The sequence below is a fragment of the Trichomycterus rosablanca genome, chromosome 2 (genome assembly GCF_030014385.1).
Source record: "Trichomycterus rosablanca isolate fTriRos1 chromosome 2, fTriRos1.hap1, whole genome shotgun sequence".
NCBI classification, from domain to species: domain Eukaryota; kingdom Metazoa; phylum Chordata; class Actinopteri; order Siluriformes; family Trichomycteridae; genus Trichomycterus; species Trichomycterus rosablanca.
Window position 1 is genome coordinate 55,414,946 of NC_085989.1, and position 60,948 is coordinate 55,475,893.

General features: G+C 40.2%; 1 protein-coding gene across 1 annotated transcript; it reads right to left on the bottom strand.

Moving 5' to 3' along the window:
* Positions 1–34,433: 34,433 nt before the first annotated feature.
* Positions 34,434–57,985, bottom strand: LOC134302446 (caspase recruitment domain-containing protein 10-like). The gene is made up of 23 exons (XM_062987554.1): positions 57,931–57,985; positions 57,319–57,549; positions 55,258–55,395; positions 54,974–55,160; positions 52,415–52,553; positions 49,959–50,282; positions 49,006–49,131; positions 48,318–48,500; positions 47,732–47,815; positions 47,020–47,056; positions 46,720–46,757; positions 46,505–46,593; positions 46,339–46,385; positions 45,476–45,554; positions 45,206–45,362; positions 44,998–45,121; positions 44,497–44,734; positions 43,499–43,541; positions 41,686–41,788; positions 40,806–40,964; positions 39,941–40,056; positions 39,082–39,197; positions 34,434–34,638 (listed from the first exon to the last, which is right to left on the bottom strand). Exons 1-23 carry the CDS (start codon positions 57,983–57,985, stop codon positions 34,434–34,436), a joined length of 3,018 nt encoding a protein of 1,005 aa, XP_062843624.1.
* Positions 57,986–60,948: the final 2,963 nt, after the last annotated feature.

Sequence of the window (60,948 nt, forward strand, 5' to 3'; positions counted from 1 at the left end):
AAATTGTTCTAATAATTTGAATTTGGGTTCAACTTGACTGCACTCAGACTGCAGTGGAAAAGGAAGGTCTTTAGTAGACAGCAAAACTATTGCCCTTGCCGAACAGAGGGGCCCAAGCACATCTTCCGGTTGGTGCATCCTCCTGCTTTGGAAACATGGAAGAGGATACCTGAATTGGTACTTAAACAGGGACATTCCAGTGAACAATTGCCATATGGTGTTGTGAGTATATTCCGCCCAACAACACCATTCCAAAGGCAGATTGTTCACTGGGAATGTACCTGTTTAAGTACAATTCAGGTTTCCTCTTCCATGGATTCAAGAGGAGGATGCACAACGGACAGATGTGCCTAGGCCCCTAGGAGCTTGCAGAAGGCTTTTCAAAATCGTCTTGTGTATTGGGGTCCCTGATACAACACCAGGTCACTAGGCAATCCCTGGTCACAAACCATCTTGTCCAGAGCAATGTCAGTATCAGGGGATGCAAGACGGGTATGTAGGTCTTTAAAGGGGGAAGTGTGTACCCATTGCAGTTTGCCCAGAAAACCATTGCCAAGATCAGGCTACTACTACTGAGCATATTCTTTTGTAGCCTCAAGATTTACCCCTTTTCCTTCATCATAGTTTCTCTCAGACAGTGCAGGGGTGTTATCTGTTACTGCATGTTGGGACAGATCTGCTCCAACCTATGAACTGAAGACATTCACCTCTATGATGAAAGAAACCTCAGGGTCAGGCAGTTTGAGTGCTGAGGCAATACCTTGTTACCACTTTGGGCAGTGTCTTTTGGAGTACCTTAGTAATGAACTGTTGAAAGATGTCCCTTACTTGGGGTGGCCGGAGGGTGTAATGAAGGGTGTCCTCCTCTCATTCTTCTGCTGAACTTTGATCAGGTTATGTGGATTGCACTAATCAAATTTAATGAGGACAGACGCCTGCTGCAGTGATCCAAATGCAGGACTTATAAGAGGCAGGGGTGACCTTAACAGTGATGGCACTGAGACCTTGGAATTTGATACAATGGTACAGATATTTGTCCTTTTTCCACACAAAAAAACCTGTCTCGGCTAGGGATGAAAACTGTCAAATATGTCCTTGGGCTAAGGCTTCCTAGATATTCACCAATGGCCTTCTGTTACAAGGTGGACAAGGAGAAAAGCCTGACCCAAGAAGGGAGGTGGAAAGGACAGTGAGGTGGTACCATTAAAGCCCTGCACTTGCTGAAGACTGCTTGAAGATCATGGTAGTCTGGGGGCCATTGACAAACTGATCACCACAGGAAATTAGGCTCCAATTTAAATTAGGCTGTATTTTGAAAAGCTAAGAACGCTTTCCCCTGTCACCAGTGTAGTGTAATGAACCTTTTTTCATGAACATTAGGACTCTGGAATTCTCCTTTGAAGTTACAGATCCTTATCTTCAAATCTTATGATTCCTGGACCCAAGTCTTGGCCTACACTGACCATTTCCTAGGCCTTTCATCTTCAGTTGGGGGGGTGATACTCAAAGTGGATTAGACTAAGACATTCTATCAGCCTTTCTAAAGCAAATCAAAAACCAGATGGCCTCTCACCCCCACACCTCTTGACATGTAAATCTAGCTTTTATTACACCCAGATCATTTGCGTCTGGACTTTGTGTATTCCTCAGAGACAATCTACAGATGGAATGTGTCTTCCCCGGAAAACAGAGGCACTAAATACCCTCAACGAAAGCATAGCGGGTGCCGCACTGAGTGGCAGCCTACTCGGTAGCTCTGTGTTTGCGGTGCCTATTACTGCAATTTTCTCTCTTTTTTCTGTTCTATAGTGTATGTTTAGTGTGTATTTCGTGTATTTTTGTATATCTTATGGATATGGAGTCTTTTTATATGCAAGAGAGAAGCAAATACTTTGATGGACGAGCTGCTTGCTCTTAGAACAATGGCTCACGTCAGCACAATGCATCCCATTCTGGAGGAACTAAAGTCTAGGTACAGGAGGCGCAGAGCTGGTGCTAAGCTAAAGCCTAAGCGGTTGGAGAAATGCTGGACTGTTAGACTAGCAGACCGCAGTATGTTAGACTGAAGGATGACACAGCTATTGTGGGATGTGTCAGGGATGGCCAGGAAGAGGGGTACAGAAACCTGGTGAAAGACTTTGCTGTGTGGTGCCTGGTGAACCATTTGCAGCTAAATGCATCCAAGACAAAGGAGATGGTAGTGGTCAGCATTGAGATGGAATCTCTGGTGACTGTGGCTGAAAGAAGGACCATACGCAAACTTCACTCCATTATGGACAATGAGAACCACCCCCTGCACACAGTTATCATAAAACAGAGGAGTATGTTCAGTAAGAGACTGCTATAACTGAGCTGCTCCACGGACAGACTACCCCAGAGCCATTAGGCTCTATAACTCCAGCATTCAAAGACAGCGGGTGATCGGTAAGGTCTGAAGGCCCTACATGTAGCCATGTATGTATGTGTATACATGTATATATGTGCACTAAGTTAATTCATACACATGTGTATGTATGTTGATGTATATATAGATATAGCTATATTGGCCCAATTCAATGTGCAATACTCATCACTTATGACTTTATATTTAATATTTAATCCATGTTTAATCTGTACCATATTCTGTATACTTGGAACTGCACCTTCCTGCACTTTTAATTCAATTTGTTTATTTATACTCAATCCATTCTCATCATTAATAACTGCTCTGCAGTTATGTAATATATGTAAAACTCAGGTTACATTCAATCTTGGTTATGTTTGTGCTGTGATTTGTGCTGTGTTGTGATTTTTTTCGAATTTATATTGTTGAACTTTTATTTTTATAGTGTGTATCCATCCATCCATCCATCCATCCATCCATCCATCCATCCATCTATCTATCTATAGGTGACTGTTAGAAGCTGTTCACACCTACACACACACACACACACACACAGTCCAGCAATTGCTCTGGTTTGTTTACATGTTCTGATGATTAATAATTTTTATTCTTCTTAAGGTATTACTATATAATCCAAGTAATAGTGTTAGAAATTTTAAGCAATATTATTCCCAATGAATACATGTTATTTTAAACTTTATCTGTATGGCATGTTTATATCTTGTATGATTTTTTTTTATTTTTTATTATTAATCAATTAATAGACAGTGTGCTTGTTGTAATGGACTTGTTAATAAGATTGAACTTGTATCAGAATGTATCAAGAATTAACTTGTATAATGAAAAGTGTTTTCTTCAAGAAACCAAATTAGAATGGTCATTCTGAAGATGTATCTGTGGCGCCATCTATTGGCCACTAGTGATTTTCCTTCTTGGTGGCCAACAGGAAATAGTTTCCAATTTCGTCACGTGCTCCCAAAGGGGTTCAATTGCTTATTGGCTATACCCAACCTAAACCATACCTCCCCACGTTCCTTGAAAAGGGGCGGTAAATCTGTCTTTCCAGCAGAACAGAGCAACAGAAAGACAGAGGCCGAGAGAGCAAGCCTTGACTCAAGCAGAAAGCAAGCGGAAACAAAGAAACCAACAAGACACAGTAGAAGAAGGAGAAGTGGCCTGCTTGCTTCTTGGACTTCTTTAAGGAGCTCTGAGTCTGCAGTCTTTAAGTTAGGTTTGTAGTAAATTGGTCAAGTTTAGTGCGCTGGTCGCCTCTACTGGACACAATTTTCTGAAACTTTGCCAGTGGCCAAGGCAGCAGTTTCAACACTACGATCCGGATATGGTTGCGGGGCAAAACTCAACCTCGTCATGTGAAGTATTGTGATGTGACGTGAAGTACGCTATATTTTTTATTAACATTATTATTCTCCAAACTTAGCACTGTGAGTTTAATTCCCAGGAGAGGAATAATTGACTTAAAGAACTTAAGTTCTCCTTGTAGAGGTTGTACTCCTACAGAACAAGACTGATCTATCATTAATTTGGTTGTTCTGGTAATTTCCTCTAAATTTCCAGTGGTGCCCCATAATTGATTATAAGTTAATAATTATATAATTAATTGCTAACATCTTTTCTTAACATTTAACACTATGTGAAAATGTGTTGAAAATTGTCTGTGACTTCACTAACAATGCCCAGAACCAACAGACTGTATTCTACAACCCTTAAACCAGACAAAGTTGGATGCAGAGTTCTTTACATTTACTTTGACTTTTATTTGATGTCAGACAGGATAAACCTGAGATATTTCATATTTTATCTGCTCAACTTCATTTCATTTATAATAAACATCCATTCCTGCATTTCAGATCTGCAACACATTCCAAATAAGTAGGGACAATAATGAGTGTGAACAAAGAACAAACATCTTACCAGTTCTGTTTCTGCTGGTGCTTGATAAAGGCCAGAGCTACAGTCTGTAAATAACATAAATAACATTTAGTTAATGTTTGGTTAACTGGTCATGCTGGACTTTATGGTTTATTCTGTAGCTCTAATTTTAATAATAATAAATTAAATTGAGTTTAATACTAATATTAAATTAAGAATAATTAAAATAAAAGCTCCTAATACCTCTTAAACTAACTACTGTCACATGATGCTACACTGATCATGTAAAATAACTGAACATAATCCTACAACCCCAAATCAGAAAAAGTTGGGACAGTATGGAAAATGCAAATAAAATTAAAAAACACAGAGTTTCTTACATTTACTTTGACTTTTATTTGATGTCAGACAGGTTGAACCTGATATATTTCATGCTTTATCTGCTCAACTTCATTTCATTTATTAATAAACATCCATTCCTGAATTTCAGGCCTGCAACACAATCCAAAATTCCGGACAAAATACGAAAAAGGATCCAGACTGTAATCAGCTACAAGTCCAAAAGCCAGGGTCTGTCATGGTATGGGGGTGTGTCAGTACCAGGGTCTGTCATTTTATGGGCGTGTGTCAGTACCAGGGTCTGTCATGGTATGGGGGTGTGTCAGTACCAGGGTCTGTCATGGTATGGGGGTGTGTCAGTACCAGGGTCTGTCATGGTATGGGGGTGTGTCAGTACCAGGGTCTGTCATGGTATGGGGGTGTGTCAGTGCCAGGGTCTGTCATGGTATGGGGGTGTGTCAGTACCAGGGTCTGTCATGGTATGGGGGTGTGTCAGTACCAGGGTCTGTCATGGTATGGGGGTGTGTCAGTACCAGGGTGTGTCATGGTATGGGGGTGTGTCAGTACCTGGGTGTGTCATGGTATGGAGTTGTGTCAGTATCAGGGTCTGTCATGGTATGGGGGTGTGTCAGTACAAGGGTCTGTCATGGTATGGGGGTGTGTCAGTACCAGAGTCTGCCATGGTATGGGGGTGTGTCAGTACCAGGGTCTGTCATGGTATGGGGGTGTGTTAGTGCCAGGGTCTGTCATGGTATGGGGGTGTGTCAGTGCCAGGGTCTGTCATGGTATGGGGGTGTGTCATTACCAGGGTCTGTCATGGTATGGGGGTGTGTCAGTACCAGGGTCTGTCATGGTATGGGGGTGTGTCAGTGCCAGGGTCTGTCATGGTATGGGGGTGTGTCAGTACCAGGGTCTGTCATGGTATGGGGGTGTGTCAGTGCCAGGGTCTGTCATGGTATGGGGGTGTGTCAGTGCCAGGGTCTGTCATGGTATGGGGGTGTGTCAGTACCAGGGTCTGTCATGGTATGGGGGGGTGTCAGTGCCAGGGTCTGTCATGGTATGGGGGTGTGTCAGTACCAGGGTCTGTCATGGTATGGGGGTGTGTCAGTACCAGGGTGTGTCATGGTATGGGGGTGTGTCAGTGCCAGGGTCTGTCATGGTATGAGGGAGTCAGTACCAGGGTCTGTCATGGCATGGGGGTGTGTCAGTGCCAGGGTCTGTCATGGTATGAGGGAGTCAGTACCAGGGTCTGTCATGGTATGGGGGTGTGTCGGTGCCCTTGGGAAAGGTCATTTACACTTCTGTGATATTCTGTGTAGATGACCAGACCAGACAAAACATGAAATAAATTGGGTTCAACCTGTTTGCAATAAAATAAAAGTCAAAATAAATGCAAGAAACACTGCTTTTTATTTGCATTTTCTATACTGTCTGATTTGGGGTTTGACAGTCATAGAACACACCAAACTCCTTATAAAATGTGACTGGAGGTATGATTTGAAACCAGGACATAAGGATGCTGGTGCTATGTCACCACTCTGTGTTTATTTATTTTTTATTTCATTTGATGTGGTAAATCATAACCTTCACAGCATTATACATAAACATGGATTTTAATCTGTATTAAATTGATTCTTTTTTTTATTATTATAATTTTTTATTTATTTATTTATTTATTTATTTATTCCCACTTTTTTCCCCCCAATTTTTATCCCCATTCTTGTCATGTCCAATTACCCTTATTATGTCTTCTATACTGGTTCAACCCCTTGCCGCTGACTGAGGACGCCACTCAACCGAATTGCGCCCCCTCTGGCAATCAGTACAGACTTGCATTTTTCACCTGCACAAGCCGAGTTCATACACCGAGAGACACTGTGCACGGAGGGTCACACTCCCCTCAATGTTATTCCTCAGCCCTGTGCAGGCGCCGTCAGTCAACCAGCAGGGGCCGCAGTTGCACCAGTTATGAGGCCTATGCTCCGACTCTACCCGCTAAGCCCCTGAACAACAGCCAAACGTTGTTCATACTGCCGCCCAACCCAGTCGGAAAGGTAGAGCTGAGTTTCGATAGGATGTATCTAGAAACCCAACTCTGGTGCACTAGCGTACTTTACTGCTGCGCCACCTGAGCGGCCTATTAAATGGATTATTACCTTTGTTGTTACAGTCGGTGCTTCCTGCAGTCGTGTCCTGGTTAGAATCTCCTTCACTGTCCACATGGACGTTGCTGCTGAGGGTTTCATGATCTTGTTCCTCTTTACTGCTGATTTGGTCTGTAGCAGCAGAGTTATCTGTGGCTGGCTGAGTTGTATAGACTGGATCTTGAACCGTCATGACTTCAGCATCTATAGCTTCACATCTAAGTTTTCTTACTTAAAAAGGAGTTAATTAATAACATTTTAATATTACATTAACTGGGCATAAGTATATTTTTTGGCATATTAGTATCATTTAAAGGATATTAGCTTGGGTAGACATTATCTCTTTCATTAATATCTGGACAATCAGTGTTTTATGGCATGATTAACTTGAGAAAGGTGAGTGCTTTGTGCCGGAGATGAAAAATCTAATTAGTTCCCATCACAAAATTGCTTTCCATTGATTTCCAGAGGCCATGGACTGGCTTGATTTAGCAGTCTTTTTTTTTTTAGAAATGACCCCCCCATCAGGGTGTCATTTTTTTTTTTTTTTTTTTTTTTGGTTTTGCCCACTTAGTAAATGAAATTGTACATTCCAAAATAAAAAAGGGAACAAAATACACTATGTAGTTCTACAATTACTGACTGTAGTCCATCTGTTTCTCTACATACTTTGTTACCCCCTTTCATGCTGTCCTTCAATGGTCAGGACCCCCACAGGACCACCACAGAGCAGGTATTATTTAGGTGGTGGATCATTCTCAGCACTGCAGTGGCACTGACATGGTGGTGGTGTGTTAGTGTGTGTTGTGCTGGTATGAGTGGATCAGACACAGCAGCGCTGCTGGAGGTTTTAAACACCTCACTTTACTGTCACTGCTGGACTGAGAATCGTCCACCAACCAAAAATATCCAGCCAAAAGTGCCCCGTGGACAGCGTCCTGTGACCACTGATGAAGGTCTAGAAGATGACCAACTCAAACAGCAGCAATAGATGAGCGATCGTCTCTGACTTTACATCTACAAGGTGGACCAACTAGGTAGGAGTGTCTAATAGAGTGGACAGTGAGTGGATACGGTATTTAAAAACTCCAGCAGCGAGTGTAAAAACAAGGAGGTGGCTGATCGGTGTATATATGGGCTAAACCAGAAATGAAAAAGAACATACAGTGTATCACAAAAGTGAGTACACCCCTCACATTTCTGCAGATATTTAAGTATATCTTTTCATGGGACAACACTGACAAAATGACACTTTGACACAATGAAAAGTAGTCTGTGTGCAGCTTATATAACAGTGTAAATTTATTCTTCCCTCAAAATAACTCAAAATACAGCCATTAATGTCTAAACCACCGGCAACAAAAGTGAGTACACCCCTTAGTGAAAGTTCCTGAAGTGTCAATATTTTGTGTGGCCACCATTATTTCCCAGAACTGCTTTAACTCTCCTGGGCATGGAGTTTACCAGAGCTTCACAGGTTGCCACTGGAATGCTTTTCCACTCCTCCTTGACGACATCATGGAGCTGGCAGATATTCGAGACTTTGCGCTCCACCTTCCGCTTGAGGATGCCCCAAAGATGTTCTATTGGGTTTAGGTCTGGAGACATGCTTGGCCAGTCCATCACCTTTACCCTCAGCCTCTTCAATAAAGCAGTGGTCGTCTTAGAGGTGTGTTTGGGGTCATTATCATGCTGGAACACTGCCCTGCGACCCAGTTTCCGGAGGGAGGGGATCATGCTCTGCTTCAGTATTTCACAGTACATATTGGAGTTCATGTCTCCCTCAATGAAATGTAACTCCCCAACACCTGCTGCACTCATGCAGCCCCAGACCATGGCATTCCCACCACCATGCTTGACTGCAGGCATGACACACTTATCTTTGTACTCCTCACCTGATTGCCGCCACACATGCTTGAGACCATCTGAACCAAACAAATTAATCTTGGTCTCATCAGACCATAGGACATGGTTCCAGTAATCCATGTCCTTTGTTGACATGTCTTCAGCAAACTGTTTGCGGGCTTTCTTGTGTAGACACTTCAGAAGAGGCTTCCTTCTGGGGTGACAGCCATGCAGACCAATTTGATGTAGTGTGCGGCGTATGGTCTGAGCACTGACAGGCTGACCCCCCACCTTTTCAATCTCTGCAGCAATGCTGACAGCACTCCTGCGCCTATCTTTCAAAGACAGCAGTTGGATGTGACGCTGAGCACGTGCACTCAGCTTCTTTGGACGACCAACGCGAGGTCTGTTCTGAGTGGACCCTGCTCTTTTAAAACGCTGAATGATCTTGGCCACTGTGCTGCAGCTCAGTTTCAGAGTGTTGGCAATCTTCTTGTAGCCTTGGCCATCTTCATGTAGCGCAACAATTCGTCTTTTAAGATCCTCAGAGAGTTCTTTGCCTTGAGGTGCCATGTTGGAACTTTCAGTGACCAGTATGAGAGAGTGTGAGAGCTGTACTACTAAATTGAACACACCTGCTCCCTATGCACACCTGAGACCTAGTAACACTAACAAATCACATGACATTTTGGAGGGAAAATGACAAGCAGTGCTCAATTTGGACATTTAGGGGTGTAGTCTCTTAGGGGTGTACTCACTTTTGTTGCCGGTGGTTTAGACATTAATGGCTGTATATTCAGTTATTTTGAGGGAAGAATAAATTTACACTGTTATATAAGCTGCACACAGACTACTTTTCATTGTGTCAAAGTGTCATTTTGTCAGTGTTGTCCCATGAAAAGATATACTTAAATATCTGCAGAAATGTGAGGGGTGTACTCACTTTTGTAATACACTGTATATCTCTTTCGCTTTCAGGGGCACAATTTTGTTGCTGAAAATGATTTACATAAACTTATTGGTGCTGATACATGGATTGCCGTTCTGTTCTTCACTACTAATATCAAGGCAGTATAAAATTTATTACAAGTATTTAATTGAATTTAATTGAAAATGAATTCGTGGACTGGTGGACTTTGACAGAAATGTTATCGACAAGTTTGCCCGGGTGTCACTGGTGAAAGATTATTTGAAGGCGTATTTTTTGGAGGTAGGTCAAGTCACTGAAAGCTTTCAGACACAGATGACAACTTTAGATTTGTAACGTGAGGCTATAAAAAGCTAATAAACCAGCTGTGTGATTCTTCTTTTTTCTGCATACAGAAACTGAGCTAAATTATTTTACAGCCATTGGCAGAATAATGTAAGATTCTCTTATCATTAAGGTTCTATTTATACCTTTGTTTAAATAAAACTGCAACTTTTAAAAGAACAACATACAGTGGCATGTAAAAGTTTGGGCACCCTTGGTCAAAATGACTGTTACTGTGAACAATTAAGCAAGTTGAAGATGAAATGATCTCCAAAGGCATAAAGTTAAAGATGACATATTCATTTTGTATTTTAACCCTTTAAAGCCGGCCCTTTCAAATTTCGAAACAATAATTTTGATGGTTTAAAGCCTTATATTTCCGCTGTCCAATCACTGATTGTAAATCTGAAAACTGCCCCAGGTAGCTGACAACCCAGGCTAAAAGGCAATATCATTGGTCAAGCGGTTTGTGTCGTGGCTGTTTTGCATATTTAATGAGAAGTCGGAGAATTTTTTTTTTTCATTCGCCCCGCCCTCACACAGAGCGCAGCTGAGAGAGTGGATCACCATTACAACACAGAAAGAGAAATTCTGTCAGTCAAATAAGGTAAGATCAATTTAAAACTGTTTATTAGTGTTATTACTTTTTAATTTCTACTCAGAAAACTTTGCTTTAATGGTAAAATTGTAATATTATTAGTGCTTACGCTTTGGCAAAGCTGAGGTGATTCTGAGAGATATGTTCTAAGTTTAGTCAGTCAGGTGCTCAGCTCTCCTTTCTGAATCGATTGTAATGTGTTTTATGTCCATCTAGATGGAAATAAATATGTGTGGAGAGTTTATCAGATACCTTTTTAGTCTCGTTTGTTTAGTAGTTTGTAAAGTATGCAGCAGTTTTACACAAATAAGTGAATAGTAGTGAGCTAAGCTAAGCTACCGGAGCTGTTTGTTGCACTCTGCAGCACTGTGGTTGGAACGAGCTGCTCAACAAACTCCAAAGTAAGATTATATGTATGTAATCTTGAAATCAGTTATAGCTTACTTGTTTTACTTCAATACTGTCTAAAGTCTGCTTAGAAATCACCTTAGCTTTGCTCATAATAGCATTACATTTAGCATTACATGCATTTAGCATGACTGGCTAAAGTAATTTAGCTGAGGCAGAAAGCATAAAGGTGGATAACATGTCAGTCTGGGCAATTTAGTATCAAAAACATATAGAGTATTTGAGATTGAATTCTACATATATGTAATTATTTTTAAAATAACATCACTGTCACCACCTTTATTCATTGTAATCTCTTTTCTTTTATTATTCTGAGATGGATGGAGACAAGGCTCAATATGCACGCCTTATGGAGTCTCTGAAGAGGAGACGGCGGCTAGGCCCTGACGAGCTTAGGCTTATTGCTGAACATGACAGCGATGAAGATCATGAAGGCATGACCATTGAAGAGGAGGACTTCATGGACATGGAGCTCCTGGATGAAGGGGAAGAAGAGGATTGAAGAAGAGCAAGATGAGCAGAGGGATCAACCAACAACCTCCTATCGGTAAATACATGTATTCCAAGTGTGTGTACTTGTAAATGTGTGTGTGTGTACATATATGCTGACAATAAATGTCAGCATTTGCACCCACACACACAATCAGGGCTGCCAACAAAATATAAAATCAACAAAAGAGTACAAACTCAGATTATGATTTTTACTAATGTTTGTTTTCTTTTATGGGTTTGGTTAGTCTTTCTTGTCCCATGTCAGGTAGGAAGCGGAAACGCTTCCCTGAATCTGTATCCTTTCCTTCCTATGCTGATGTAGACACAGAAGCACCAAAGCCCATACCATTTAATCCTTCTCGTCCAGTAGGCATAGATCTGGGAAGTGTGCGTAGGGCTGTACGGTCAGCCACAAGTACCTTGCGTGAAATAGACTTCTTCAAGTTGTTTTTCACGTACACCATTGTTGCTGAGATTTGCCAGTCTACAAACTCTAAGGGGTGGGAGCTTGTACTAAATAGGCCGTCTTATGCGAACCATCATGGGGCATGGGAAGAAGTGACCCCAGATGAATTCTACCGGTTTCTTGGGCTCCTCATTTACATGGGTTTCACGTCCCTCCACAGCATTCACAGATATTGGGGAACCAGATCTCTTCAGGGTTCATGGGCCAAGTTATTCATGTCCCGTGACCGTTTCAAGGAATTGATGGCAGCCCTCCATGTTGTAGATCCTGCCACAGAAAATAATCTTGATCGTCTTAGGAAGTTGCGTTACTTGATGGACCACCTCAAAACCAAGTGTCAGCAGCTTTTCCAGGCTGATGAAAATCTGAGCATAGACGAGAGAATGGTAAAATCAAAAGGTCGATCAGGATTCAAGCAGTATATGAAGGGCAAACCTACTCGCTGGGGTTTCAAATTGTGGGTCATTGCAACTTTAGATTCGGGATATACCTTAGACTTTGATGTATACACAGGCAGTCTTGATGGGCACATAACTGATTTGGCTATAAAAGTGATCGAAGACCTTGTGCAGCCATTTAAAAATCAAGGTCACACAGTTTGGTTTGACAACTTCTATACATCACCAACTGTTATGGTCTGACTTAAGGAGTGGGGAATCAATGCTTGTGGGACATGTAGGATTAATCGTAAGAAATTCCCAGTGGATTTCAAAGATGTCAAGAAATGGGAGCGGCAAGCTAACCGTGGTGATATGAGGTGGTGTAGAATTGACGGAAATGTCTTAGTTGTTCAGTGGAAGGACACGCGAGCAGTTACATGCCTCTCTAATTTCCACAATGCTAATGATTCATCAGAGGTTTCTAGGATGGTAAAGGTTGATGCCAAGTGGGACAGAAAAGTAGTCCGTCAACCAGCTGTAGTAAAGGACTACAATAAACGCATGGGAGGTGTTGACAGATCTGATCAAATATTAAACAGATACAGTCTGCTTCAGAAAACTCAAAAGTGGTGGAAAACACTTTTCTTCCATTTTGTGGACATAGCCGTCATTAATAGTTTCATTTTGTTTCAGGACTGGCATCATTCCAATCCAGCATCACGTTATGGGTTTAGTTTAGCAGGCTACAGCCAGATAAACTTTAGGGAAAATCTTGCAGACATTGCCGTAGATTCAATTTTGCCATCTCAGCTTTCAGTAGCTCCAACCACTTCCTCATCGTTTTTCGTCACCCACATTCCTCAGATGGAGCAAGTATCAATAAATTGCTGGCTTTGCTACAAAAAATTCAAAAAAGAAAATAAAACAAAGATTGCATGCATGGCTCCTGAGTGCCAAGGTAGAACATTTTGTTTAGTTGGCAATCGAAACTGTTTTCAGTCTTGGCATTCTAGTGAAGGAGATGAGTTTCGCAGTTAGACCTACACAGGGCTTCTGTCTTCTACTGTCAGTCCCTCTCATCCTTCCTCAACCCCTGTGTTTGTGTATATGTTCTTTGTTTCTCTTTCTCTTCACAGGTCAAAGTTCAGTGTGCATTGTTCATTGGAAGGAGGTAACTTGAGGTAATTATCCATTGTGCATTGTCTGTTAAATATTTTGTAGTGAATTTTTGGCAAAATGGCTTAGATGAGATTTGATATCCTGTTGCCTCAAAACTGTTTACTGAATTGTTCAATGATTATCCTGAACAAATAATTGCTTTTTCTTGTATTGTTGAATTGGATTATTTGAGAGTTTGTTTTATGGAGTGATGCATTGTTCATTGTTCATTGTTCTTCAATAGTGCTGAACTATATTGTATTGTTGTTTTGAAATTATTTATAGAATGAGAAGTGTATATAATTCTAATAAAAATCTTTAATGTTTTTGAACTATACACTGTTGTTAGAGTGCTTATTTTGTCAAATACATTTTATCTGCTGTCATTTCAAAAATATGGATGTTGACAATTTAGTAATAATTAAGAAAAAAGTACACTTTCATTGGTTTATAGTGTATGCTGACATTGGTAAAAAGTGAAGTAAAAAAGGAGCGACACGAACATTCTAAATTGCTAAATGACACCTTCTGCTAAATTGATCATAACTTTTGAAGATGATAGATTCAAAATTATTTTCTTGACAAATGGCTCACAAAATTGCAAAAATTTTATATATTCTATATTGTTCTCTATATTGCACAGAAATGTGTTAAAAATGTAAGTATTTATGAATTGAGTAAAAAATGAGAGATTTTTTAGGTTGATTTTGAAGGTTTTTTGTAAACATTTATTATATTACACTTGAAAAACATTGTGTTTCATATAATTTTAAAGAACTGATTCTCCTGGTTATAATGGTGTGTATATGTAGTCTTTATTTTCTATAAAAGTACACTTTCATTGGTTTATAGTGTATGCTGACATTGGTAAAAAGTGAGGTAAAAAAGGAGCGACACGAACATTCTAAATTGCTAAATGACACCTTCTGCTAAATTGATCATAACTTTTGAATAGAAGATGATAGATTCAAAATTATTTTCTTGACAAATGGCTCACAAAATTGCAAACATTTCATATGTTCTATATTTTTCTCTATATTGCACAGAAATGTGTTAAAAATGTAAGTATTTATGAAATAAATAAAAAACGAGAGATTTTTTTAGGTAAATTTTGAAGGTTTTTTGTAAACATTTATTATATTACACTTGAAAAACATTGTGTTTCATATAATTTTAAAGAACTGATTCTCCTGGTTATAATGGTGTGTGTATATGCAGGTTTTTTTTTCATAAAAGTACACTTTCATTGGTTTATAGTGTATGCTGACATTGGTAAAAAGTGAGGTAAAAAAGAAGCGACACGAACATTCTAAATTGCTAAATGACACCTTCTGCTAAATTGATCATAACTTTTGAATAGAAGATGATAGATTCAAAATTATTTTCTTGACAAATGGCTCACAAAATTGCAAACATTTCATATACTCTATATTTTTCTCTATATTGCACAGAAATGTGTTAAAAATGTAAGTATTTATGTATGAAATAAAAATTGAGAGGTTGATTTTTTTTAGGTTTTTAGGTTGATTTTGAAGGATTTTTGTATAGATTTGGTTATATTACACTTAAATAACCATACTTTTATATCATTTTAAAGAACTGATTATTCTGGTTATAATGGTGTGTATATATAGTCTATGCTATGTACGGTATTTACACAATAAGGTTTTTTCTATGACCATAGTGTCCGAAAATGGAATGTTCCACTCAGGCATGAAAGGGTTAAGGAAGAATAATATAAAGTTTAGCTTTAGTGCATGTTTATACTCAAAGCATCAGGGGCATTAGGGGTTTTCAACCGGGAAGGGGGGGGGGGGGGGGGGGAGATGCGGGGGCGTGGCATTACGAGATTATTTTTCTTACTTCTAAAACTAAAGCAAGTCATTTATCACCCACGGGAGACATATTTGCTTAGACTCACTGACCACGCACACACGGACGTTTAATGTTATTCAGAGTAGTTCGAAAGAAAGCTTCAAAGTAGAGCTAACAGTGGAGATAGCCGGTGGCACACGAGACTGAGCGGTGGTTCACCAAGGGGAAGGGGGTGTGGTGCGAGCGGGCAGCAAATCGTGCTCGGCACACAAAGGGGGGTGCATGTCCAAAAAGGTTGAGAACCCCTGGGCTACACTATCTAAGGTTGTGTGGAATATGGACTCTAAATGTTGATCTAGCTGTTTAGGCTCTGATGGTGGTAAGCTGTTTATAAATGCTGCTGCAGTTGCAGACATAATAGCATGCCTAGATTTAAAATGATGTAGTCAATGGGTGTGTTTGAAAACCTAGTGCGCTGCCTTGCTGTCTTACTGCCTACACAGGCAGCTGCCTCAGTAGAGAGGATTCTAATAAGTCAATGACTTATAAGGCAGGTTATTCAAACACACTACTTTGACAGAGATTCGCTAACTAAGCTAACACAGTTAGCCTTATGCCATTCAAACCAATGGAGTGAGGTGGCACAATGCGCTAGCATGTCAACTAACATCTCCCTCCGTGTACCGAAAACGGTTAAATTCGATGACAAGCTCAAATGTATTCATTTATTTACATTTGAAAAGAACTTGTTCGTTTCTCCGCACCATCTGCCATGTTTTTTATTTTTCTGTGAAAAAAGTTGTGCCGCATTAAATGCTGGGATTGCTGCTAAGGCAGCATCGGATGCCTTCTCGTTTTTAAGTCAAATTAACATTGAAATGTTAAGATGCCTTAGTAGTGAGGATATTAAGGCATCTAAGATTTTGAACAGCCTTCTTCTCGGGAGCGTGCATAGGATGACGTAAAATGTGTCTACGTAGAGAGAGAGCTAGGTTTTTGAACACGCCCAATGTACATTAATAGATAAGGACACTTCATATATTAGGAGGGAGTGAACCGTAGTCCCACTGTAACTCTTGGCCTGTAATGAGGCACTCAGAAGTACTCAGAAATAAACTGGATTGACAGAACCATGTTGTTCGTTATGAGGGGCTGTTCTGCTATAGGCAACATGACACAGGGGGTTTTGAAGAAAGTTGTCCCATCTGTGCAGCCAACCATCGTAAAGGAATGACGGCTCACTCATATGGCATGAGATAGACTATCCAGTAACTTTTTGAGTTTCCTTTAATGACAGAGGAATAGGAAACTCTTTAACAGCTGACATTACTTTTCTAGGAAGAAATGGAAGCTAAGAAACTGTTCATTTAGCTAAATGTGATAAACTGGTTAATTGAATTTCAGGTGAGGGAAATAAAATATTCAGTCTTTAAGACTTGAAATGCACTGAAAAGCAAGACACTTTTGCAAAACTGAATTTTTTTTATTCTGTATATAATGAAATTTGTATTCATTATATACAGAAATAATCACATTAAAGTACATAAGCCAAAAACAAAATACAACAAGTTGTAACAAATAAATGTGATGAGTTTAAAAATGTTTCTCAGGTAAACATATCAAATGCTTTAAATGGCATGAATAAACCCAAATAAATACTTAAACTACAATACATTAAATAATCATAAACTGAACAGGGTTTCTCTCATTTATTAACATAATTGAATCTAATTTAACCATGGTGATTTAAAGCAGCAAAATTTAAATGGCCACTCACACTTCTGCCTTGATTTTGGGTGGTGAAGTAAACCCAGAACATGTGGACACATGGAGAACATACAAAACTCACGACAGTGATTGTAGGTAGGATCAAAACCAGATCCTAGAGTACCTTTATTGCTGTGCAAGACCCACACTACCAGCTGTGTTACCAAGCCATTATTTACCTACTTGTTAAATGGCATTTTGTTTATTTTCTGGAATAAATAAATCCTTAACTAACTGAGTATATCATAATGATACACATCATTTTGTTATCAATGTATGAATGTGTAGGATCAACAGCTATTATTCTGCATGATCCATGTACCATCATGTTGTAGACAGGTTAAGAGATTTGAGTCTTACATTTACAGGCTTTAGCAGACGCTTTTATTCAGTGTGATTTACAATTGTGCCCCAAAACAATCCATGCAATTGGGGGTTAAGGGCCTTGCTTAGGGGCCCACAGTGGTAACTCGGCAGGGGTGAGCCAACACTGTGGGTGTGTTTGAAAACCTAGGGAGCTGCCTTGCTGTCTTACTGCCTACATAGGCAGCTGCCTCAGTAGAGAGGATTCTATTAAGCCACTAGTAGCGAATGCGCTACTTAGCGATTCCATCTGTTTTTGCTAACAGTTAGCCGCATGCCATTCAAACCAATGGGATGAGGTGGCACAACACGTTAGCATGTCAAATAACATCTCCCTCCATGTACCAAAAACGGTTAAACTGTCCCTAACATTGAAATGTTAAGACACCTCAGTAGTGAGGATATTAAGGCATCTAGGATTTCGAACAGCCTCCTTCTCGGCAGCGCACAAAGGATGAAGTAAAATACTTTCTATGTAGAGAGAGAGCTAGGGTTCGAACACACACTGTATTTCCATCATGATCAGTAAGGCTAAAATAATCATTTGTGTTTTTCTTTATCACACAATATTTTCTCCTTTTTTACAGACTCCAGCTCTAACTTTTATCCAGCAGAAACAGAATTGGTAAGCACTTCTGAGTTTATCTTTGCATTCATGGTTACAAATAATTTCTCTTTTTTGGGGTTTTAGGTAATGTGTTTTCATTATGTGAACATATATACAACCTCAACCTCAAAAAAGTGTTATTTTGTCCCAATTATCCTGCAACCCATCTTAACATGTGCAACAGTACTCTAATGGGGACAGGTCAGGACTGCAGGAGAGTCACTTCTGGACGTGAATAACATAAAGCTGCTTTTCTTGCACAGTAAAGTTTTACATGATGTTTGTGAATGTAACTGTTTTGTAGTGCCTGACAAAGGTTTGCCAAACTAATCCTTCCCCCACGTGTTGACCAACTGGAGATCCTCTGTTCATCGTTGCTTCTCAAAGACTTGGCCTTTTGTGGATAATGGTTTTGTACCAAACGTTGAGATCATCATCATGTCCAGAACTGTTTTTCTTTACGCTGAAGATTTGCTGCCATTTGCTGAAATGCAACCCCAAATTTGCAAGGAACCTCCACCATGCATCAGTGATGCCTGAAGAGACTCATTATTGTACCACTTCTAAGCTTTTTGGCGAACAAAATGCCCTCTGTTACAGCCAAACATTTCCAATTTCTAACTCATCTCTAGTTCCTATCAATCAATAAATTTCCTCGGCTTCCTCCCGTTAGGTGTTGCCGGCGGATCGTGATCCACATTATTGATTTGGCACAGTTTTTAAGATAAGATAACACTATATTGATCCTGAAGGAAATTGCAGAATTTTACGCCGGATGCCCTTCCTGTTTATCCGGGCTTGGGACTACAATGGTTAGGTACCTATAGTACAATTCAGTGTCTCCAATTAGCCTAGCGGCATGTTTTTGGACTGTGGGAGGAAACCAGAAAACCCGGGGGAAACCCATGCAGACATGGGGAGAACATACAAACTCCGCACAGAAAGGACCCGGACCGCCCCACCAGGACCTTCTTGCTGTGAGGCGACAGTGCTACCCATTTAGCCACCATGACGGCCCTCCAGTTGCAATCTTTTTATGCATAGTTGAGTCACTTGGCCTTGTTTCCATGTTGAAGGTATGGCTTTCATAAAGACCCCTTTTGACCAGACTTCTAACAGTAGACTGGTGTACCTGGGTCCCACTGGTTTCTGCCAGTGTTCACTACTGGACATCTTCCGATTTCAAAGGGAAGTAAGCATAATGTGTCTTTCATCTACTGCACTCTTCTTTTTGGCTGACCACTGCATCTATGGTCCTCAATATTCCCAGTCAACTTTAAAATCTTTGCCTGTGAGAGACCTTGCTGATGCAGTATAACTACCTTTGTCAGGAGCTTTATCTATGTATGTATGTTCATTGTGCTCCTCTCAGGAAAGCTTTGGTGGCATCTGGTGGTTCTGAAGGAAACTGCCCCAGATTCACCCTAATAGCTCAGCCAATAGATTCCCCCCATGGCTCATCCTGCACACTTGGTTCCAATCTGCTCCTCATCACTCTGTCTTTAAAAGCCACTGGTTTCTCTCCACTACTCACCAGATCGTCTGTTGATGCCATTGCTATAAGTGATGAGCTCTCCTTTGTTCTGAACTGTAGTTTATCATATTTTTCCTGGATGCCCAGCTTCTTCTTGTTTCTGATGCAAACTTTCCCCCTGCTTTATCTTCTTCCTGGATGTGAGCTTTCCCCTTACCTGGATCATCTGTTCTATGCTTCCTACCTTCACTCCAGTCTCCATCATTCCCACCGGTTTCACCTGCCTCCTTCTGGTCCCCTCGCTGCACCTTAAGAACCTTGAGAACTTTGGTTCTTTTTGTCCCTATTAAACCAGTTAAATCATTCCTTTAAGTCCTTCATGTGGTGTTCGCTTTGTGGTTCCATAAAAACTTTATTGGCTTATTGCCACCCCATAACAGTGTTATCTGGTCAATGGAAACTGCAAACCAGTCCACAAAAGATCAGAGGTCCCTGGAGACTGTCCTACACCACCAAGCTGCCAAGCTGGACCAGCATGATCAGCTGCTGAAGTACCTGATCAAAAGCAATTGCCAACTGGTCCAGCAGCTTGGGAATGTCTCCAGACAGGTTGCTGCTCTGACCTCTTCACAACCCATCCCTGCGTCTGTCCCAAGCACAACTTCCCAAGTCCTTGGCAAGGCTCACTTTAATTTTAAATTCGCACCTCTTAAATCTGCCCTGCCTCAGTCCCTGGAAGAAGGACTCAAGGCCTATAACATTGCTGATCAAACAGCTTGCAGAACTGATCACCTTTAATGTAATCAGTGCTCCAGACCTACAATTGGTCTTAGGGTTCCCTTGGCTCCAGCGCCACAATCCACACCTGGACTCTACGGTCTGTAATCTCTTGGGGACCCATGTGCCAGTCTTGTCTGATTTGTGCCCAGAACAAGGACCCCAAAACCAAGCCAGTTTACTGTTATAATCCGCTCTTACCTGGTTACTTTCGTTTTCCCTGATTCATTATTTTTCATGTTTATTTTCCCAGCCGGTTTACGTTCTGTTATCCTCCGTTTTATTTTGTTTTCTTTTAGGTTTATTTCGGACTTTCGCCTTTTTCTTCTAGTTAGATTTGCGTATAACAGTTAACTACACCCCTTGCCTATCCCATCTGATGTGAGCCTGTCAATAGGGTTCCATCCTCAGTCAAATGGCAAAAATGTGAGGGTCAACCAGGACCTGAAATGGACTCTTCATTGTCTGGCATCATAAAATCCCTCCTGGTCAGACCACCTAATGTGGCCGGAGATGGCTCACAACACGCTATGGTACTTTTCACTAGGTATGCCCCCCTTTGAGTACCAGTTTGGCTATGCTCCGCCCATGTTTTCCAAACAGGAGGTAGAATGTCTTCTGCCTCAAGCCCATACCCAGTGCCTCTGCCTCGCCGGCGCCCCACACGATAGAGGAGCGCTTGTGGGTCCCAGCTTGTCACATTCTGGACCTTCCGGGTTCTGCCATAAAATGTCCATGGTCTGCCATAAAATGTCTATAAACTATAAATAAATAAATAATACTTTAAAAGTGTATTAGAAAATTTTGACTTTTGATTTCCTTTCCCAATGCTGTTAAACAAAATTAATAAAATGAATTATGGCCTATTAAATATGCTGTGATCAAACTGTTTGAATGTATCTTACAGGTGGAAAAAAACTGAGCTTGGAGAAGAAGAATCTGGATCAAAATGTGAAGAAAATAAACAAATGAAGCAACTTTTAACCAGACTTCATCTTCTGGAAAAGCAGAAAGTAAAAATGAAAACCTCAGATATGCTTTTACTAACTTGTCTTTCATTACATTGCCAAGAACTTTGTGAAGAAAAAGATCTGGTTCAAAGGTTGTTAATGATGGATTACAAAGCAAGATACATCACCACCAAAGAAGCCACTGATTTAGACCCTCTTTTTTCAGATACAGATTTGATGAGCTTGTTTGCCAAAAAGCTGCATCTTTTGGTGGGGAGACAATTCCTATCCACCCCATGGATCTTCAGATGGCGGTGTTCCACTGCTCAGACAGTTTCCTGAAGCAACTAATAGTGACTAAACTCTCTCAGTGTCGGTATGCTCTGCCTCTACTGGTGCCAAATCCATTTACTGGAAAGATCGAGTTTCCTCTGTGGACATTTCGCCAAATTATTCAAAGCTGTAAAACCACTGACACTTCTGGTACCAAGATCAGTAAAACCCAGCATGTTTATGAAGCAGAAACTCCAATGGTGGCGTTCTTCAGGTTAGGGGACGTGTCCTTTTCCAAGTCTCAGCTGATGAACAGCTTGATCAGTAAGAAGCATCAGACGTTCTTCCACAGACACTGTCGTGGCAGCATTAAAAACCGTCTACTGATGGATGGAGTTGTGGAGATTGCTTGGTACTGTCCATCTGGAAAGGAAACTGATCATTTTACTGACTGTGTTGCTTTCTGTAATCTACATGGTGATGCAAAAACCAGTAAAGAACAACTGGATATTCTGACTGAAATGTCTTCTGTAAATGTTGTTCTTTTATCTGATCCTAAAAATAAAAGAAATAAGGAGATGCTACAGAAGCTTCTGAAAGACCCCAAACCACTCATCTGTCTCCTTTCTGAGGATCAATCAGGTGTCAGTAAAATTAAGAATAGAATATACAGAATTGGTCTAAAGGACAGAAATCAGTCAGACATATCTGAGAACCTCAGAACAACCATCACAGAGTGTCTGTCCAAGTCATCTTCAGTTTTTAAACTTGTGGATTTATACAAAAACAATGAGATCATCACAGATTAAGATGATCCTGAATGAAGGAAAGGAAAATAAGCTGCACTAGAGATAATAAAACTACTGGAGGGGAAGGAAATATCCACATTAAAGGAAACACACCTGCCCTGTCAAGGGAAGCTCTGGCATGAGTGGTGTCAGATAAACAAAGACTCACATCGACTTCAAGGAAACAATTTAGAAATGCAAAAGAGTGAAAAACAAACACAAATGAAACAAATCCGTGAACAGCAACAAGAAATTGGACAATCAGGATTCATGAAAAAAATTATTTTCTCACTGAATTCTCTATCAGGAAATGAAAAATTATTCTTTATTAAATGGCTCGAGATTCTACTGGACAAACAAACCTCAGATTATTTTTTAGATCTTCATCACAAGTACAATGAAACATGGACAAGGGTTTTAGACCTTAAAATGAAACGTAATAAATCAGGAAAGATGAAGTCTGAGCAAACAGAACTTGAAGAAATATCTAAAAAACTAAATGCAGCAATGTTTCGTCTGGAACACATCTTCAGAGAGATGGGTCAGATATATGAGTCAAGTCAAAAACATTTGGAGAAAAAAGCATCTCCAATCTCCCTAAACTTGCTGCAGAACTCATAAAATCTGGTTTTCCAATAGAGCTGATGGATAGTGATGCTGCTCATGTTCCTCTGATTTGGGTTTCAGCAGTTCTGGATGAACTCATAAAGAAACTGGGAGACCAGAGAGTCTTTGTGCTGTCAGTTCTAGGGATTCAGAGCACAGGAAAATCCACCATGCTGAATGCCATGTTTGGACTCCAGTTTGCTGTCAGTGCTGGAAGGTGCACCCGAGGAGCCTTCATGCAGCTGGTCAGAGTATCAGAGGAGATGAAGAAACAGCTGAGGTTTGACTACGTTCTTATTGTAGATACTGGAGGGCTTAGAGCCCTTGAGCTTGCAGGAAAATCCACTCGTCATCATGATAATGAACTTGCAACATTTGTTGTAGGTCTTGGAAATCTGACTTTGATCAACATATTTGGTGAGAACCCTGCTGAGATGCAGGAGATTCTTCAGATTGTTGTTCAGGCCTTCCTGAGAATGAAGAAGGTCAAACTAAATCCCAGATGTATGTTTGTCCATCAGAATGTTGGTGACATCACAGCTGGAGAGAAGAACATGGAGGGCAGAAGACGTCTACAGGAAAAACTGGATGAAATGACAGAATTAGCTGCTAAAGAGGAAGACAGTGAAGCTGAGTGCTTCAGTGATGTTATTGCTTTCAATGTACAAGATGATGTTCAGTATTTTGCACAGCTCTGGGAGGGCAGCCCACCAATGGCTCCACCAAACCCCTCATACAGTGAAAATGTTCAGAAGCTAAAGACAGACATTTTCACAAATGCTACCACGTCTCATAGTATGAAACTCTCAGAGTTTAAATCCCGCATCAGTGATCTGTGGAAGGCTCTACTGAACGAGAACTTTGGTTTTAGTTTCAATAACAAAGAAGATCCTGTAAAAAATGCAAAAACAAACCTGAATGTTTTTCTTCAACAGCAAAAAGCACGAGAAGCTTTTGATCACGAAAAGACAGAGTTTGATGAAAAGCTCTTCAATATGAGTAAAGCACTTGCTCTACAACTAAAAAGCACAGAAACTGATGAACGAGTCCTCAGACAGGAATTTGATGAATTGTGGAACAAATGGGTCTCTGATCTGACACCAGACACACCTGTGGAGAAACCTTTTGATGTTTGGGAGGATGTGAAACAGATTCTATCTGAAGGTAATGAACAAGCTGCTGTGTATGAGCGAAAATCTCAGGAAGATTACACAAAGATACACAGCCTGGGAGATTATTCATGGTACATTTTAAAGAAATCAAAGCTAAAGCAAAGTTTTGATTATGTTAAGTCTGTACTTACACAAGATGAAATTATTCCCTTTGAAGTTCAGGAGTCAGTGAGGAACCTAATCAACAATGTCATCCAAGAATCTGAGGATTTAATCAAGACGATCTGCAGCAAAATTACAGGACAGGGGTACAAAAAAAGCTACATTTAGGAAATAACTGATCAGGTCAAACACAGAGTTAAGCAACATCACAGTGAGAACAAGAAAATAAAACTGAAGAAGGAATTCACTCTGGATCTCTGTCTTCATGTGTGTAAACTTGCAGATTCCAAATTCACCAAGATCCACCGACAGTTCAGAAATGAAAATGATGTAAAATTGTATCTAGAAAAACAGAAACCACAATATTACAGCGTCTTCCAAAACTACTGCAGAGGAGCAACAACCACAACAGTATTTGGTGAACTTGTCTACAACAATCTTGTACCAGCCATCCTGGAAGCAGCCTACAATAAAACTGCTATTGATCTGTCAACACGAGAAGCCCCTTTTACAGAGAAGTTCAGACCCATTGAGCTGGTGGGAGACCAAGTGTTCAGTCTACCCACATCTTATACATGTGATGGCACATAGACTGTGTATCTGTCCACTCAGAGAGAATCTATTTTAACAGGGCAGATCATAACATAAAGGAGAAAGAGGATCAACCCATCAGAGATGAGCTCCTTGGTTTTTCCGAATGCTAATCTTCACTGAATACTTACAAATACTGTCACCTGGATTTTCTTTTTGTTTTGCACATTTTCATTTATATATTGTTCAGTGATGCTTCGTTGATGTTGTGTTGTTTCACTCTGGATGCTTGTTTATTTTGTTTTGTTTATTAGGATTTTAACGTCACGTTTTACACTTTGGTTACATTCATGACAGGAACATTCACCTCACTTGCATGTCTTTGGACTGTGGGAGGAAACTGGAGCACCCGGAGGAAACCCACACGGACACGGGAAAGACATGCAAATTCCACACAGAAAGGACCCGGGCTCTTCACCTGGGGATCGAATCCAGGACCTTCTTGCCGTGAGGCGACAGTGTTACCCACTTAGCCACCGTGCCGTCCCACTTTAGATGCAAACATACAAATAATATACACAATCAGATATTTTTGTCTAATTGAGATGGGTCTTTGTTTTTGTATTTTATAATTTATTGTTGGAGCACTCTGTTCCATGTTGAGTATACAGGTCCTTCTCAAAAAATTAGCATATTGTGATAAAGTTCATTATTTTCCATAATGTAATGATAAAAATTAAACTTTCATATATTTTAGATTCATTGCACACCAACTGAAATATTTCAGGTCTTTTACTGTTTTAATACTGATGATTTTGGCATACAGCTCATGAAAACCCAAAATTCCTATCTCAAAAAATTAGCATATCATGAAAAGGTTCTCTAAACGAGCTATTAACCTAATCATCTGAATCAACGAATTAACTCTAAACACCTGCAAAAGATTCCTGAGGCTTTTAAAAACTCCCAGCCTGGTTCATTACTCAAAACTGCAATCATGGGTAAGACTGCCGACCTGACTGCTGTCCAGAAGGCCATCATTGACACCCTCAAGCAAGAGGGTAAGACACAGAAAGAAATTTCTGAACGAATAGGCTGTTCCCAGAGTGCTGTATCAAGGCACCTCAGTGGGAAGTCTGTGGGAAGGAAAAAGTGTGGCAGAAAACGCTGCACAACGAGAAGAGGTGACCGGACCCTGAGGAAGATTGTGGAGAAGGGCCGATTCCAGACCTTGGGGGACCTGCGGAAGCAGTGGACTGAGTCTGGAGTAGAAACATCCAGAGCCACCGTGCACAGGCGTGTGCAGGAAATGGGCTACAGGTGCCGCATTCCCCAGGTCAAGCCACTTTTGAACCAGAAACAGCAGCACTGGACTGTTGCTCAGTGGTCCAAAGTACTGTTTTCGGATGAAAGCAAATTTTGCATGTCATTCGGAAATCAAGGTGCCAGAGTCTGGAGGAAGACTGGGGAGAAGGAAATGCCAAAATGCCTGAAGTCCAGTGTCAAGTACCCACAGTCAGTGATGGTCTGGGGTGCCATGTCAGCTGCTGGTGTTGGTCCACTGTGTTTTATCAAGGGCAGGGTCAATGCAGCTAGCTATCAGGAGATTTTGGAGCACTTCATGCTTCCATCTGCTGAAAAGCTTTATGGAGATGAAGATTTCATTTTTCAGCACGACCTGGCACCTGCTCACAGTGCCAAAACCACTGGTGAATGGTTTACTGACCATGGTATTACTGTGCTCAATTGGCCTGCCAACTCTCCTGACCTGAACCCCATAGAGAATCTGTGGGATATTGTGAAGAGAAAGTTGAGAGACACAAGACCCAACACTCTGGATGAGCTTAAGGCCGCTATCGAAGCATCCTGGGCCTCCATAACACCTCAGCAGTGCCACAGGCTGATTGCCTCCATGCCACGCCGCATTGAAGCAGTCATTTCTGCAAAAGGATTCCCGACCAAGTATTGAGTGCATAAATGAACATAATTATTTGAAGGTTGACTTTTTTTGTATTAAAAACACTTTTCTTTTATTGGTCGGATGAAATATGCTAATTTTTTGAGATTTTGGAATTTTGGGTTTTCATGAGCTGTATGCCAAAATCATCAGTATTAAAACAATAAAAGACCTGAAATATTTCAGTTGGTGTGCAATGAATCTAAAATATATGAAAGTTTAATTTTTATCATTACATTATGGAAAATAATGAACTTTATCACAATATGCTAATTTTTTGAGAAGGACCTGTATAAATAAAGCAATTTAAATAATAAACATTTGATACAATGTTTTAAAGAAATTAAAGAAACTGACATCTTATATTTTTTTTCACTGTCTGAAGACTTGTTGAACTTGGTGCTGTGTGGACGTGATGAATCACCAAAGCTGCTGTATCAGAGCTCTTGATTGGCCAAAGTATCATAAGGAAGGGAATAGCGTGTAAATACCAGCTCATCCTGGTAGAGATACTGTATCTGTTGGGTGTGTATGGTGTTGTGTACAGTGTTGATTAGCTCGTTAGTGCAGCTCCAGTCATTAGGCTGCAGTGTGGTGAACATCAGTGGTAACATCTCCAACTGTACCCACTCCATCTGCATCACCTCCATCACGTTCCTGTCTCCAAAACACCCCAACAGCTTCCTGTCCACCGAGAGGAACCAGAACGAGGGAGATTCAGAGGAAACACAGAGCAAAGAGAGGAAAGAGAGAATCAGACAAAAAGAGAAATTGAGTGAAAGTGAACAAAAATATTTAATGATAAGAAAGATTATGGTGTGTGTGTGTGTGTGTGTGTGTGTGTGTGTGTGTTTGTGTGTACAATCTGGATTTATCTGAAATAGTAATATTTTAGTATTATTTTATAATTTTATAATCTTTATTATTGATTTAGTAAACATAGAAGGGTAGATGTTAATTAGATTACAATATAACTCAGCAATGAAACTATAAAACACGTCACGCTAATCACATGCTCATAACTGATGTTTTGTTGTAGAAGTAGGTGATGATAATGTTAAAGTCAGTGTAGAAAGCAGAACTGATACTGCACTGCTCACATGAGACTCCAGACCAGCTTTTCTACTACCGCAAATTATCTTGCTAGTCCTGACCACATCCTTCAGTCTCTTCTTGTTTCTGTATGATACTCATGATTGTCTGCAGTTCTGAAAGTAAAAGTAAAATAAACAGTCCTACATTTTGTTCTTTTAACTGTATTAGAGATTTAGAAGCACAAAACGGTGTCAATTTACTGAACCTTTGTGCTGTTTACCAAATTTTTTATATTTTACTGTCTAAATACATTTTTATTTTAAAACTATCCAAACCTAATGCAAAAGTCAACAACAAAATGGTCATATAATTAGATTATAAAATTTAAGTTTAATTACAGGTCACATCATATGTGCAATCACACACTCTGCTGTCACTTCATTTATCCTTTTTTCATGAATTGAATTAATTACAGAATTAAACATCTCGTTACAATCTTAAGAATTTCTCTTTTTCTTGTGGTGAGCACAGCCAACAACAGTTTTACAGCTTTTACAGCTTAAAGCCACAGTGCACAATTTCAGCAGTGCTTCACATAAACTCTCCAATGTACAACAGTATTGAGCAGATCTTTAAGAATGAATTTAAGAATTGGATCATCCATTTATTAATACACACACACACATGCCTGTTAAAGTGACTGTTCTAGCTGTAAAGATCACACAGACTGTTTTTGAATTGGGACGTCCAACAAGCTCATGGTCTAAATACTAGTCCAGAAGATTTCACTCTACCAGTGCAAATCCCTTCATATTACCCCCACTCCCTGTATCCTACACACACCCAATCCTGTCTACCCACACCTAATTGTGTCACCATTTGTTCACAAAGCCAAAAACCCTTTTGTTCACCCTTTTCCAATATTACCCACTATAAAAACAACACCGTTCCAGTACCCCCCCCCCCCCCCCCCTCTGATCACCCTTCCTCATCTTCCCTTTGATTCTTGTCTCCTGTATTACCCACTATAAAACTAACATCCTTCCAGTACCCTTTGATCCCTGTAATTCCTCCCGTCATTTTTTTGTGTAAATAAAGTCTTCCCAGAATATACCTAGTTAGATTTCTGTCGGTCTTCCAAGCTGTGCCCATACACCTGTATGTGTTAATAAAGACTCTTTGGATAAAATATCTGATTGTTCTGTTCTCTTTGTGACCTTAGTTGCAGCACTCTTACTGGATATATGAAAAACATCTTACACTTAATGATCAAGAATGATGGATGAAGAACATGCCAAGACACATGAAGGCTGCAGAAGAAAATGTAACTGAATACAATTCAAATCACTGCTTTCTGTAACGACGACTGAAAAAGGCATTCAGGGTGCAAGTATATTTAATTAACAAAGTTTAGAACATACAACGTGCAAAAGAAACAATAGCATATATATATATATATATATATATATATATATATATATAATCCTTTTATTTTTGCTGTAGACTGAAAACATTTGGGTTTGGCATTAAACGATGAATATGAGACAAAAAGATCAACATTTCAACTTTTATTTCCAGGTATTTACATCTGGATCTGATACACAGTTCAGAAGATAGCACCTTTTGTCTGAACCCACCCATTTTTCTTACTCAAAAGTATTGGAACATGTGACTGTCAGGTGTGTTTTGTTGCCCAGTTGTGTCCTGTTACATTGATTATTTAAACAATAAATAGCGCTGAACGTCTACGCTCAGTTTCAGATTTGGGTTTTGCCTGTGCAGACTGTGCATTTATAGTTAGAGGAGTAACCAACATGAAAACCAGAGAGCTGTCTATGGGTAAAAAACAAGCAATTGTGAAGTTGAGAGAAGATGGAAAATCAATCAGAGCCATTGCACAAATATTGGCCATACCAAGTACAACCGTTTGGAATGTCCTGAAGAAGAAAGTTCTCACTGGTGTACTAAGTAACAGATGTCGAACAGGTAGACCCAGGAAAACAACAGTAGTTGATGACAGAAACATTGTGCGTGCTGTAAAGAAAGACCCTAAAACAACTGTTAGTGACATCAGCAACAACCTCCAGAGGGCAGGAGTGAAGGTATCACAATCTACTGTTCGCAGAAGACTTCATGAACAAAAGTACAGAGGCTTCACCAGAAGATGCAAACCACTAATGAGCAAGAAGAATAGGAAGGCCAGGCTGGAATTTGCCAAGAAGTACAGATAAAGTTTTATGGACTGATGAGACAAAGATGAACCTTTACCAATGTGATGGAAAGGCTAAAGTTTGGAGAAAAAAAGGATCTGCTCATGATTCCAAACATACAAGCTCATCTGTAAAACACAGTGGAGGTAATGTCATGGCTTGGGCTTGCATGGCTTCTTCTGGTATGGGCTCAGTAATCTTCATTGATGATGTCACGCATGATGGCAGCAGTAAAATGAACTCAGAAGTCTACAGAAACATTTTGTCTGTTAATTTAAAGAAAGATGCAACCAAACTGATTGGGAGATCCTTTATCATGCAGCAAGATAATGACCCAAAACACACTGCCAAAACTACAAAGGAGTTCATCAGGGGCAACAAGTGGAAGGTTTTGGACTGGCCTAGTCAATCTCCAGACTTAAACCCTATAGAGCTGCATTTGACCTGCTAAAGAGGAGACTGAAGGGAGTAACCCCCCAAAACAAACACCATTGAAAGAGGCTGCAGTAAAAGCCTGGAAAAACATCACAAAAGAAGAATGCAAAAGTTAAGTGATGTCAATGGGCCACAGGCTTGATGCAGTTATTGCAAGCAAAGGATTTGCAACTTAATATTAAGTCTTATTCACTTTAATCTGTTTTAAGTTGATCTGTTCCAATACTTTTGCTCACAAGAAAAATGGGTGGGTTCAGACAAAAGGTGCTATCTTCTGAACTGTGTATCAGATCCAGATGTAAATACCTGGAAATAAAAGCTGAAATGTTGATCTTTTGTCTCATATTCATCTTTTAATGTCAAACCCAAATGTTTTCAGTCTACAGCAAAAATAAAGGGATTGGCCTCACTGTTCCTTTGCATGTTCTTTGCATGTTCTCCCCGGGAGCTCCGGTTTCCTCCCTCAGTCCAAAGACATGCAAGTGAGGTGAATGGGAGACACTAAATTGTCTAAATGACTAAAATGACTGTGTTTTATATAAACTTGTGAACTGATGAATCTTGTGTAATGAGTAACTTCTGTTTCTGACCCAAGTGTAAAACATGACGTTAAAATCCTAATAAAACAAATATTATATTATATGTGTGGTGTATTATTACATTATTAGTGTATCATTATAACATATATACAGTGTATCACGAAAGTGAGTACACCCCTCACATTTCTGCAAATATTTCATTATATCTTTTCATGGGACAACACTATAGACATGAAACTTGGATATAACTTAGAGTAGTCAGTGTACAACTTGTATAGCAGTGTAGATTTACTGTCTTCTGAAAATAACTCAACACACAGCCATTAATGTCTAAATAGCTGGCAACATAAGTGAGTACACCCCACAGTGAACACGTCCAAATTGTGCCCAAATGTGTCGTTGTCCCTCCCTGGTGTCATGTGTCAAGGTCCCAGGTGTAAATGGGGAGCAGGGCTGTTAAATTTGGTGTTTTGGGTACAATTCTCTCATACTGGCCACTGGATATTCAACATGGCACCTCATGGCAAAGAACTCTCTGAGGATGTGAGAAATAGAATTGTTGCTCTCCACAAAGATGGCCTGGGCTATAAGAAGATTGCTAACACCCTGAAACTGAGCTACAGCATGGTGGCCAAGGTCATACAGCGGTTTTCCAGGACAGGTTCCACTCGGAACAGGCTTCACCAGGGTCGACCAAAGAAGTTGAGTCCACGTGTTCGGCGTCATATCCAGAGGTTGGCTTTAAAAAATAGACACATGAGTGCTGCCAGCATTGCTGCAGAGGTTGAAGACGTGGGAGGTCAGCCTGTCAGTGCTCAGACCATACACCGCATACTGCATCAACTCGGTCTGCATGGTCGTCATCCCAGAAGGAAGCTGACGCACAAGAAAGCCCGCAAACAGTTTGCTGAAGACAAGCAGTCCAAGAACATGGATTACTGGAATGCCCTGTGGTCTGACGAGACCAAGATAAACTTGTTTGGCTCAGATGGTGTCCAGCATGTGTGGCGGCGCCCTGGTGAGAAGTACCAAGACAACTGTATCTTGCCTACAGTCAAGCATGGTGGTGGTAGCATCATGGTCTTGGGCTGCATGAGTGTTGCTGGCACTGGGGAGCTGCAGTTCATTGAGGGAAACATGAATTCCAACATGTACTGTGACATTCTGAAACAGAGCATGATCCCCTCCCTTCGAAAACTGGGCCTCATGGCAGTTTTCCAACAGGATAACGACCCCAAACACAACCTCCAAGATGACAACTGCCTTGCTGAGGAAGCTGAAGGTAAAGGTGATGGACTAAACCCAATTGAGCACCTGTGGCGCATCCTCAAGTGGAAGGTGGAGGAGTTTAAGGTGTCTAACATCCACCAGCTCCGTGATGTCATCACGGAGGAGTGGAAGAGGATTCCAGTAGCAACCTGTGCAGCTCTGGTGAATTCCATGCCCAGGAGGGTTAAGGCAGTGCTAATAATGGTGGTCACACAAAATATTGACACTTTAGGCACAATTTGGACATGTTCACTGTGGGGTGTACTCACTTATGTTGCCAGCTATTTAGACATTAATGGCTGTGTGTTGAGTTATTTTCAGAGGACAGTAAATCTACACTGCTATACAAGTTGTACACTGACTACTCTTAGTTATATCCAAGTTTCATGTCTATAGTGTTGTCCCATGAAAAGATATAATGAAATATTTGCAGAAATGTGAGGGGTGTACTCACTTTCGTGATACACTGTATGTGTATGTATATGTATGTATGTAAGTCTGCATACCTGAATGTAAAGTCTACATACCTGAGATGGGAAAATGTGTTTCATTACTTTTTTTTTTTTTACCATTTTACCATTGATTCCTGTTTACCATTTTTATCTATTTTATGTGCTATGGACAAATTAACATTCTCCACTTAATGCAGCATCAGCTTTAAAGCAAAAACACAAATAATTTTTTTTATATATATAATTATAAATACATTCAGGAATTAAGGGGTTAAATAATGACGATGGTTTATTACTGCAGACAGCATTTTTATTTTACATTTTATTCTGTATGTAATAGCAGTTCATCTACATTTAACAGAACTAACTGGAGTATTTAGACAAGTATTCTAGCTGGCTTGTAGTTTCCAGTTTGAATAGATATTTAAAAATGACCTAATATGAGCTTGTTACATAATAATTTTTACATGTATAAATAAATCACTATGAATTTATGAACTATTACAACATCATCCAACATCTAAAATTCAAGCTGAACATTTAATGTGGATCTTAATAATACAAGAAAGTTTGAAATGTCTGTAAAACATTTAGCATAAAAATAAACAGATGAATAAAATTCAAATCTATTATTTACTACTTACCTTATTCTGTTAGCTGTGACAGACACAACATTATACAACCACTTTATTAAAGTAAACCTATCTTGTGTGTACATTCGATGAGCTACACCTACCATATGGACACACTTTGTGGGTATGTAATTACTGGAAGTAGCCCATCTCGGTCCACTGTACCCCATCCATTAATGAAAAGCATCTCCTGAAAGATCCTTCACTGTCCAGACATTATTTATGAGCTGGATTATTTTGAACACGTATTACCAGTACCAAACCATGACTCTTAAACCTTGACCCTCAGACTTTCCCCACTTCCCTTGTCTGCAGAAGTTAACCCCATCACTTTCCTGCATGGTTATGACCACTATTCCCTTTAAAAAATAAAGGGGATAGCATACAATGTTTAGAGTGCAGTAAATGTTTATTTACAGTGATATTTACAATATTGGATTAGAAATGTAATCTGTTCTGTGTGACTGTATTTGGAAATGTAGCTTGTTCCTGGTTCCTTGTTCATGTTTTTCACATATTGACACAAATGTTACTTATTCTGTGCTTTTTTCCACATACTTGAAAACACCATTAAATACACATAAGCTTCAGGGTGAGCACAGGCCAAAAACAATAAACCAAATTTCCAACTAACTACAAAGATAATTCAACAAAACTAAGCAGTAAACAACACAACCCTAAACCTTCCTAGCTGTCAAACACAAAAGAAATGAGGAATCAAACAAAATGGCAGCTCGCCCTACAAACAATCAAAATAAATCATGAAGTGAAAACACAAGACAATAAACACAGCGAGCTCAATGAACACTACAATCCAAAGTCACCATTAGTATTATAATCAAAATCTCAATGCAAAGAAGAAACCAAGTGCTGCCAAGTTGACTGTGCTACAGTACTGCTTGTCGTCACTTTTTCATTTCAAAATTCTCCACACATTTTCTATTAGGAACAGGTCAGGACTGCAGGCAGGCCAATCAATTACCCGTACCCTTTTCTTCTGCAGCCATGCCTTTGTAATGTGTGCAGCAGGTGGTTTTGCATCGTCTTGTTGAAAAATGCTGGACATCCAGCTTCAGGGACGTATGATGCAGTAAAAGCTTTTCAAGTGAAGCTGCGGAGAAGGAGGAGGCAGAGTAAAAAACTGACCCCAGAGACCAGATTTATCATGCAGCTTGTATCACATTTCAACTGTGGTAGTTGGTCCTAGCCTGTGGTCCAGTGGCTCCTCACCTAACTGTTAGATGAGCTGCAACAGGCCACTTGTGTATAATTTTACAGAATAACACGTTCAACCTCATTGTGAGAACCTCTGCTGTAGTAAGATTTACTGAATCCGGTCCATTTCCAGCCAGACCAGCGCTCCCTGTTGGGTGTGTATGGTGGTGCGTACAGTGTTGATAAGCTCGTTAGTGCAGCTCCAGTCATTAGGCTGCAGAGTGGTGAACATCAGTGGTAACATCTCCAACTGTACCGACTCCATCTGCATCACCTCCATCACGTTCCTGTCTCCAAAACACCCCAACAGCTTCCTGTCCACCGAGAGAAAACATTATTTTTTTCTCATATACGGGATGTCACAGTATAATGAATTGTAGATGGGTAAATAGTTGCTGTGGTTCATGCTACTTCCCTCAGGTATGTTCATGTTTTGAGTGACAAGTTCTGTCGGATTCTAAAGTGTTAATAAACAATCGCCGGTGAATTTTAAGTTGTAGTGACGTCACGTTTTATGTTACTTGAGCTCCCTCTATTGGACTAGTTGTGAATTGCTTTGCTCTGAATCTGAACTGCAATGTAAAGAGTAGCCTAGACTTAATGCACTAGTACATTTAAACGTTTTAAAATAGAATTAATCCCAGACTATGTTTTAGTAATAAACTAGACTGAAGTATTATGTATGTTTATTTTATATACTTTGTTAAAATGTAAATAAGTCAAAGTAGAAGGAAGCTAATACAGACAGAGCTGTATTATCTGTGTAAGCTTACTGTCCTTCATGCTACTTCTCTCAGGTATGTTCATGTTTTAAATGATTGTAATTAAGGTTTTAATGAAATATTTGGAGATCTGTCGGATTGTAAAATGTTAATAAAGACGATAAACGATCACAAGTGAATTATAAATTGTAGTGACGTCACTATATTAGTTGTGAATTGTTTTGTACTGAATCCAGCATGCACTGTTAAGTTAGAATGATAAATGACTTAATGCACTGTTAAGTTAGAATGATAAATGACTTAATGCACTGTTAAGTTAGAATGATAAATGACTTAATGCACTGTTAGGTTAGAATAGATAAATGACTTAATAAACTGTTAGGTTATAACAGATAAATGACTTAATGCACTGTTAGGTTATAACAGATAAATGACTTAATAAACTGTTAGGTTATAACAGATAAATGACTTAATGCGCTGTTAGGTTAGAATAGATAAATGACTTAATGCACTGTTAGATTAGAATAGATAAATGACTTAATGCACTGTTAGGTTAGAATAGATAAATGACTTAATACACTGTTAGGTTAGAATAGATAAATGACTTAATACACTGTTAGGTTAGAATAGATAAATAACTTAATACACTGTTAGATTAGAATAGATAAATGACTTAATGCGCTGTTAGGTTAGAATAGATAAATGACTTAATGCACTGTTAGATTAGAATAGATAAATGACTTAATGCACTGTTAGGTTAGAATAGATAAATGACTTAATACACTGTTAGGTTAGAATAGATAAATGACTTAATACACTGTTAGGTTAGAATAGATAAATAACTTAATACACTGTTAGGTTAGAATAGATGAATGACTTAATGTACTGTTAGGTTAGAATAGATAAATGACTTAATACACTGTTAGGTTAGAATAGATAAATGACTTAATACACTGTTAGGTTAGAATAGATAAATGACAATACACTGTTAGGTTAGAATAGATAAATGACTTAATGTACTGTTAGGTTAGAATAGATAAATGACTTAATACACTGTTAGGTTGGAATAGATAAATGACTTAATGCACTGTTAGGTTAGAATAGATAAATGACTTAATACACTGTTAGGTTAGAATAGATAAATGACAATACACTGTTAGGTTAGAATAGATGAATGACTTAATGTACTGTTAGGTTAGAATAGATAAATGACTTAATACACTATTAGGTTGGAATAGATAAATGACTTAATGCACTGTTAGGTTAGAATAGATAAATGACTTAATACACTGTTAGGTTGGAATAGATAAATGACTTAATGCACTGTTAGGTAAGAATAGATAAATGACTTAATACACTGTTAGGTTAGAATAGATAAATGACTTAATACACTGTTAGGTTAGAATAGATAAATGACTTAATACACTGTTAGGTTAGAATAGATAAATGACAATACACTGTTAGGTTAGAATAGATGAATGACTTAATGTACTGTTAGGTTAGAATAGATAAATGACTTAATACACTGTTAGGTTGGAATAGATAAATGACTTAATGCACTGTTAGGTTAGAATAGATAAATGACTTAATACACTGTTAGGTTGGAATAGATAAATGACAATGCACTGTTAGGTAAGAATAGATAAATGACTTAATACACTGTTAGGTTAGAATAGATAAATGACTTAATGCACTGTTAGGTTAGAATAGATAAATGACTTAATGCACTGTTAGGTTAGAATAGATAAATAACTTAATACACTGTTAGGTTAGAATAGATAAATGACTTAATGCTCTGTTAGGTTAGAATAGATAAATGACTTAATACACTGTTAGGTTAGAATAGATAAATGACAATACACTGTTAGGTTAGAATAGATAAATGACTTAATACACTGTTAGGTTGGAATAGATAAATGACTTAATGCACTGTTAGGTTAGAATAGATAAATGACTTAATACACTGTTAGGTTGGAATAGATAAATGACTTAATACACTGTTAGGTTAGAATAGATAAATGACAATACACTGTTAGGTTAGAATAGATAAATGACTTAATACACTGTTAGGTTGGAATAGATAAATAACTTAATGCACTGTTAGGTTAGAATAGATAAATGACTTAATGCACTGTTAGGTTAGAATAGATAAATGACTTAATACACTGTTAGGTTAGAATAGATAAATGACAATACACTGTTAGGTTAGAATAGATAAATGACTTAATACACTGTTAGGTTGGAATAGATAAATGACTTAATGCACTGTTAGGTTAGAATAGATAAATGACAGAATACACTGTTAGGTTGGAATAGATAAAAGACTTAATACACTGTTAGGTTAGAATAGATAAATGACTTAATGCACTGTTAGGTTAGAATAGATAAATGACTTAATGCACTGTTAGGTTAGAATAGATAAATGACAATACACTGTTAGGTTAGAATAGATAAATGACTTAATACACTGTTAGGTTGGAATAGATAAATGACTTAATGCACTGTTAGGTTAGAATAGATAAATGACAGAATACACTGTTAGGTTGGAATAGATAAAAGACTTAATACACTGTTAGGTTAGAATAGATAAATGACTTAATGCACTGTTAGGTTAGAATAGATAAATGACTTAATGCACTGTTAGGTTAGAATAGATAAATGACAATACACTGTTAGGTTAGAATAGATAAATGACAGAATACACTGTTAGGTTGGAATAGATAAAAGACTTAATACACTGTTAGGTTAGAATAGATAAATGACTTAATACACTACCTGTAGACGTTGTAAAATGGAATTAATACCTGAATATGTTTCAGTTATAAATTAAGCTACATTATTATGTTTTGTGTATTATGCAGTTTTTAATACTGTGTAAATATTGCTTTATATTTAGCTTGTTATCCAATATTTATAGAATATCCTTACTGATAAGTGTGTTTGTGTATGAGTACATGTGGGATTTGTTAATATACACGTTTATTAGTATGACAAAGCAAATATTAATTATGAGACATTTCTGATGTGAACTTTACTAAACCTTTATTTTGCTTATTTACAGGATGTCACATTATAATTAATTGTAATTAGTTAAATAGTTTGAGATTTATGTCATGTATAAATATGTGGTTTGCTGAGGTGTAGCTGTGACCGTTATAACCGTTATAACCGTTACACCTACAGTAAGCTCGTACAGCGTTTCCCGGCTTTTATTAAAAACACAGTAGATGTTTGTAGTGGCTCTTGAACTAAAATATGATAATAAGTTTATAAAAGTCGTGCATCTTATTCATACTGTGTGTAAATTATAATGTTAGAGACATAGAGCGTGTTTTAATCAAACTGTGACGATTTAAATTAAACGTGAATGAAAATGTGACGATGTTCAGCTCAGTTAGCTTCTCAGCTATCAGTAGTCAGTGAGAAAGAGAGAGAGCTGTATTATCTGTGTGAGCTAACTGTGCTACATGCTACTTCTCTCAGGTATGTTTTATGTTTTGAGTGATTATAATCTGGGTTTAAATGAAATATTTCGAGGGTCTCGGATTCTAAAATGTTAATAAAGACACTAAACGATCACAGGTGAATGAATCTTAAGGTGTAACAGTAATAATGCCACTATTTTCTTTTATGTTACTTGAGCTCTATCTACTGGAGTAATAGTGAATATATATGTCCCACACACACATACACACACACACACACACACACACACACACACACAGGCACGCACACACAAACTGATCGTTTTTACTACCTCGTTAATGTAAATATTATAATTTTGCACTGTTTTTATTAATATTTTATAATTTTTTTGCACATGTAACTGTTCTGTATATTTTTGTTCTTTCTTATTTTATTTTTAATATTTCCCTGTAACTTGCTTTGGCAATACGAATGTCCTTATTTGTCATGCCAATAAAGCTTCTTTTGAGTTTGAGTGTATATATATATATATATGTGTGTGTGTGTGTGTGTGTGTGTGTGTGTGTGTGTGTGTGTCTGTGTGCATGATTGTGTGTTAAAGAGTCATACCGGAACTTCCTGCCCTTCTTATCTTTGGGTATAATGTGGATGATGATGGGATACACGCCATGCTTTAACAGTGCTTCAACATTGCTCACACTCAACTGCAGCAAACAGTGTTTATCCTACACACACACACACACACACACACACAAAATATTAATAACAAATAAATACACTAACTAGAAACACATGTAACCTGCTCCTCCATCAGATAATCAGTCTGATCCATCACGGTGAGCAGAAGAGCATCTCAGAACTACAACAGCAGGTGAGAACATGAATCTAAGGCTACAGTGGGCACAGGCTCACCAAAACTGGACAGTGGAACGTGTCAGTAACATGTAAGATACATGTCAGCAGTGATGGCATAGTTACCTTTAAAAAGTAACTTAGTTACTTTATTGATTACTTGATTTTAAAAGTAACTAAGTTAGATTACAAGTTACTTTATTGATTACTTGATTTTAAAAGTAACTAAGTTAGATTACAAGTTACTTTATTAGTTACATTCAGCAGCTGCCGTACTTCTTTACCGGCCGAGTAGTGCATACTTCCTCCAATCTAGTGCATACTCTGTAAGTATGCGATTCCGGACGCAGCTCGTGACTTAATTGTCGCATAGGCCAGACGTCACTCTCCGAGACGCAAAAATAGTAACGCGCAGTAACTTGGATAAGTAACTTTAATCTGATTACTGGATTGGAAATAGTAACGCGTTAGATTACTCGTTACTGAAAAATGTGGTCAGATTAGAGTAACACGTTACTAAGTAACGCGTTACTGACATCAGTGCATGTCAGTCACATGTCAGTAACATACAAACTTAATCTGTATGTTCAATATACATGTGTGTATGTGTGTGTACCTGGTCAATAACTTCCTGTATACTTTGCAGTCTGATGCCGAGTGTGTGATCTGAAGTGTGTGTGTGATCCAACATGAACACACTCTTATCATCACGCTCACTCACTGCTATCGGTTCTAAACACACACAAACACACACACACACAATTAAAGCTCATTTTTTACCATTTTACTCAAACATTTGGATCAGATTATAATGGTTGGTTTTACCAAAAGTATATGGACATCTGACCATCTACAGATGTGATGTGTTAACTAACTAAAATCCCTGTAATTTCTCATTGAGGAATGTTGATTTTAAATAGTTTTGACTCATCCTTGCTAGTAAAGAATTAAACCTTCTGTAGATGCTCCTGTTATGTGTGTTTGTGTAAAACTCTACATGTTTGTACTTGTACTGGTTGTGTTAGAATCACTGCTTTCTGATCTTATTATCATTTTACATCCTGTCACAATGTCTTCGGATTTGAGGTTTGTAGTCACTTGAACAGATCTTAGTGCAATGGATTTCAAACCTTTTTACACCAAGTACCACCATTATTTCTTACATTAAATATATTACTGTATAGGCCTATTTGTTCAGCTATATTTTAAAACTAATATGATATAATGCACAGCACAGACCACTGAGAAATCTACTAACCCTAACTGGAAATATTGTCCTTCTTGTACTCTCTTTGTACTTTCATTTCAGTAGATCCTCTTACGTACCACCAGAAGGAGGCTGCGTATTTGTATTATAGTTTGAGAACCACAGTCTTAGTAGATTATGACATTGTTTTGAGAAGCCGAAGCTCAAACACTGTTGGATTCACCAAAACTGGATGCCTCGGTGTGTTTATGTGTTTGAGTTTGTGTGTGTTTACCTGGTTGACAGGTATTAAAATACAGTCCTGAATCTGCAGGTTGCAGTAATCGCTCTATGAGACCCCGAGACAGAACAGATGGAGAGAAGATAACCGGCCTTTTACTCTCCACATGCACCGGCTGTACCAGACTGTACGGTATTGGATGTTCCTCATTACCTACACACACACAATCAGGTGAGATTAATCATCACACATAATCACTACACTGGATTAATCCAGATCATTAAACATCATTTATTTATGAAACAAATCTATCCAACGCCTGTATCACCCTCTACTAACTGGACTTAAACAACAATGTTGACTATAGAGGAATAAACTGGTAAAGCAAAACTCCATTATGTGATTCACAATTCATTCTGTAATCAGTGATTTTTTTGTTTTGTTTTATATAATTTAATCAGGTAGCTGGATGGTTGGCGGTACAGATGGGTCAGTGTTCTCCAACGTCCTCTGTCATGTGTCGCCTGTAGCAGACACGCCCCGATAATGTGATCCACGCTGTGGTATTATTCAGATTATTCTTGGTCGTGTCTGTTTAAATCACTGCCTTCAATTTTGTCATGTTGGTGCCTCATCACACGTCTAGTTCTCTCAGTTATTACTGGTCATAAGTGTCTCTACTGCTGAAATAACAAACCTGTGGCTCAAAGGGACAGTAATCATTTTTACACTGAGCTTTCTTCTACCCATTTACACTTACCATACAGAACTCTGGACCGCAGGTTTATCATCTCAGCAGTAGAAACACTCATGACCAGAGATAACTGAGAGATCAGAGCCAGTGGAAAAGTGGGCGCTCAGACTTCAGCACTATTGTGAGTAACTGCAGTGGTTAGTTAGAAATGTAGAAGATAGAAAAGTGGGAGGGGCTTACGGTTACTGAGTGTGTAGAGGACTGGGTGGGAGGAGCCAACACCACTATATTTAGCAGTGATGGGTTTCACCAGTCGAACCCTCTCACAAAACTTCCTACCAAACTACACACACACACACACACACACACACACACACAAAGACACAAACATTGTTAGAGTTATGACAAGTTAAATTTTTTTTTTTATTAAATACTTGAAGCTGTTTTTACTTATGGTAATTTTATTTCTGCCTTTTTCCCATTTTTCTTCCATTTTTTTTCTTTTTTTGTAACCAGTTAGTTAGGTTATGTGCTAATCTCCAAGTTCCTCCACTTTTGTACAGGCACCTTGGGATACTGATTGATTCCTTACACAGGGTGTCTCTGTTAGTAATGGGTCGTTCGCGAATGATCCGATTCTACTGAATGGCTCTTTGAAATGAACGAAAGGAACAGAGTCGCACCTCTGGGAGCCGTTATATATATATTTAGTTTTGCGCAGTTCTTATCGACTGTAATCCACCCATTCCGCTTCCATCAGTAGAGGGAATCAATCAGTCATAATGAGAGCTGTTTATTGTCGAAATTCAAATCCAAAACACTTTCAGTATCGCGGAGAGCGAACGCGACACACACACACACACACACACACACACACACACACACATACACACACAGAGAGAGAGAGAGAGATAATATTATATTGTACAAACTTGCACAAGTGTTTTTATTTGCAAGTTCTGGCTTGTCACTGAATTTAACCGTTTTTGGTACACGAAGGTTATATTGACATGCTGACACCCCATCCCATTGGTTTGAATAGCAAGATGCTAATGGTTAGTTTAGCAAGGGAAACCCGAATCGCTGTCTGAGTAGCGCGTTCTAATAACCTGACTTATGAGGTCATTGACTTATTAGAATCCGCTCTACTGAAGCAGCTGCCTTTGTAGGCAGTAAGACAGCAAGGCAGCTCACTAGGTTTTCGAACACACCCTATGTAGAGCGCTCCCTAGCTTTTGTGTTATCACCTCAAACTGAAGCAGAAATTTGGCGCTTCACATTTTTAAAATACCGCCACCATTTTTAAATACAGTCAACATTTTTAAACACCGCGGTATACCGTAATACCACCCAACCCCAGCTTGTGGTTTTATCAGCCTGTATAAGTGTTCAGTTCAGTTTCAGATTTGGGGTTTATGTAAAAAGGTAAAGACTCTTATTTTGGTGAATGTTGCTGTTTCATTCATGCTGTTGTTTCACTCATGCTGCTGCTGTTTACACGCAAAAAAGAAACAGTTGGAGGGAAAAGACGTGGTAGACAGAAAGCTGCTGGAAGGTATTCAGAAACGGTAAAATAGCACCTAGTTGAATGGCGAACAAGGTATATATATTTTTATTGTTTATATAGTTAATTCACAGTACAAGGTGCTTCATGTCATAATCTCATTTGAAATATAAATGTATATGGGCGAACATATTTTCTGCTTATCTGTTTGGTGGGTTAAGGGCATTTGAGTGGAGCTGGTTTATGGGTTTTTTCATTTATGAGAAAGTGAACTGTGATTGTGATCTGAGTTGTTTTACACTAAAACATGCTGTTATATGTGTGTTGTTTCTGTACAGACAGTAATTGTGAACTATTTATTTTGTTTTGTTTAACTTAGCTCTTACGGTGAATTCTGGAATTAAAGACAATAAATCTCCATGAATTATCAGTTTTCGAGTTTTGACCATTAATCAGCTGGGTTCGCTACACAGGTCTCTAAGAAACGCTTGCTTGGACATCAGTGTTTAAATGCAGAAACATGCAGAGAGCAGGAGAGTAAATACTTACTTTCTTCTTACTGCGTAAATTTACCAACAGTAACTGCTGCGCCCTGAAACACAACAAAATCACACAACCAAAAAATGACTGTTGTTCTGACCTACATGGTGTTTTAACAAAAAAAATATGTGCAGTTTTCTTTTCTATGATCTTGTTTAGTTTCTCTTTACACCTGATGTGGATTTTGGAGATGTTTCTCCTTGGACTGAGGGATCTTGCCATGCATATAAACTGTGACCACCACTTTCTCCAAATCACCACTTTCTCCAGACTCCAGACCACCTCCTTCTTCAGATCACCACTTTCTTTAGACTATCACTTTACTTTAGATCAGAGCTTTTCCCAAGTCACCACTTTCTCCAGATCTCCACTTTTTTTGATCACTTTCTTTGGATCACCAAATTCTCCAGAACACAACTTCTCCTTCACACTTTTTTAGACCACTTTCTCCAAACTACCACTTTCATACCACTGCATACCTGATGTGGTGTAGTTTTAACACCGGATGCCCTTCCTGATTCAACCCTCCTTATTTTATCTGGGCTTGGGACCAGCACTGAGAGTGCACTATAAACACCCCCTTCCCGAAAGACATAGCCAATCATGTTTGTGTAGAACCCAGACAAGCCATAAACACCAGTGAGATTTAAAACACAGATCTTATTAGTAGTGGTTTAGTGCAATTTATTATTGCACCATCTGAGTGCCTCTAGTGTATAAAGACGAGAAATTAGCAAGAAAAATATTTACAGCACAAAAACACTCAAGAAAACCAAAACACATTTGCCATAATGTCTGTCAGCCCTCAGATTATTTCTACCTCTTGAAGAATCAAGTGAATTTATTAAAATGTGTTAAAAATAAGAAAGTTTAATGAGCACACATAGTTTTTATGGGAAAAAAGAAGAGCAACTATCATCAAAACCCCAAGAATATTCAACAACCACCACTGAATGTGCTAGTTTAGTTTGGACCACCAAGAAAACCATGAGAACAAGACTCTGTACCTGTTGTAGTTGGGTACAGCTCCCTTCTGCAGCGCTTTACCAGACTGTACGTCCACACGGCTGCAGCGCCACTGGTACTTGCCGTTGTATCTGGTGTCGGTTACGTGCAGGACGTCATTACAGCCGACACTCAGACCTGGCTGATCACGGAAACAGAGGTCGAGGTTCACGCGTACATAAAAGGAGTCGGCGCCGGTGAAGGAGTCTGAGGAGAGCTCACTGATCAGAGCAGAATAACCTGAAAGAAAGATGGAACAGTGGTCAGAGTTCTACAGTACAGGACCTCCACATGGGTTTAATTCAGGGCTGACACAGCTCTCTAGAACAGCAGGGGCAGTGTGGGCATGTGGAATTTAGTTAGCATGTTGCTAAAGGTCATTGAGAGGGCTGTTATCGTTTGCTAATCATGCTAATTTGATCACTGCTGAAGCTTCTGAAGGACTCAGACAACTTTGTGTGTGTGTGTGTGTGTGTGTGTGTGTGTGTGTGTGTGTGTGTCACCTTTGTGGTTGGGTCGGTGTTTAAGTGCAGCTGGTTCGTTCCACCACTGCATGGTGAAGTGTGCCACTTCTGCTGTACACTGAGTCATATCCACACCCCCTCCCGAAAACATCTCCTGCTCCAGCTACACACACACACACACACACATATTAAAACCGTACACTTATTATGAACTACACACTCGTCCTAACTGCACAGCATCTCTTACCTGGATTAGCTCAGTCCCCTCTGTGAGACCACACCTCTCCGCCACTGACCCCGCCCTCACCGTCTGTACAAATATACCTGTACGGTTACCCCCGATGATGGTGATGTCATCAGCCAGGCTGCTGTTTTTGGGTGGGGTGGGAGGCGAGAGATTTGATCTGCCAAAAAAAAAAACAGAAGTACAACAAGCAGTTCATGTGGAACTTCCAGGTGTCACAGGAAGTCCTTTGACTACATATAAGTGTGTGTGTGTGTGTGTGTGTGTGTTTACTCAGGTGTGCGTTTGGTGTTTGTAGCAGGTGAATCAGGAAAGAAGAGATGGGAGTGTAGAGATGTCGATGATTCAGTATCTACACACACACACACACACACACACACACACTGTATCATTACATCACAATTGTGAATCACACACATCTGTATTCACACTACAGACTTATTAATTTAAGTATTTGCCCCCTTCTCATTTTCTCTAGCTGCAGATTTGTCACATTTAGGCAGTACCTACACTATAAAGCCAAAACTATGTGGACGCCTGACCAAGAGCCTGACATGCCATTCCAAAACCATGCAGCTATAACAGCCTAAGCTCTTCTGAGAAAGCTTTTCCACAAGATTTTTGTGTGTCTGTTGTGCCTATTTAGTAAAAGAAACATTTGTAAAGTTAGACAGCATGTGGGGCAACCAAATTTGGGGTCAGGTCTGTGAAGTTCTTACTCCACTGGTTAAATCACGTCTTTATGGATATGGCCACTCAGGTGGCTCAGCTATAAATTACACTAGCATACTACCAAGCAGTGCTATTGGCCGGTCAGGTCTACATACAGACATGATGAGATCGGGGATGGGTGAACTGCCTAGCCTTCGGGAGGTGTACTTTTCGGTCTTCTACTTCATAATTTTTGGAACTGTGGAGTAAGGGCCACTTAATACCATTTGTTTTTGAAATGGGACGTCCAACAAGCTCATGGTCTGGTGTTTAAATGGCCATACAGCATTTATTAGAAGCCAATAAGGATGCAGAGCAGCGTTTTATATCCTGGAATGTGGGAACATCATTAGAAATCCGGTCCTGTAACACTAAATACACACGCCCGCTAACACACACAGACGTTTGTGTCGAAGATTTCAAACCTGTTATGTTGCTGGTTTCATCACTACCCCATGAGTCCAGATCAAACCTGAAACACACACACAAACATGGTTAATGTTTATATAAAGAATGTAAAAGTGTGTGTGTAGTATTTAATGAGTGTTTATTAGTCGATGTTTATGTAGTGAATGTGTGTGTGTATCATACTCAGTGTTGACTCTGCGGTTGATGGAGTTAATGCAGGGAGGAAACGGGAAAGTTGAAAGTCTGTTTATCTCCTTAGCATTGCCGCACACCTACACACACACACACACACACACACACACACATACACACACACACACACACACACACACACTTGTAATAAATAAGACATCAGTAGATACAGCAGTTACATGTGTGGGTTATATTGTGATACACACCGGACTGAACAAGTCTTCCTCTGAGGTGTATTGGAGATCTGTAACACACACACACACACACACACACACACTAATGTTACCAATGTCTACCCAAGAGCCTCCGCTGTCTACCACAGAGTTACCAATGTCTACCCAAGAGCCTTCAATTAATCCAAAAGGTGTTCAGTGGGGTTAAATTCAAGTCTTTGTGTAATTCACTAAAGGTCTTTCACACCAAACCCAAAAACCCATGTCTTTATGGACCTTGCTACATGCAGTTCAGTTATGGTTGAACAAGAAGATTGTGAGACTGAATCTTACCTTCTGCATGTTCACTGTTCTGACTGTTAGAGAGGGACTGTGAATGATAAACAAAAAAATAACAAATGAATGAACGTAACAGTGGATTCAGAACATATTCAGTCTGGATTCCATGTTCAGATAGTGGCAATGCAATGAATGCAAATACTGGAACATCATTGAAAAAAACCTTACACTTTCACATTTTAACAAAACACTGACCTAAAGCATACAGCTAAAACAACTGGAGTGGCTTCAGGGCAAGTCTTTGAATGTCCTTAAGTGGCTCAGCCAAAGTCCAGATTTCAACAACATCAAACATCTGTGGAAGGACCTCAAGGTTGCAGTTGACAGATGCTCGTGTTTAGGATCTGCCATGAGTAATGGGAGAAGCTGCCTAAATCCAGATGTGAAAAGCTTATTGAAACCTATCTGAGAAGACTTTCAGCTGTAGTTGCTGCCAGTGAGGCTTCTACAAAGGAATTAATAACGGGTCTAAATACTTTTGTGTAGATTCATGGTAATTTATAACAAAATAAAGATGCCAAGGGGTCTGAATACTTTCTGAATCCACTGACTAAATAAATGATGAAAACAATCAGTACACAACGAAAAAGACCTTAAACATTTTCAGTCTGTGTACATGCTCTGACGTGCTCAGGCATTTAGTACCTTTAGCTAAAACATTGTGTGTGTGTGTGTGTGTGTGTGTGTGTGTAAACTTCTGCAGTACCTGGTTGGACCGATCGTAGGGGGTCAAACTGAGTGAACAGCAGGGTCCGAAGCAACGTTCCTCACTAATCAAGGACAGAAATGACTACACACACACACACACACACACACACACACACACACACACACACACAGAGAGAGAGAGAAATAAAAATACAGCATAGCCGGTGGCACAGTGGTGCATCTGGTACAGTGGGTGCCACAAAGCAACATGATTTCTAAATTCTTGGGTTTGATCCTTGTCTGTGTTTATATGCAGGAGGTAAATTGACCATATAAAACACTGACCCTGACTAGGATAAAGCAATAGTAAAACAGACATTGAATAAAGGAATGAAGCCAATGTGTGTCAGGAACATCCTACAGGACAAATCAGAGTCACTTTGGCGGTTGGCTGGTGTGTACTAGCTACTATTATTAAATATTAAATCAGTTTATTTAAATGTGATTTGTTAATTGTGACCTTTTACAAATCCTCATCATTATAGTCTGTAATTCTGATATCATTCATTTTGGTCAAATTTTTACAGGGGTGTGTGTCCATGGTGTGTGTGTGTGTGTGTGTGTGTGTGTGTGTGTGTACTCACTCCGTGACTGCATGACTGTGAATGAGTGAACTCCTGCTGTTGGTTCTTCTCCTTCTCTTTATCCAGTTCTATCTGTAACCGCTCCACATCACCCTGCAGCTCGGTGATACGTTTGCGCAGACGGTTCTTATCCAGGAGGCAGTCGGTAAACTCCAGCTGCAGACTGTCTCTACTGCGCAGAGCCTAACACACACACAATATAATTTTATACTACATTTGTGGGTATGTTTGTGTACCCTTTAAAGTTCCCAGCAGAACACTGTTGTACAGACTCAATTGCTTTTGACAAATCATTGTGCCTTTACCAACAATTACTACAGCATGAGTCCATCAGGTTGAAAAATGCACTTGATTAGTACAGGCTCAGTGTATGTATGTATATTTATGTATAGAGGCTGGCTTCATATGATCTGCCATGAAGAATGAGACAAACTGCCTAAATTCAGGTCTGCAAAGCACAGCTGAAATTTCTGTCAAATGAAACTTTACTGGCTGAGCCCCAACTTACATGAGCGGTAAATTTCTGAGCAGCCTTATATATATTTTACCTTATTATTATAGATAATTAAGTATAGATTAATGGTATAAATGGTCATTATAAACATCTAAAAACAAATCCACAGGACGATAAAACTCACAGGATCTAAATACTTTCTGAATCCGCTGTATGTAGTGACGTGTAGTGTACCTGATCTCTCTCTCTTTCCAGTTCCATGATCTGGTTGAAGTAAGATAAACTTCTCTTATGCTCGGCCTCCCAGTCCAACTGCAGCGTCCTCAGCTTTACCTGTAACTGCTCACACTGAGACTCTAACTGCACACACACAAACACACAGTAAATAACACATCAGTACAACATGAACACGTTCATATATTAACTCGTCATCTTGTACAGTACGATGATTTATTTTACTCAGCAACTTAAGTACCTATTTATAAAAGTTAGGCGCCCAGGTCGCTCAGCGGGATATTCCGCTAGCACACCAATGCTGAGATCTGGGTTCAAATCTCAGAGGTGCTATTAGTCTGAGAGTGGGGGGATGGCCATCAGAAGTCCTGTGATGGATTGAAACCCTTTCCAGGGTATTTCTGCCTTGTGTTCAGTGTTTCCCACGATTGAACGTCCCACGATTGATGAGAATAATAAATATAGAAGTTGGGTGAAGGAAGAATAACAGTCAGGGGCTCAGATCCATAAATAAAATGTTTGTTCAACATGTCTGTTTAATGTGGGGCACCCAAGTGGTGCAGCGCTGGGATTCTGAACTTTCAGAGTTGGAATCTGAGCTCTGCTACTGGTCGGCTGGGCACCCCCTAGCAGGCACATTCATCAGTGCGGACAGTGCAGCGGACAAAATCAGCCACTAGTCTGCTGGGTGAGACTAAATTATACAGGACTAAGATCTTTGATGCTGTGTAAGGACCCTGGTTAATAGCCCGAGGCTCTTGTACAAAGGTAGAGGAACGAGGAGATCAGCAAGTGACTCTCCAGACGCATCAATCCACCAGGTGCAGGCAAATAAGAAGGGGTCGGTGGACTGCTGTTTCAGCACTTAATAAGTGCTAAGTGTTACTAAATATAAAAATCTGTCTCTTGATGGCATGCAAACAATCGAATTGTAAGTGTGGATGTTGACTGACCTTTTTATTACTGGCCTCGGCACTTTCCAGCTCCCCCTGCAGGCTGAGGATGCTAGTACAGAGTTCATGCCTCTGCTCTGCCGCTTCCCTCTGATCCTGCTTCAGAATATCCAGCAGAGCCTGAGTTTCACTAATGCGCCCATTCAGGGTGTCTGAGCGCTGCAGTGCTGCCACCTGACCAGCAGAGGTGCTGTCTGTGCCTAGTCCATTTAATCCCTCGGCACGGGTGCATGTTCCACTCATACTTCTGGGAGACTTTGAGTGGTTGGTGTCACCGCTAGCACTTTTCTCCACTTCTGCCAGTCTGTTCTTCAGCTGCTCCACCTTAAATAAGGAAGATGATTAAAATGGTTAGACTATTTATTTGTTTCAGTCAAACCTGTTATGTGGCCCACCTGGCATAAAGCTTAGTGGGATGGCTAAATGAATAGCTGGCAGAGGAGCAGGATGCAGATGACTGACAGTGCCGGTTCCTTTCATCGGCAGTCTCTGCACCTCATTTCTTCTCTGGTGTCCATTAATATTATGGCATGTGGGCATGATCCTGTAATCCGGGCTCCCCTGCCAAGCTATACGGAAGGTTACTAAACCCATTGCTGACAACTAAAATACATTTTATAAAACAAATGATATGCTTTTAACTTTGTGGAAAAGGTTTCTAGCTCTAGTGGCCTGGTTTTAATTGTAATAACACATTTAGGATAAATTGGGATGTCGATTGCAAGCCAGACATTCAACCTCAGAGCCTGACCTCACAAATGCACTAATCATCATTCATTACTTACTACTTTATTGAGAAAGCCTTGTCAGAGAAGATGAGGGTTTTTTTTAATTAATAGGTTCATATTAATGCCCACAGTTTAAAAATGGAATGTCCAACAAGCCCATGGCTAAGTGTTCAGATATTTAAGACATATAGTATACTTGATGCAAACAGTTATGGAAAACAGGTGATAGGTTTAGGATACACCATGTTTATTACTGCTGTGCAGCACAAGTGTTTAGAAATTTAAATTTGACATCAAACCACATAAAATGTGTCCTAACTTTATTGGTAACTGTTTCATACGATGTTAGAGATTCCTGTCTGAACGTAGCCTGATGCTATTCCTGGTGCATATTATAAAATTACAAAAACAAACCTGCCTGTACCAGCAAGCAGATTCTAGCTGGTAACCAGCCTCAGGTGATCAGACTACAGTCTGATGGTTTTAGATGAGATTTGGATGCTAGTTAATCTGTTTTTGCTACACAGACGGTTTAGATAAATATAGATGGTTCTTGAATGCTTGTTTTAGCTGATATTACTGGATTTTAATGATTTTAGATGCTGATCAGATAGGGAGGCCAACTGATAGCATTTTCAGGCTAGAAGACCAGCTAAACTACACCAAACCAGACCAGTGATGCTGGTCTAAGATGATTTTGCTGTGTAATTGATAAAGCTGGATTAAAACTGATCTAAGGTCAGTTATTGGTGATTTGATGGTTATGCTGCATTGAAGACTTGCTCGCGTATCAGATTTTTACTTAATGTCCATCTGACTTAAGCTGATTACAGAACAGCCTTTAGAATGGGCAGAGTGATCTAACCATAATAAACATTATATTAGAACCAGGAATGCACCCCCTACCCCCCGTTGAGCTGAACCAGGTGTGAGTCCAGGTGTGTGCAGGGTGACGGTGTGAATTTTACGGTACATAATGATCACCTATCCAGAAGGTTGATGTCTGATGTCCTGAAGTTTTAAACGTTTGTGTTTAAAGCACCAGCAAAAACTGCACACGAAGAATTACTAACAGTTCCCACAAAGCATTGCACCATTCAAATGAACACAATAATGCATGAGCAGCTCTGCTGATGAGTGGGTGGCACGTGGTCGCATTGTTTCTATGGTTCTGGGTTTGATCCTTGCTTCTGATCACTGTCTGTGAGGAGTAAACTGTGGTTCCAGGTGAACCCGAACCCAACACGACTCTGCCCAGGATCAAGAGGGGTGAAATTATTGGTGTTTTTACAAGAAGTTTGAAACAAAAGAGTCGATCTGACCCTGTTTGGACTTAGAAAAGCTAATTTCGTCACTCACAGCAGAGTGCTAATGCTGTTATCTTCAAATCTCTGTTGACGCAACACCACAATAATCACTGAACCGCCTGGCATTCATTTACCAGCTCCGGTTCTGTTAAATAATAACCAGACATATTCAATAAAATAATTCAGGTGTTATCTGATGTACAATATTGCTCACTGCTGCAGTTTTGTAGTAAAATAAGATGAATGGATCAGTGATGTCAGAATAAATTGATTCAGAATTATTACATCCTATTCTTTTCTTCACGTCCTTAGTTCTTTAGTCTCAGTTTTCATTTCTCACACTTCCCACATGTTTACTTACGTCTAAGCCGTGTTGTATTTGGTTGTATAATAATAACGTGTGTGTGTGTGTGTGTGTTACCTGTGTGAGTAAGTCTCTCTCGCGGTTGGAGGATTTACGTTGTTCCTCTAGAGCTCGTGAATACTTCACTGCCTGCTCCAGCAATCGTTCCTTTAACCTGCCTAATTCCCTCGATCCTGCTTCCCAGTCCAGTTTAAGCCTGTCACACACACACACACACACACACACACACAATTAAAACACACGACATGGTAAAATGTAATATGAATTGCCCCCAGATGTTTTTACTCTCAACTTTAAATTGCTCTAGTTTTATGTGTGTGTGTGTGTATGTGTGTATTTCTGTGTGAGTATAGTGTGTGGGTGCATGTGTGTGTAAGTGCAGGTGTGTACGTCCATGTGTATAGATGTGTGTGTGTGTGTGAGTAGGTATGTATGTGTGTATGGGTGAGAATGTGTGTGTACAGTGTATCACAAAAGTGAGTACACCCCTCACATTTCTGCAAATATTTCATTATATCTTTTCATGGGAAAACACTATAGACATGAAACTTGGATATAACTTAGAGTAGTCAGTGTACAGCTTGTATAGGGCCAGTGATAGCTCAGTGGTTAAGGTACTGGACTAGTAAACAGAAGGTTGCCGGTTCAAGCCCCGCCACCACCAAGTTGCCACTGTTGGGTCCCTGAGCAAGGCCCTTAACCCTCAATTGCTCATCGTGTTCCGCTCATTGCTCATTCCGCTGCTTTGGATAAAAGCGTCTGCTAAATGCTGTAAATGTAAATGTATAGCAGTGTAGATTTACTGTCTTCTGAAAATAACTCAACACACAGCCATTAATGTCTAAATAGCTGCAACATAAGTGAGTACACCCCACAGTGAACATGTCCAAATTGTGCCCAAATGTGTCGTTGTCCCTCCCTGGTGTCATGTGTCAAGGTCCCAGGTGTAAATGGGGAGCAGGGCTGTTAAATTTGGTGTTTTGGGTACAATTCTCTCATACTGGCCACTGGATATTCAACATGACACCTCATGGCAAATAACTCTCTGAGGATGTGAGAAATAGAATTGTTGCTCTCCACAAAGATGGCCTGGGCTATAAGAAGATTGCTAACACCCTGAAACTGAGCTACAGCATGGTGGCCAAGGTCATACAGCGGTTTTCCAGGACAGGTTCCACTCGGAACAGGCTTCGCCAGGGTCGACCAAAGAAGTTGAGTCCACGTGTTCGGCGTCATATCCAGAGGTTGGCTTTAAAAAATAGACACATGAGTGCTGCCAGCATTGCTGCAGAGGTTGAAGACGTGGGAGGTCAGCCTGTCAGTGCTCAGACCATACACCGCACACTGCATCAACTCGGTCTGCATGGTCGTCATCCCAGAAGGAAGCTGACGCACAAGAAAGCCAGCAAACAGTTTGCTGAAGACAAGCAGTCCAAGAACATGGATTACTGGAATGCCCTGTGGTCTGACGAGACCAAGATAAACTTGTTTGGCTCAGATGGTGTCCAGCATGTGTGGCGGCACCCTGGTGAGAAGTACCAAGACAACTGTATCTTGCCTACAGTCAAGCATGGTGGTGGTAGCATCATGGTCTTGGGCTGCATGAGTGTTGCTGGCACTGGGGAGCTGCAGTTCATTGAGGGAAACATGAATTCCAACATGTACTGTGACATTCTGAAACAGAGCATGATCCCCTCCCTTCGAAAACTGGGTCTCATGGCAGTTTTCCAACAGGATAACGACCCCAAACACAACCTCCAAGATGACAACTGCCTTGCTGAGGAAGCTGAAGGTAAAGGTGATGGACTAAACCCAATTGAGCACCTGTGGCGCATCCTCAAGTGGAAGGTGGAGGAGTTCAAGGTGTCTAACATCCACCAGCTCCGTGATGTCATCATGGAGGAGTGGAAGAGGATTCCAGTAGCAACCTGTGCAGCTCTGGTGAATTCCATGCCCAGGAGGGTTAAGGCAGTGCTGGATAATAATGGTGGTCACACAAAATATTGACACTTTGGGCACAATTTGGACATGTTCACTGTGGGGTGTACTCACTTATGTTGCCAGCTATTTAGACATTAATGGCTGTGTGTTGAGGTATTTTCAGAAGACAGTAAATCTACACTGCTATACAAGCTGTACACTGACTACTCTAAGGTTTTAGTTCTATAGTGTTGTCCCATGAAAAGATATAATGAAATATTTGCAGAAATGTGAGGGGTGTACTCACTTTTGTGATACACTGTAGGTATATGTGCAGGTGTGTCTGTGTAGGTAAATGTGTAAGTGTGTGTAGGTATTGTGTAGGTTTGTGTAGCTATATGTGGTGTGTATGTGTAGGTGTATGTATGTATGTGCATAGATGTGTATGTGTGTGTAGTTATGTATGTGTGTGTATGGGTAGATATGATATGTGTGTGTAGGTATTGTGTAGGTTTGTGTAGCTATATGTGGTGTGTATGTGTAGGTGTATGTAGGTATGTGTATAGATGTGTGTGTAGGTATGGGTAGATATGTACTGTATGTGTAGGTATGTATGTGTAGGTGTGTGTGTGTAGGTATGATATGTATGTGTGTGTTGGTGTGTGTGTTGGTATATAGGTGTGTGTGTGTGTTTACCTCTCCAATTGACTCAGTTCTTGTCTAAAATCCTGATTTTTTTTTTCTGCTCGACTCCGTTCGTCCTCGGCCACACGACACCGCTGAGAGAAACGCCGCTCACACATGCGACTGTTACGCAGCTGCTCTCGCAACTTTCTCACCTCCAGCAGCAGGAATTGGGTTAGACCTTCAGGACCTTCCTCATCTACACACACACACACACACACACACAGACAAAACAAATGTACATGTATGTAAAGTCAGATTTAGTGTCTATAGCATCACTGCACACACACACACACCAAGCATCATGGAGCAGCGCTGTGTGGCTTGTTGGCCCGTTAGATGTGTGTACTGTTCAGGATGGTAGAACTCCAGAGATTCCATGAAGGCCTGCAGTCCACGTGGGCCACGCCCTCTTAGGATATCCAGTAAACGACCTGCCAAGAGACACCAAACACCAACCAATCAGAATCAATCAAAATAATAATAATGTACTGTGCAGAACTGTAGAGCCAATAAGCTAGTGCTGAAGTACAGGTGAAACGTTTCCAAAAGTAAACAAGAGGGAACAAGAGGGTCTGAAAATAGGAACAGTAGGGTGAGTTCAGCATGAAGAAAGAGCACTGAGGTAGGTGGCAGTAAAGGAAAAGGAGCAGGGACAGTGGCAGTAGTCAGAAATGAGGGGCAGTAAAGTAAGAGTCAGTAGGGCAATAGGGAGGGGGAAGTGCACAAGTGGGTAATGTATGGGGATTTTGCACTCTAACCAGTAAATGTAAAGGAGCAGGGCAATGGACAGTAGAGATGAAGATTAATAAGGAAAGTCAACGCAGTAGGTGTACAAAGGGCAAGAGGGGCAGCAAGGTAAAGATCAGTTGGGTCAGTAATGAAATGGTCAGGGTGCCAACTCAAATGTGGACCTCTGAAAAGCTTGAGATAACTTCTATTTTTTACTGTACTGGGTACTTTTATTGTCCCTTACCGGATGATAAGGTAAGGTTCAGTAAGAGCAATAAGGTAAAGGAGAGTAAAGGTGTTACTGTGAATGGAACTGTAGTGAAGGGAAAAGACAGTAATGTGGAGTAAAGTAGGAGCAATAAGGTGGAGTAAAGTAGGAGCGATAAGGTGGAGTAAATAGGGACAGTAATGTAAGGAAAAGTAGGTGTAGTAATGTGAGGAGCTGTAGTGGCAGCAAGGTAAATGTTAAAAAGCAGCAAGTGCGGTAAGGTGAGGAGCAAAAGGGTCAGTAAGGTGTGGTGGAGTAAAAGCAGTGGAGTCAGTAAGGTGAGGAGCAACACGGGCTGTTAAGGGAAGTAGGGACAGTAAGGTGAGGGGCAATAGGGGCTGGAAGGGTAAATGAGAACAGTAATGTAAGGAGCAAAGATGTCAGTAATGTGTGGTGGAGTAAGGCAGTGGAGTCAGTAAAGTTAGAGGCAAACTTAGATGTTGGGGAAGTAGGGACAGACGAGTGAGGGGGAACAGGAAATGTAGGAGCAGTAGGGACAGTAAGATGATGAGTAATAAAGGCTGTTAGGGGCAGTAGGGACACAAAGGTGAGAAACAATAGGGCTGTTATGTCGGGACAGTAGGGACAGTGAGATGATGAGTAATAGGGGCTGACGGGCAGTAGGGACAGTAAGGTGATGAGTAATAAAGGCTGTTAGGGGCAGTAGGGACAATAAGGTGAGAGGCAATAGGGCTGTTATGTTGAGACAGTAGGGACAGTAAGGTGAGGAGCAAATGGGGCTGTTAGGGGGAGTAGAGACAGTAAGGTGAGGGGCAACAGGGGCTGGTGGGGAAGAGTAGGGGCAGTAAGATGAGGAGAAACAGGGGCTGTTAGGGAGAGTAGGGACAGAAAAGCAAGGGGAAATAGAAAATGTTAGGGGCAGTAGGGACAGAAGGGTGAGAGGCAAAAGGAAATGTTAAGGGCATTAAGGACAGTGAGATAATAAGTAATGGGGCTGGCAGGGGCAGTAGGGACACTAAGATGATGAGTAATAAAGGCTGTTGGGGGCAGTAGGGACACTAAGGTAAGAAGCAAATGGGGCTGTTAGGGGCAGTAGGGACAGTAAGGTGAGGAGCAAAAGGGGCTGTTAGAGGCAGTAGAAATAGTAAGGTGAGAGGCAATGGGGCTATTAGAGATATTAGGTACAGTAAGATGACAGGCAAAAGGTCTGTTAAGTCAGGGACAGTAAGGTGAGAAGCAATAGAGGCTGTTATGTCAGGGGCAGTAGGGACAGTAAGGTGATAAGCAATAGGGGCTGTTGTGTCAGGGCAGTAGGGGCAGTAAGGTGAAAAGCAATAGAGGCTGTTAGAGATATTAGTCAGGGGCAGTGGGGGGCATTAAAACACTGGCCTCTCACCAGCTTTACTAATGCGTAGAGGGAGCTGAGTGGAGTTGAGCACTTCGTCCTCATCCTGCTCGTCGATGACTTTACACTGCCGCAGATACGGTGTCAGTTTAGCTGGGTTTAGAATTCGAGTCAGTTTGTGCCTCACACCCTCCACTCGATCCCATAATTCCTCACACCTCTCCTCAGTCCACGAGGACACCACGGGGGTAACTTCACCCTCCAGCACCCACTCGCTTTCACCTACAAAAAACAGACAGAGATACAGAGAGCAACAGTTGTTCAATTCTTACTGGTTAATGGTTTGTACATGGTTAGTGAGAGTGGGTGGGTGGTGGAGTAATAGGACCCTGGGTGGGTTGCCAAATATACAAACCAATGGACAAAAGAAGAATAACAGAGTATTATGACGAGCTTTTTTCTTGCTTTTTTGTAACATGACTCAGTAGTGATAATGGCGGTAAGTCATGTTAAGAGTTGTGTCCTTCTGCATTGTCATTTTGGTGGGCAGAGGGGGCATGGATGTACCAGTGTTAGTTTCTCCTAAAGGACAATCACCTGTACCTGTGTGAGCTCCAGGTAGATGTTTTTCTACATATCATGGTTTCTCCCTCTCAGATTTGCCAGGTTTGGTCGAGTTCTCCTGGGGGCTCTTGCTGGGAACCCGGTGTCTTTCCATGTTTATGATGGAGCCTCATGATGGACCCACCCATTGAGAGTGGATTGCCCCAGATGCGGCATGTTGTCCCTTTTCCAGAGCAGACACCACCCATAAAACCACGCTATGCACAGGGTGCACCAGTTGGTGGTGTTGGGGTGTCGCTTGTCCATAGCTGGTCCAAGCTGGTTCTCAGGGCTCCCTGTCTTTCCTTTCCTCCTTAGTCAAGCGTTCTGCACTTGGCTTTACATCTCTAGCAAAGCAGCACTGCTGGGTACCACACTGAGTTTTCTGTGAGTAAGGTGAACTGGCGGCTCTAAATTGCCTCTAGGTGTAAGAGAATGAGTAAATGTGTAAATGAGTGTAAACATGTGATCTGAATTTGTGTGACCTGATTCTGACCATGACGTTACAGTGGGTGGTTCCTCTCGGCTGATACTTGGCTTATGTTGAGTACCGTGTAGGTGTGACCGTTAGCTATTGCTGTTACTGTATCTATATCTTTGAGTCTGGGATTTTCCCAACGTCCTTCACGTGAGCAGCTGTAACTGGTATGAAGATGGTGGGTTTTGACTGGTTACGGGAGTCTTTAACTCTCCCGCTCTGTCTCATTACTCAGGAATGCAAACACAAGAGTCTGAACCTCCCTCATCTACAGTCTGATAAACATCTCACTGACAGACACAAAGGTGAAGAAAAGTCTGAGTGTTGATGCCGCCGGACACGGAACCTCTGACAGTATGGAATGTGAAACTACCATGGAAACATCGAGACAACTTCATGATGGTACATGTTCCTCTCACCGTTTACCCACATCTCTGATCCAAAGTCACGTTACTAGCAGCTCCACGGGTACCAACATGTCTCACCATGTCTCATGTCTCTCCACTTCTCACCTGATTTAGATTGAAGATTTCTGTCTTGATTTTGCATAAATCGGTGCAATCAAGAAGCAAATCAAGAGCAGATGTAGCTCAGGAGTTACTGCACTGGACTAGTGATCAGAAGGTTGTTGGTTTAATCCCCACAATCTCCAAGTTACATGAGCAACATCTCTCAATTGCTAGCGGTGCATTCTGTCATATTTGTACTTGAACTTTGAATAAAGGCATCTGCTAAATGCTGTAGATGTGGACCAGGATGAAATATCTTCTACATTTGTATGAATTTCACGTTCATGAATTTGGTGCTGCATAGCCAAATGAGCCCTAAAAAGCTGGGTTCAATTCTCACCTGCCGCCACTATCTGTCACTGTCACAGCTTGATAAAAGCTTGACTTACAGACATTTTAAATGTTATTAAGCTATTTCCATTTATATTTTATGTTTCTGAAGTTGATCAGAGTGTCTAGGAACTTTCAAGCAGTAATCCATGACTTCCTGTTTTACTGTGGTATATATATTAGGTGACACAGAGGTCAAATTTTTAGTGATTCCACATAGGAAACACAATTCAGGCTAAACAGAGCTTCACTTGTTTTAAAAGTGTCTGTGTGGGGTTGCTTACATTTGTGTTTAGGTGACAGGAAAGGGTTTTTTGGCAAGGCTTATAAGAGGTTACATGGATGAGGTGTCTGATGGTGGTTTTGGAGACTTGGTGCCCTCCAGATGCTACTTTTATCTGTAACTCTCCAAAAGTCATCCTTCTGAACGTTTTGCCTACCGTCCTTTACACAGTGCAACTTGGGTTCTCGGGGAAGTGTGTCACCGGTCTGGTAAATTGTAACTTTTTTTAATGACTGCTGTAGATTTGGGCATTTGCAGCCTAGTAGCTGTAACATTCTTAATCATTACCTGCATTATAAAGGTCCACACATTTATTCATTGTGTTTTAACGCTTTATCCCATCAGGGTCATGGTGGGTACAATTCACTGGGTAAAAGGTAGGAAACACTCCAAACAGGTTGCCAGTCTATTACAGTGCACACACACTCATACCTAGGGGCAATTTTGTATCACTCTATCCCCAATAGAGCGGCACGGTGGCTCTGTAGGTAGCACTGTTGCCTCACAGCATGGGTTTCACACAGTCCACAGTCCAAAAATATGAAGTCAGGTTTATTGGAGACACTAAATTGCCCTATAGGTGAATGGGTGTATGCGTGTCTGCCCTACAATGAACTGGCGCCCCATCCAGGGTGTTACTGTGTGCCTTACACCCATTGAAAAGCTGGAATATGCTCCAGCACCAGACCCCCCACCTCCATGAGTCTAACTGGTTAAGAAAGTAGTTAAGAAAGTGAGTGAGTGTTTCCCCAATTAACCTGACTGAATGTCTTGGGATTGTGAACGGAAAACGGAGCACCCGGTGGAAACCCACACAGACACAGGTGAACATGTCACCTCCACCTGGGAATTACACCCAGGACCTTTTTGCCGTGAGGCGACAGTGCTACCCACCGAGCCATTGTTCCGCCCCAGGTCCTCACACTTTTCCCTTATTTGAATTGTGTGTTCTCATATTTCCTATGTAGAACTACTACAAGAACTTCACCTCTGTCACCCTAATATACTGTATATACCCCAGTAAAACAGTAAAACAGGAGGTCATGGATTAATGCTTGAAAGTTCCTAAACACTCTGATCAGCTTAAAACAAGAAAATATAATGTTGAATATATGTTCTTATACTTCTATACTAATAACTACCAACATACACACGAGTGTGTGTACGTCCAGATAAGAATTACGCCACTTTGTTGTGACTGGTGAGTGTGTTGAACATTGTACATTATTAGATCTTATCCTGTAATCTAGAGCGGCTCTGAATAACATTTCATGACAAAAAAAAATTTCCTTTATTTTGTTTGCTTAAAAATAATTAGTTAATGTAATTTTTGAAAATAAAATCTTGTAATTAAATAGCAATGTCTGTGGTTAATATTTACTGCCCCCACAGAAGAATCACATGATCCCCAGGTCATATGTTTTAAAGTCAAACAGAAGTAAATGAGCTGAATTAAATAAAATGTAAATAATTTGTTT

Coding starts and splice junctions, on each gene's coding strand:
- LOC134302446 (XM_062987554.1), bottom strand. CDS start 57,985: ATGGAAAGACACCGGGTTCCCAGCAAGAGCCCCCAGGAGAACTCGACC. Junction 57,550..57,930: donor GGAGAACTCGACCAAACCTG/GCAAATCTGAGA, acceptor TGTTTTTTGTAG/GTGAAAGCGAGTGGGTGCTG. Junction 40,965..41,685: donor CCTCTACACACTCAGTAACC/GTAAGCCCCTCC, acceptor GTGTGTGTGTAG/GTAATGAGGAACATCCAATA.